Raw genomic sequence first — 72,089 nt, 5'->3', positions numbered from 1 at the left:
ATTTTGGATGTTTGCAATATTTTTCCAAACATTACCTGTTTTTTGAAATTCTATCCATTGCATTTGAAATGTAAATTAGATTTGCCTTGTATTTCTCATTTACAACATGATAGCAATTTGATAGTACATATACATAGATATATACGTCATATATTATATAAATATTTGATGAAAGACATTATAATGATAAACATATTTCATAGAAAATTTTGATAATAAAAAGTCAAGATATTTTTCTTAATTACAGAGATATTCTGGAAAATATGCCTGTACTAGAACTAAGGTTTGCCTTACTTTCAGTTAAAACATGGATCAGGCAAATTTCCTTTTCTTATTATTCCTCCAGTTGGTGTTTTGTTTCTTCTCTAAATTTTTTCTGGGAAGTTAGTCCCACACCCTGCTTGAGTCCAAAATGCTACTCTCCACAGTGTGATCAGTGAAATCCAAGCCTCCTCATTTATTAGAAGAGACAGTCTTAGCTTCAGTGGCAACTTGTCACATTATTTTTCAAATATCTCAAATATTTACTTGTTTCCTACTGCATATTTTCTTCATTTTTGTGTGAATACAGCTACATATGTTATAGAATATTTTAAAATATTTTTAACCATGATTTCTAGATTGACTGTTTTTTGTTGTTTTTTTTTTCTTTTTCTTTTTCTTTTTTTTGGTCCTAGGGATCGAACTCGGGCCCTTGCACTTGCGAGGCAGTGGTGGAAACACTGAGCTGGCCCTATCAATGATTTCTAAGTGTGTCAATTCAAAGTTCTTTTTAAGCTGTTTTGTTAGCCTTACTGCAAGACGTAGAATTTGACTTTGACCATCCTATTTTCCATATTATAGTGGAACATTTTAAGCTTTAAAAATTTTGGTATTTTTTTTTTCCCCTTGATTAAGTATATTACCACTGGGTAAGAGATTTTGTAATAGAGTTGCAGTCTTTCATGTTTACTCTCTATTTTAAAACTGCTCTTTTCCTAATTTTTGTTACTTATTGTTGACTTACAATCTGGAAATTCATTTCTTAATTTTGGAAACTTTTAATTATTATTTTATCAGTAATCCATTTTATTTTATGAATCTTGCAAAGTATTACTGGCTTCTGATTTAGTAATTTTATACTATTATTTCAATGTCAGTGAGTAATCCAAAAATACAAGTAATTTTTCAAACTTTTACCTTTTGTGAAGCACACTTCTTATTGATAAAACATATACTTGTTCTCACTTGACAGTCAAATTTTTAGTCAGATCCGAAGTGAGGTGTTTCTGTCTATGCAATATGCAAGTGCAATATCTAGAAAGCCCATAGTTATCAGTTCTAATGGATTCTCCATTGAAACAAAGTAACATCTTTCTTTATCCTGTCTCCAGTTGATGGGCAATTGGGCTGTTTCCAAGTTTTAGCTATCATGAATTGTGCTGCTAAGAACATGGGTGTACATATACCACTGTGGTATGATTCTTTTAATTCTTTGGGGAAGATACCTAGCAGGGAAATAGCTGGGTCAAATGGGGCTTCCAGCCCAGTTCTTTGAGGTATCTCCATACTGATTTCTACAGTTGTTGCACCAGTCTACACTCCCACCAGAAGTGGAGTAGGCTTCCTCTCCCCACACCCCTGCCAGCATTTGTTATTGGTTGATTTCATGATAGCAGCAATTCTTTCTGGGTTTTTTTTTTAAATATAAAATAGAGTTATTACTCAGCCATAAAGAATGAGGAATTTATAGAGACATTTTTAGCTAAATGGATGCACATTGAGGTGTTACTCTTAAGTGAAATAAATAGGACACACGTGTAAATACTGAATGGTTTCTCTAGTGTGAGAAACTGAAAGTGTAAATGAGGACTAAAAGGGATAATATCTAATGTGAAATAGGCAGAAGAGGTGCAAGGGGGAAGGGGAAGTGGGAGGGGTGGATTAAAAAAGAAAGGAATGGAATTAATATGAGAAAATTAAAAAATGGAAACAAAGTCTTTGTAGATAGAGAGGAGTAGAGTGGTAGAAGGGAGGGTAGGGGAATAGGGGAAAAATAACAGCCAAGATGGATTATGTAAAGGTACAAATTTCCAATGATGAATGTCATTATATTATATACCTTAAATGTACCAATATAATTTTAAAAAAACAAAAATCCAAAGTAACATCTGCCTGTGTGCTCATGTTTTAGTCTCTGTTATGTATCATAGTACAAAGAACATAATAAATGCCTGGAAAATTATTTATTTGGTGAATAAGCTAATATCTTGTATTAGTATGATTGTTTGTGTTTTTTATTTAACATGCAAAAATTGATGGGATGCATCCTGTGAGTTTATCTACAAGTGGAGAGTGTCATAGTTTCAAAAGAAGGAAGTCAGTTAAAACTTATATTGTATTACTGGAATGGCTGAAAACATGATGTGGGATAACACATTCTGAATTTAAAAAGGAAAATGACAAATCAATGAAGAAATAGTATAATATGAAGAGATTTTGAATATGCAATGCACGTTAAATTTTAGTGAATTTTAAAATTGCTTTGAAGGAATAAACATTTGTTGTCAAAAGTAGGCTCATAAAAAGTTGAAAGAGCTAATGTCCTTGCAATATCCCCTTGTCTTTTGCATTCAATACTTGATTTAGGGCTATTAGTAAGTAGGGACTCTGGTAAAGATGGAAAAAATAGACCAATAGCACATATAGATGATTTTTGTATTTTTTTCCACAATCCAAGTACCAAATTTCCAGCACCTATTTTCCAAAAATTATTGTCTCAAAATGAACTCTTACTTGGTAAATGTAATAGATAATTTTGAGTTCTTGTCTACAATGACTTCTTTAGTCCAATAACTGTCCCTTTGCTAATGACGATTTTTCTTAAACACTATCACCTTCTATATCCACCCTCAGAGCTCTGATTTTTAGCCCCTAATCTCAGACTATGATCTCTCTCAAGAGGACTTCATCCATGCCTCAAGATATTACATTGTAGTACAAAGTATATTCATTCATTTATTCAATTTATCATTCTACTACATTTTAAATTCTCTATGTTTAAAACAATAAGTTTTTTTGGATTTATTTGTAATAGGTAACATATTTTGTCTATCCTGTTTTCAGTAAATATATGCTAATCTGAGTTTCATATATGAACCAAGGATATTAACAGCATATATTTGCAAGAAAAATGATGGATTCCGATGGCCAATAGTGCTACTTTATAGCTAAATGTATTCCTTGCTATTCTTGAGCCTTAATGTATCTGTTATAATATTTATTTGTACAGTGAATGTTGGTAAACAATCTCAGTTCAAATATGAGAACATGCCCATAACACAATTGTTTACCATTTCTTTGTTGCCCTCTATATCTCATCTTTATTAGCTTCTTGTCACATTTATAGACAATAGTCTATAGGCACTATTAAATGAAATGTATGCCTTCATCAAAGATTTGAAAGTATCACTAGGTTTCAAAATATATTTTACAGAAATGAGACAGTTTAATGTTTTAATGTTTTTAATGCTTCAGAAAATTTCTCATTGCTGTTATCTTTTTAATAGGTATACAGTATAGGAACAAGATTCATTAAACCAAGAACTCATGAAGAGAAACTCTTATTTTGTAACTCAGTATTAAATCTTTGGAATTTGTAGGTTTTATGATGATAATCACTTAATGGTTCTAAATTATGAAATTACTTGTTATAATCCCCTCTTAAATTATTTGATGTATTTATGACTTAATACATTTACTGAAAATAAGTCAATTAGAATCTTAATTGCTGTATATTTAAAGAAATAAAAATTTCGTTTTGGCAAGGTATAGTTTCCCATCAATAAGTGGCATATTTTTCTGTAGGTAAAACATCTGTAAAGATTTTTAAATAACTGAATTACCAAGGAGTTTATAATATGATGACTTGAACATAAAATAAAGCAATTTCAGTTTGGAAATTAATAACATGGAGATGAGACAATATAACATTTCAATGAATCGTAATGGTTTCTTCTATGAAAATACACATTAGAGAAATTTGTATAACTAAATTAATTGAAGATGTTACTGAAGTTGTAAACATTTTCTTGTGTAGTATAATTTATTGTCCACCAGATATTATAACCTACTTTAGAATGAGTTTGGAGAGAATGATTAATTATTTCTGTAGTTATTTGCAGTCTGAATATTAAATGCTAAAAGGCCAAAGAGATTTCAAAATACTTCAATCTGTTATAATTTTATGAATTCTTAAACAGAACACATGCAAAAGAAAACATCATAAAATATTAGTTATATAAAATATATATTTAGTGCTAAAGAAAATGTGGTTTTTAATTGTTTATGCTTTCCATTCTCATATTTTAGAAACAATGCAATTCATAGAAAATATGTAATGCTATTTTTTATAACTTACTAAATTAGAAATTTCAGTCTTCATACTTCATCTTATTGAGAACTATTTTTCAATAAAACTGAAAATATGCCTCAAATCTATGATATCCTACCTACTCTCAATATTTTCCTCCAGATACAAAAATGTAGAAGATATTTTTCATAAAAAAGGAAATGAAACAAAATCATGAACAAGGCTGATAAAAATTTTGAATGTGTTTTTGTGCTAAGCCATCTTCCAATTTTTTGTATGCATAATCCTCATAGTATCCCATTTATTGCCTAGAGTTGACAGATAAACTAAATGAGAAGCATAGAGGCAGATTACTAAGATTATTAAAGTTAAACAGTTATTAAATTTTAAAATAATTTTCAAATTAATCTTCACTAAGCAGGTTTAATCATGAGTGGTATGGGAAATAAAATAGAGGATTATATTTTCTTGAACTAATTGTCTCATAAAAAAAAGAACCAGGTATAAAATATAAAATCAACTTCCAGATTTCCAAGGAGAGGGAAGTGCAAATGCAGGACATTTTCCACAAACAACAAAACCAAAATGGTATCTGTGACTGGAACAGAGATTAAGTGGTAAAATATCAAAGAGATTTTGGTAGATATTTTGTATTTTATCTTAGATGCAATATTCATACTTAGGAAAAAGGTATTAATATCTTTTCAAAATATTTACTTGCTCTTTATTTCAGTGCCACTATCGGTAACATAAATATGTAACATCAGTCCTTTCATAGAGTTTGTAAACATCGGTTGATTAATGCAGAGAACACAGAGACTAAAATCCATATTGACTACTGAATAAATATAAGCAATTGCTATTGTTTTCTAATCTGAATAGGATTCTGACTGTATGCTTATCTACTCTTGGAGACGGAGGAGAAGATTTTAATAAAATGAAAAAGAAAATGGAAACACAATAAATATAAGAAATGTTGACTAAATAATTTTGCCTGTGAAAAAGATGAAAATTACCTGCATAATTCAAAAAGTTTTGAACAAATGATTTACAAGTGAAATGTAAATAAAAAGAAAATATGTAAATACAACCAGAGAAAAGAATAGATACATATATTGAAAAAATACTAATAATCAATATGACACAATATCTATGAGTTTTATAGCCATATGATTAAATCAAAGGTTAAAATGAAATTTTCATTATAACTAGAAACAATTAAATAGTTGTACAAAATGAAATCATTATGTTCCATATTATTTTAATAATTAACTAAAACTGGAGTTAATAATATATAAATATTGAGAATAATATTATTTAAAATTTTATAAAGTAATCCAATTCATTATATTAAACAAAATATAAAAGGTGAAAATTGTAAAGCACAGTCAAAAATCTTCCAAAACAATTAGAAAAATAATTAGAAAAAATGCAATTGACAACATTGATTGGGATAAATAGTAATTTTATAAAAGTGTTCATATAGTTTGTTGTTTATTATATATGAAATATTTTTGTGCAAATTGTAACCTCATTCAGTTTTAATAAAACATTGTTTGAATATTTTTACATCAGTATAAAAGGCTTTGTAATATTTTTCATAAAAAGGAAATATATTTTTCATATATGCTACAGAGTATAGCAAACAATTTTTCTTACCTAGGCAGTTTTCTAGAATTTACACTTGATATTTGAAAAGTGATGCTTAAAAATGTATAAAATGTGTCTTTGAAACAAAAAGAAAAATGGACGATCAGCTATTCTGTTAAATGAGAATTCTCACTTTGATTATTTAGTAAAATCCCAGTTAGTACCTTTTAAGTGAATGTATTTTACTACAAAATACATAAAGAAAATATATTACAATGGTACTTCAGTTCTCGAACTTAATTCATTTCATGCTTTTGGAAAGATAGCCACACTGATGTCCATACAGAAAAGAAAGATGACTATGATCATGTTTGTGACCAGATGGAGAATCCAGAAATAAAAACAAAATTTTGCCAACTGCTTCTGTATGCAAACAATGTTTGTGAATCAAGATACCGCTGTGCTTATTTGTGTATCATTTACCCACAACCAAGATAATATGCCAAGTTTCAGTTTGCTTATCTATGTATATTTTATGACATCACAGAAAAAAGTGGTATTTTAATTAAAATAATCCTAGGACATTTTTCATTGGGTTATTAGAAATACCATATTTATTTATAAGATGGGAGATATATGTATTTGATTGTATAAATAGATAATAATTTACAAAATTAGTATAAAACTATTTTTAAAACAAATAAATTTTAAGGCCATCAAATTAATGAAAATTTAAATTTATGATTTTTGAGATAACAATGTATAAACATGAGAATCAATTTTCTAATGAAGGAATTTTTCTAATTAAAAATCATCCTGAGAATTTTTTAATATTGGACATTTATTTATTTATTTATTTATTTTTGTTGTTGTTAAATTATTTTATTGGTACATTTTAGGTATACAACACAATTACATTTGATTTTTTAAATTTTGATTTTGTATCCACCAGTCTTGCCAAAGTTTTATTTTCTCTAGCTTTTGTAGGTGTTTGGTTTCCCCCCCTTTTTTTTTTTTTTTGTCTGGTACTGGGGATTGAACTCAGGCACTTGTGCTTGCCAGGCAGGCGCAGCGTCACTGGGCTAAATCCCCGGCCCTAATATTGGACATTTATAGCATTTAACCCAGACATTTGAAAAATCTTTCAAATTCAAAACAACTGTGGAAAAGTAAAATAAATATTTTATTAAAGAGGACATGAGAAGTTATTATTTACTTTTTACTTCTCTGTAACTGATGTTTAATAGTACTTGGAAATAATTAGGAAGGGTAAAAATACTGAATTAGCTTCAAATTAATGTTTATAATTTGATTCATTGCTCTTTCCTGTCACAAAAACAATTTTAGTTTTATATATGAATAAGAATTCTGAGAAGACTTACAATTAGAAAAGTAGTTTTTTCATGGATCTGGTATTCCATGTATTAGTATGTGTGATTATTACATTCATAATTCTCTACACAGGTAAAAGTGTTGATAAGTGTGTGTGTACTTTTTTTTTTTAATTGTCTATCATTTCTACTTTGCAACTGCCTCTGGAAACTTGTACAAAGCATTTTTTTTGCCTTCCTGCTTTTTCTGGCATGTGGCTCCTGTCCAACATTAAGATTCTAAAAACAATTATTTAAAACGCTTGCTAATATTAAAACATTGAGCAAAAAATGCCGGATATTGAATAGCTTTGTTTTCTTTTCTTTAAAATATGGATTTTCTTCCAACTTCTTATGTATAATGATTTAGTTTCTTGAATTACTTAGATCCTTCTCTCATTATATCTGGAGAAAATATACTTTAAGATGAGAGGTAACATAAAAATTTAATCTCAAGAAGTAAAACAGAATTTTTAAAGAATGGCTAAATGACATACATCCAACAGAAAGAAACGAATAGCAGAACGTTACAGACATTCAAATGGAAAGTTCTCTGGAATGGCAAAAAAAGAGGAGAAATATAATGGACCATCTTTTCTTATGTTTCTTATATTATTGAGTATAGAGGAAGCAAAAAATTGGAACACCGTAATTATGCTCATTACATGTAGTGAAAACATGTAAGATAAACAAATTTCAAAAGCGGAAACATTAAGAAGATAGCATGTGTGTGCTACTTTTCAGTACTTCAACTATTGTGGTAACTTGTCAGTGTTGGTAGTCTATCATAAATCACCCACTAAGAAAACTATACTACAGGAAAAGACTATTGTACAGAAATCAAAATCCAATTCTAAAATATTTCCAAGTAATCAGCTGGAAGAAAAAAAATAGGAAATACAACCAAAATATCCCCTAACACAACAAAAAAATCCAAACAAAAAAGTAATAAAATATTGCAATAGACATGGTCTATAAGAAAAAAGCAGTGGGCCAGGGATTTAGCTCAGTCATTCTGCAGCCTGCCTTGCAAGAGGAAGGTCCCAAGTTCAATCCCTGGTACAAAAAAAGAAAATAGTAGTTTTAAATGTCAGTGGCCTATATTATTAAAACAGAGGTTCGTAGAGTGTATAAAATATACACATGCACAAAGACACACATACGCACAAACCAATTCAATTATACCCTAGTGAAAAGCAGAATAAAAGAATGAAAAATAATAGTGGATTTCAATGCAACTAACAGAAAAACATAGAGAAAACTGAAAAATTAAAGAGTAAGTTCTTTAAAATTATTAATGTAATCTACAAAATTTTACAGATATGACAGAAGTAAAAGGGACAAGCTACAAATTAACAATAGTAGAAATGAAAGTTGGAATGTAATTCCAGAATATATAAACATTACATAGAAATATTTTCAATAGCCATAGATACATACATTTTATAACTCAGAAGAAAACCATCAGTTCTTGAAAAGCACATACTATATCTCATACAATGTTAAGTAGATACACAAATTGGCCTTACACTAATGAAACCTAAGACTCTTTAAATATAAAAAGATCTCTAGATGCAGATAAGTACTATACCAAATGTTTTAATAAAAATTACCACTAACTGTAAAAAAATTTCTTAGAGCAGATAAACATAAGAGACGATGCCTCAAGTGATTTCATTTTGTATTACTGTTTTCAAAACCAAAAAATGAAAGCATACATTTGAAAGAAATACAAACAGTTATGCTTAAGAGAAGAAGTACAAAAATGCTTACAAAATATGAGCTAGATCTAAACAATAATTAAAAATATCACTCAATGTAATTCACTAATATACTGATTAAGGGAAGAAAGAAATTATGTTAGTATTTAAAGATGACGATAAATTGAAAGCCAGTCAATATTCATTATAAGGATAAAATAAAAGAAAGAAAATATAGTTTTTTAAAGAATATCAATAAAAAGAAGAGCCACCTCCATATGTGTTTATTAAAAACTGAATGTTTTCCACATAGGTCAGGGAAAAAAAGAACAAAACAAGAGAGTCAGTTCTCCCTCAATATCATCTCTGAAGTTTTTCACAGCACAAGGAGATAAGAAATAGAAATAAATGGTATCAAGATTAGAAAGGAAGAAATAAAACTATATTCAGATGAAATACTTGTCTACATAGAAAATTTCAGAAAACAACAAAAATATTCTAAATCTAATGAACATGTCAGCTAGATCTTAGGATATACAATGTAAAATTGAAAACACATATAAAAATAAACTTTAAAAAAATTAAATTGAAAAATAATCATGGGAAAAATCTTCAGCATGTAGGGTATTGCAAAGAAGGTGTACATATAAAATTAAAAACATGAAAAAGTAGACAAATTGGACTTCATCAAAAGTAGTAATTTGTGATCTGCAAATGACCTTGCTACAGGATTGAAAACTGCAGCTGCAAATTATAAGAAAACAATTATAAATCATATATCCAAGAAAAAAATTTATTTAGACTATTTGAATAATTATCAAAATCACAACACTTTGAAAATCTGGAGGAATTTAATTTCTAACTACTTACATTTTAATATCTGTTACGAAACTATGATGAAAAGAGACTAAGGTAATGATCAGAAATGTGATCCATTAGCTCAGTGGTTCTGGCGCCTACCTCGCAGCGCAAGGACCTGAGTTCGATCCCCGGTACCAAAAAAAAAAAAAAAAAAAAGGAAAAGAAATGTGATCCTAAAGTAAGCTGAGGGTTTAAGAATGATGATGTTTAAATGCTGTAAACACTTTTTGCAAATGCTGCAAACATTTTTTACAAAAGAAAATGGATCTGACAACAAAAGAAAATGAAATCAACTGGATATTACTTCTTATAACTCAGTTAAGCAAACATGAATTAATGTTTTGATTGTATCAATTTCCTGAGCAGCTATCCAAGGCAAGGTAATACATTCAGAGGATAATTTTTTTTGGGGGGGAAGACAGTAATGGCTATATTATAGGCATATTTCGATGAATTAAAAAATATATCCACATGATCTTTTAGAGTACTGCAGTCTTTTTAAAGCATGATTTTTAAAGCTTATCAGCTTAACTATTTTTCACAACAAAGGACAGAATTTTGCCAAAATGATTATTTTTGGTCTGTTTTACTTCATCCAATATTCTGTTAGACTTTCTTGAAGGCTATCACACAATAAACTCTGCATTCCTTATGTGTTCTCATATAGACACCCATCTTTACCAAATTGCTATGATAGAACTGAATACAAAAAGGTTAACTGTCAATTATTTTGCCCACATAAGTCTGTATCTGAACCTCATCCTGTTTGTTAACCCACCATATTTTTATTTAATTTTACTACCCCTTAATGTGGAAATAAATCTTTATTTGTGTTGAATAATTATTCAGTTTTGTAATAAACACAAGCACACTTCTGCAACAGCCCGTTTCACTCCTGCGGCAGCAAAGGGCGTCTTTGTTGCCTTTCATTCAATATTGATTATTCCACCTGTCCTCCCATTCAGTGTTTAATCACCAGTATGGTCACTTTGCTGATACTTGGATTACTAATATTTTCCTTTTGAAATACATACCATGTTTTTGCCTCTGTGAGTTGATTTGTTTCTTTCCATATCAAACAAGAATAAAAAGACTGATCTGAGACATTTTTGGTTTCTCACTGCCCATTTTTAATTTCAACTGTTCCTTTAGGAGCCCTTACTCAATAGAATTTCATGTCATATATTCTAGAGGTTTAAAATCTTGACTGACAAAGAATTATTCAATGTTTTATTTTCCTGTATTAAAAAGGAAGGGCAAGTGATTTACTTATTTATTCTCCATATTTTATAGGACAAATGGTATTCCAAAGATGTGTTGAAAGTTCTCACTTTGTAGTCTAAAACTACAAAGTCCATACTTTCCCTCTACTCCTTCAGACCACAAACTAAATCTGACGGATGTTACTGGGAATAGGCGGGGTTAAGTAATGCCGATACATTCATATTCTAAATGGCTGAAGTGTTTTCCAGGGCTCTGGGTTGTAAGAACACTCCAGATTCCTATGTAGCTTTTATTAACACAAAATTCCTCTCTTTAAATTCTCAGACTGTTCTAATACTCACCAACTGAAGAACAAAAATTTGTTAAGGATGATTAAATGAATAGAATAAGTAAAGGTTACATTAGTGTTAGCCAAAGTTAAATACACTGATTTTTAATAGCATTATTCTATTATGAACTTGTTTTTCTTCTATTAAGTTTTTTGTTACATTTTAGGTATTCAATACAGATATATTCATCATTGGGAACTTACACCTTTACATGTTGTATCTTGATTCTTATTTTTATCCCCATAACCCTGTGCTCCCTTTTTTTCTTTGTTTTTTTTTTTTATATTGGTACATTTAAGGTATACAGTATAATGTGATTCATCAGTAGAAATTTGCACCTTTACATAATTCATCTTTGTTCGTACTTTTTTCCCCATTCCCCTGCCCTCCCTTCAACCCCTCCACCCTTCCCTATCTACAAAGACTTTGTTTCCATTTTTTTCTTTTTCTCATATTAATTCCATTCCCTTCTTGCTTTTCCCCTACCCCTCCCAATTCCCCTTCCCCTTTACACCTTTTCTTCCTATTTCACATTACATATTATATCTTTTAGTCCTTATTTATACTTTCAGGTTCTCACACTAGAGAAACTATTCAGTATTAATACATGTGTGTCCTATTTATTTCACTTAAGAGTATCACCTCAGTGTGGATCCATTTAGCTATAAATGTCTCTAATTTCTCATTCTTTATGGCTGAGTAATGCTCCATTTTATAAAAAAAAACAACAACAAAAAAACACATTTTCTTTATCCAGTCTCCAGTTGATGGGCTATTGGGTTGTTTCCAAGTTTTGGCTATCATGAATTGTGGTGATATGAACGTGGGTGCACATATATCACTGTGGTATGATTCTTTTAATTCTTTGGGGAAGTTACCCAGCAGGAAAATAGCTGGGTCAAATGGGACTTGAAATCAGGGCCTTCACACTAAGCTGCACCTGCAGTACTTTTTTATTTTGAGACAGGATTTTAATATTTTGCTATGTTGCCCACACTGGGCTTGAATTTGCAGTCTTTCTTCCTCAGCCTCTTAGAACACTGGAATTAATGGTGTAAGCTACCACACCTGTCTAATGCTAAATTCTAAGGAAAATATTGAATAAATCATACTTTTAAGGAAATAGTGTCTTTTTTTTACAATTCCCTTAGTATATTTAGGAAAATGTGTTTGTGAGTGTGTATATGTGTGTCAAATCTCACCCACATAATTTTATAATTGATAGCGTATTATAATTGATCCTTCTAATATTTGTCTCAATTAATTTATGGCTTCTTCATAATCTCATCATTCTCAAGTTTTCCTCCTCTGTCAACATTTCACATTAGTGTCTTCTGCCTTGCATCTCACATTGCTACTTTATAATTGATTATAATATATCCTTATTCCTCTTCTAAACAAATTTATCTCTATTTCTACCATTGATTTCAAATATTCATTATTTTTTGCTTTTCTTATTACTCTGATCAGCTTTCTCATGATCTACTTCTGAACACTTCTTAATTATTTCTCTGTTCCTGATCATACCCAGTTTCCTTCCATTTGTTCCTAACTTATCTTTATGTAGAGACTCTATATTCATATTTTTAGTGGAGACATATAACACAAATATCCAGTAAAATTACTCAATAACTTAAATATTCAAGAATTACAAGACAAACCTCAAACTCTTAGGATACATTTGTTTCTTAAAATAGGCCAAATAGTACAGCCTCTGCTTTCTGGGTTGAATTAAGAAACTCATATTCAGTTACCCTGAAAATAATTACATTTTCAAAGACATTACAGTAGAAAAGTATATAATTTGAAATTTCTAAACTAAGCTTCATTTAAGTGCCACATATTGCATGGAACAATAAGTAAACCTAAAAATTTCTTAAAATAATGTGCAGTAACATGCTATTGTCCAAATGCTCAATTTTTTTTTTAAAAAAATGTGTTATTCAGGATAGAAATAGATTATTAAAACCTCTATTTAATGCAAGATGAGTTAGTTGGTTTATATTTAGGGTTCATTTAAAAATAGGTCTTCTATATTTACAAATATAAATTCAAACTTAATTCTGCAAGAGTATTAAAAACAATCCTAAACAATGATATGAACAATGTTGAGACTATTACACTATCAAATGTATAAAAATAAAACTTTCTTTATACTTCTAAAATCCAAGCTCTACAATGTACTACCTTTATAATATTGGTCATATTATCTAAATTTTATCTGCGTGAGTTACTCCTTGCAATCAAGGAGCTTAGTAATAGAAACTCCATCAGAGGACATCATGAAGACTAAATGAGCTGTCAAGGTCAAGTGTGTGCAATAGTTTCTCCAAATGTTTAATATATTGCTATATAATTTTTAATTTTTATTAGTATATGTTGGCAGCACATAATGATCACATTCATTCTGAAGAGTTGGTATGTGTACATAACACATCTTAACTCTTTTTACTTTGTCTTTTCCTCCACTATCAAGAAAATTTAAAAGTAAAAGTAAACAAACTTTGGAGTCCTTCTTTCCAGTGATGGTAGAAAGTTTAATTTTTTCAGGTGAGGTAACTTACATTTTTAATTAAGAGTGCCTCTTTACAGTAAAATTTGAGTTTAAGGATTCAATCTCATTTGTTTTGATAGTTAAAGTCTATAGTTAGGAGTGTTTTGAAGTGTTTAACGGACACAGAGGATTGTCAAAAAATGTCCTCCTTTTCTTCCTATTTCACAATATCAATTATACTGCTTCTTGCTCCTTTCATGATATACCTGAGTTGAGGGACATGCTGATGTACTATTTCTTGGTTTTTACTAACCCTACTGAGATGTCTTTCCCTGTGGGGTTCTGGGACTTATGTTCATCTTTACTCACCTGACCATCATGGTTTCATAGCAAGGATGATGCTCAATAACTGCTTCTAAGGATGTGAACCAACTTCCCTAACACTCTGCTTCAACTTCCTTAACTCCAATGATTTTTTTTCTATTTAGCTAAGTGTTTCCATCCTGGATCTGCCCTTTGACCTTTTGTTCTAAGATGCAGTGACCATAAGTTATTTTCCTTGCTCTTGTGGAAGGTGCATGAAGACATTTTTCAAATGTTCTGTATGCAATAAAATTCTGAAGAGTTTTATGAATGTCAGAAGTGCATGTCTATGTCATAACTTCTGTATTATTTTTAGCAAAACATTTGTTGGTACATTTTAGATATACATAATGATAACATTCAACATAGGGAATTCGTACCAGTACATGATATATCTTGCTTCTTTTTCCCCATCCCCCCGACGTGTACAAAATCTTTGTTTCCATTTTTTCTTTCAATTTTCTTTTTTCTTTTCCCTTTTTTCCTTTCCCCCATCCCCTATCCCTTGTTATCATTCTTATTTGAACATTTTCTCCCCATTTTTCAATGTTTGTTGTATATTTTAGTCCTTATTGGAGACTAAGAAAGCAATACAAAGAATCAATGAATCAAAGAGTTGATTCTTTGAAAGACTAAATAAAATTGACAAATCCATAGCTAATCTTTTCAAAAAAAGGAAAGACTCATATCCATGCAATTAAGAGTGAAAAGGGTGAAATAATAACAGATCCTGCAGAAATCCAGAAGATCATCAATGCTTACTTCAGGAACTTGTATTCTAATAAGATGGAAAAGACAGAAGAAATGGACAGATTCCTAGATACATACGAATTACCAAAACTGAATCAAGAAGATATACAAATTCTAAATAAACCAATGTCATTCATTAAAATTGAAAATGTAATTAAAAACCTACCAACAACAACAAAAAAGCCCAGGGCCTGACAGATTCACTGCTGAATTCTAGAAGAAATTTAGAGAAGACCTAATGTCACTATTTCTCAGAGCTTCTGTATTAATAAATGTCACATCTTCACTTTTCTGCCACTACTGTTGCCCTGTCTTGCTACAGCGCACATGTAAGTCAGTCTTTTCCCAGGTTCCTAGAAGGGACTTTGAATTTAGGATGTCCCATGCTTTTTGATTCCTTCTCAAAAGATTTGGTCTTTCTATCATAGCACTACATCCACACTGAACTGAACCTATAGCTTCTTTACCAGAGGCCTAACAGTCTACAAGGCCTAGATTCTGTTACTCAGATCCTCTCAAAATATACTTCTTAGACTAGAAAGGACTTTTAACAGCTAATTAAAAGAAAATTACCTGTGGAATATATTCCATTATGTCCAGCATTGTAGTTAACTTATAGGAACTCTAATCTACTTCCTCTGTCTCAATAATCTATGAGAAGCCTTTTAGGAATTCAAATAAGTCATACCATACCCAAGTGTCTATTACAAATAAAAGTCCTCCAATATTAGACTGAATGCTGTGAATTAAAACATGCATATAACATTCTATTTAGTTAATGAATATTATGAACCTTTCCTCAGAAATAATTCATGCTGTTTTATGATTAAAAGGTTAATATTTTAAAAAACAAACTCAAGAAAATAAGACTCAGTTTAGAATCTCTCAATGTTGTGCTTTGAAAAGCAAGTGAGATCACTGACCCATTATTAGACTAAGATTTAAGTTTTCTAAGTGGCTTTCTCTTTCATTATGTCGTTCTTTCTGGGTGTCCTTCATCCCTGATAATGCTTTCTTTCCTATGAGGTAATGGAGTGTGATGCAGACACATTTTACACTTTTTTCTTTACCATAGTGATGAAAGTCATCTGATAGCACCTATCATCATACTGCTTTGCATAGTTTTTGACCAATCCAACTTTATACTTCTAATATTCTATCTTCATATTGGCTCATTCTGCTGTGTGTGCTTTCAATGGAGATTTTAATCTCCTGGATATCTGTTTGAATTAGCTTCATGGATTCTATTTCTTTCCTATGCTGGGCATTTATGTTTTCCATCATGTTTCTCAGCTCCTCTATTTTTTTTTATCTGTTTCTGTTCTACAGTCTCTACGCATGTCTTTCAGTTTGGTTTCCATCTCAGTATTTATCTGGGAAATTATTTCTTCTTTGAATTTTTCTAGTCACTTTCATTTGTTTTTTTATTTCCCTTGTTATCAGTTCAGGGAGACTAGGTCATTGGCTTTCGGATTGTTCCTCGACTTGTGGTTATGTATCAAAATCTAGAATCAACCACAACATGTTTGAAATAAATGAGCCCAGCACTACGGTGAATTTACCCTCTGAGAAGAATACTTAAAAGGAGTTGAAGGAATAGTGAAATTGGAGAAAAAGGAAAGTTTAGAAGTCAGGCTAGAGATCACAGAGAGATAAATTGTTGAAGACAGAAGGTAAAGAGGGAAGGGAGGAATTAACAGATGAACAGGATGAACTAACAGCAACAGGAAAACTAGAAACTGCTTTCACATTTGTATAAAAATAAGAACAATCAAGAAAAAGACAAAACAGGATACAAAGAGGAACAGGAAAGGAAAGAAATGAGTTAGAAGGAGGAGGAGGAGATGGAGGAAAAGGAGAAGGAGAAAGAGAAGGAGGAGGAGGTGGAGGAGAGGAGGAGGAGGAGGAGGAGGAGGAGGAGCAGCAGCAGCAGCAGCAGCAGCAGCAGCAGCAGCAGCAGCAGCAGCAGCAGCAAAGAAGAAGAAGAAGAAGAAGAAGAAGAAGAAGAAGAAGAAGAAGAAGAAGAAGAAGAAGAAGAAGAAAAGAAAGGAAGGAAGAAAGGAAGGAAGGAGGAAGGAAGGAAGGAAGGAAAGAAAGAAAGAAAGAAAGAAAGAAAGAAAGGAAGGAAGGAAGGAAGGAAGGAGGAAAGAAAGGAAAGAGCAAAAGGAAATGAAAGGAAAGAGCAGAAAAAAGGGAGAGAAAAAGGTCTCCTTCAAGGTGTGCCTGTACTGGTAGAAAATGTGTGTTGCAGCACCCAGATTAGAGTCAATTAATCTCAGCCAGCCAGCCAAAGTCCACTATGGTTCAGGCTGATCTCTGGCTGTGAGGCCAGAGTTGAGGTTTCTGACCTCTATGGGTTTGAACTCTCTACCCTTTTGTTGTAGGTTCAAGCCACCTTTCCCTCACAGCAGGTCTGTGTTCCAGTATGGCGTACTGTTTCAAACCACTCACTAATAGTTGTAGTGACTGCATCTTAACTACTATGGCTTTCATTGCTCTCCTGGTGGGCTCCAATTTTCAACACAAAACCTCGGATGGACCCTCTTTCTGATGCTCACCACTCCACCATCTTTCTAAGCTCAGGGCAATGATCTTTCTGCTCTCAGCTGTGTCTGGATCTGGCAGGTCAGTGTGGGCAGTTGGTGCCTGCAGGCTGAATTCATACTCTTGTCTAGACCAAAGCTGGACATGTACTTCAAAAGGTTTTTCTTTGGAATCAAACATCTTGACAATATTCAAATTCATTTTTTTCAGAATTCCTTATCTTCTTTGTCTTAAATATAAAAAAAACTATGTATTAGTTTGCAGTTTCCCTTGAATTTATTCAAGTGAAGATATTTTTTTTTTTCTTTTCCTTCTTTTGCTGTTTGTTTGTCATCTTTTCATTCATTTCTGTTTTATATAACTATCTTCTATATAGTCAAGAAGCTGTCTGGGATAGATTTTCTCTTATTTCTTCCATTTATATATCCAAAATCATTTTACACATTTTCTAAAAGGTAACAAATAAAATCCAATGGAATGATAAAAACAAATATCTCTGCTCCTCTGAACCTCATATTTTAAGACTATAAATTTCTCAGTCTATTCACATTAAGATAACCCAGTTGAAGCTAGCACCCATCTTTTAGATTCTCTCTCTATTGCTGCTTCTCTCATCATTCTTTATGATGTTTATGACCATGTGGCTACTCTTTTCTCCAAATGAGATTATGAATGAAGCTTACCTGATTAAGGCCAGAAGAAGATAGATATCAGGTGTTACAGTATTTCTTAGACAAATGAATATAGACAATCTATAGAAAAAAAATTAGTGGAAACAATCCTTATGATTTTGTTTTGTTTTGCTTTTGTACATTCACCCAATTCACACGTCTTTTAAAGAAGTCCGAATAGAGAATGAAAGAAGACTTTGTAAATACAATAAATGGAGAAATCTTGGTTTTATGTAAACTGAACAAGAATTGGGCTGCACAAGGTCAGCTTTCCTATATAAAAATTACTCAAAAACTCAGTGACTTAAATCACTGTTTCATTATGACTCACAAGTTAAAGGAACAGGTATTATCTTCTGGTTTTAGCTAGATTTATAATGATATCTTTGAGTTGGGTAGAGAATTCTACTCAACTTGGTTGCACAATCACATATGACTAGGAGCAGAATGCTTAGAGATTACCTCTAAGTTGATCTCAACTTGTGGATCAAAGTTTTCCTTCACACTGTTTTTCTTCCCCTAAAGAAATATCCTGGTTTATTCCCAAGATAGTTTCAGGATTCTAAGAGAGAATAAGATGCACAAGAATATTGAAGGTGGTCTAAAATGGAACAGACACACAATCACATCTCCTGTATTCAATAATTTAGGGTAAGAGTGGTAGCAAACCACAGCTTTGGTGTAGGAGAAGCTCATCCTAGGGAAGCATGAAGAATTGAGTTTGATCTACCATATGAGCTGACACATTTCTTTACCATGGTAAAGAGATATAGAAGAAAAATTATATATAGTGCATTTATAGGATCACCCTGTATATTCAAGATTAAACAAAGAAGGTTTTATATGTATTACTTTGTTCCCCAAAAAACTAGAGTCATTCAAAGAACTAGAGTGAATCTGGGGTCATCTTGGGACCTGTAAAATGGTAGGTAGACAATTTTTTCAATAGAAGAAAGCAGAAGCACATGCCAGATTTAGAAAGGATTTAATAAGTGTCTCAAGTACTACTTATAAAAGGAGAAATCTGCTCCAATCAACTTGTAGGCATCAAGATGAAAATAACTGTGAGTCAAAAAGTTAACCTATAAGCATCTGCAAGATACAGAGATCTAAAAGCTATTCAACAGCTATACAATTCAAGTACCATGTTAACTTCCACTTATTCTTCTTCTTTCCCCTTGATCTAATACAGGAAAACTCAGAAATTGCCAGATTAGCTCAAGAGAGCTAGCAGTAAAGTGAAAAGAAAAGAACCCAGAAAAACAAAGAATACAAGTGTATCTTCCTATCCTAGAGAAAAATCTCTTTCATAAGCAGATCTGATGTGAAAGAAAAACTGACATTTTCACAGGTTCAGAATTTCATCTGAAATATTTTTCAAAAGAAAAAAAAAAGAAATACATGAAAACAACCAAATTTTAATGGATCTAGAGGATAGTTATTAGGACTGTGATAAAATATCTAACTAAATACATATCTATAAACACAGGCACTGATGCACATTTATAGAATTTTTATTGCCTTAGGTATCTTCATATTTTAGTGTTGTAGTGAGACATTTAACAAAATTTAAAGCATTTTTATTTTTCTCAAAAAGCTTCTCTCAGTTAGATATGTCTTATTACTTTTTTACATGATTTATGTATTTATTTATTGAAAACTATTTTATTTTATTTTCTTAAATCTTTTTATTGGTACATTTTTGGTATACAATACATTTACATATATCATTGGGTGCTTGTACCTGTACATGATGTATCTTGGTTCTTATTTTTTCCCCATTACCTGTGCGCCCTTCACCCCCTCCTCCCTTCCCTATTTACATACTTCGTTTCCATTTTTTTTCTCATAATTTTTCCTTTCCCTTCTTTCCTTTCCCCATCTCCTCCCACCACCACTACCCCTTTGGACCTTTTCCTATTTCAAAGTATCAATTATTAGTTATTAATCCTTTTAGTCCTTACTTACACTCTCAGTTTCTCACACCAGAGAAACTATTCGGTATTTACACGTGTGTCCTATTTTTTTCACTTAAGAGTATGGCCTCAATATGCATCTACTACTCAGCCATAAAGAATGAGAAACTAGAGTCATTTATAGCTAAATGAAAACTAGCTTATTTTAATTCATTTATTCATATAAAATATCCTATTCTCCTAGTATTTTCTCCCTTCATTTTCAGCTCAGTGGTTCTGCTGTTTATTGTGTTATAATTTCAATAAAATTCATCCTTTTCCCTAACCTACATTCATTTTCTCACTGCCAACTCCTTTTTAATAGCCATTTCTTCTTACCTTCTAAGACATTATAGTTATACCTTACAAGCATCTTCAAATCTTGTGCTCACATATATTTCCATGAGTTCACTTGACAAAGAGGAGAAAAAGTTATGATTGCAATTACTTATCCATTCCTGAACCCCATGGATGATTCTCTTAAAGTATAATATTCTAAAGATAAATTTAAAAGACAAGACATAATTTAAAAATAACTCAACCTTTATATTTGTGTGTCTTGTATATATGCAGTATATGTATCCCACAGCCACTTAAACAAATAAAGTAATGAAAAAATTCTGTAAGACACTTTTAGTCAAACAAAATGCCTAACTTGGTTCATATAACTGTGTTACTATCACAAAGTGTTATCCTTGGTTAATGTAATTGTCACTCTTAATTTTATTGCTCTCAATTTAGAGGCAATTGACTAATTTAAAAATAACATAATCTACCTTAGCATCTTCATCTTTCTTTAATTAGATCCATTTTTTGTTTGTAGTTTTACTTTGATTTTTCTTTGTTTTAACTACATTCCATCCCCAAAACAGAATTAACCTATGAAAGGTGAAACCTTCTCAGAAAAAGAGAAGTCAAGAAACTCACCAGACAAAATGCCCCGTTAATTAAAAGGGGGAAGACAATAGGGAACAAGTTCATAACTTGCATCCTGCACATTGTAATGTGGCTGTGTATATACCAGTACAGGAGCATGTATCTCAAACCAGGATAAACTAACAACTACACTGATTTTCCTTTCCAAAACAGCAAGTTAACTAATTCAGACATTGTTCAACCTACTGCATATGCCATTACTTACTCTCTCCTGAGTTTTTTTGTTCTGAGCATCACTAAGGAAAATAAAAGCCCCTATTAAAATCCTTATTTAGGACCCTCTCCAAATCCATACCCACCTACCCTTACCTGCAGATTCTTCTCATCTGACTCTAAGCTGATGCATTCTTCCTTTTATTAATACCCAATCCCTATTTTGCCCTGAATCACCTCTTCTTTTTCTTTATCAAAGGAATATTTTAATTATTGATTGACTGTCACATTATGAACCTCTCCTCTTTCCTGATATACTGGTACACAATAAATCTGAACTCTCATTTTCATGGAAACAACCACACCAAACAAAAAGGTAATAATTTCTCTTTGATATCTCTTCCTTTTGGAAGTAGAATTTTATATTTTATATTTAACTAAATTCTCAGAACATTTGTATCTACTTTTTCAATATGTATTACTTTGCTATTAACCCAGTATGATCTGGTTTATGCATTCTGTTTTCCAATTGGCCCCTGCAACAGCTTTTACAAAATATACTAAGGGCTTTCATTAAAATCTAAAGGATTCATTGCTGGCCTTATTTTATTTTACTATTTGGAAGCTTGCCACACTGGTTATCTTTATCTCCTTCTTCAAATGTTCATTTCTCAGTTTCAATATAACTTGAAGCATATATCCTAAGTCTTAGTATTTCTTCTCACACAATCCTTCTTACCTTCAACCTTTCTACTTTACTTCTAAAAGACACATCACAGCATATTATCACATTATGTAAATGAAACTTTTCTCTACCTCCATTTACCTTCTCTTCCAAAGCAATTTCATAATTTCTCATATTTCTAACAATAATATATATTCTGACAACATTCAAACTGAACTCACAGATGTAGTCTTTTCTTGAATACTCCCAAATTATATATTCCACTGCACAATTGACATCTGACTTGATGTTTCATAATAATCTCTAAGTTAATATTTGTAAATATAGTTGTTAATCCTTACTACTTTGCCAACATTTATTTCCTCTTCAGTTCTAGTAACACTATTAATTTTTAAGCAACACATCACAATGCAAAGTAAATCTAAAATTATTCTCAATCTTTTCTTTTAACTTATCAGCAAATTTTTTCAGTTCTACTCTTAGAATAAATCTCATATCTAGTTACGTCTCTACCTCTGCACTACCTCTATTTAAATCTAAGTCACTTGTGTACGAATTGCACTGTTAACATCCTAATCCGTATCTCTAAAGCTACTCTTACCCATTTATAAATTATTCTACACATACTAGCCAGAATAATTCTAAAACTCTAAATCAAATTATATCTGTCTTCTACTTAAATCCTGAAGACATAAATAAATTTATTATCTTTTTTGTAGTTTACAAAAGCCACTTCACCTGTCCAGTTATCCAGAATCATTTCATGCTCCATTTGCATTGATCTCTTTACTCCAAATGCACCCGACTTGGGCTAGCCTTTGCATTATGAAATATTGCCTGCAAATCAGAGCCTTTGTTTCTAACCTTTTAACATTGTAGAAATCTCTTCCCTTACCATTTCATATGGCAGATTCCATTCCATGTGCTTGATCTTAGGTCAGAATGTCAACCTTAAAGAAGCAAGCAATCTGAGAACCTAAATCCAAATATTATTAATTTTTCTAATATTAGAGATGTCATCAAACTATACAGTGAATGTTTGTATTTAAAAATCTATTATAGTTAAGACATGATGCCATTAATTCCCTTCAGAATACTTCCTCTTTTATTCAACACATTTATCCTGCTATTTTCCACTTTCTGAAGCAGTTTTGGAAATCTGCTGTTTTATCTTTATGAGGCGTAATCAAAATATGGAGAATGCTGCACATTGAGGCCATACTCTTAAGTGAAATAAATAGGACACATATGTGTAAATAGCAAATAGTTTCTCTGGTGTGAGAAACTGAAAGTGTAAATGAGGACCAAAATGTGTAATAGATAATGTGAAATAAGAAGGAAAGGTCCGAAGGGGAAGGGGAAAGGGAAGGGGTAGTCAGAGGGGTTAGGGAAAGGAGTAAATATAAGAAAAGAAAAAAGTAGAAACAAAGTCTTTGTAAACAGGGAGAGGTGGAGGGGTGGAGGGGTTGAAGGGCAGGCAGAAGAATGGGGAAGAAAATAAGAACCAAGATATATCATGTAAAGGCACAAATTCCCAATGATGAATGTCATATTTTATACCTAGAATTTATCAGTAAATTTAATGAATTTTAAAAAAACATGGAGAATGTTGCTATCCAGTGCCACCCAGTGGAAAGGCAAACTTGTAAAAGCATTATAGTGTCCACATACACCTTATTCACCAAATCATTGTTCCTCCATTTGTTTCCTTCTATTTTTCTGTCTTATGGGTTTTTAAACATTTTTATACACACACACATGCACACACACAAACACACACACACACATATACAAAATCCTGTTCATTTTCAAACTTATTTACCACACTGCTCTATTCTATTCTTTCCCCCATTCTTCTGATTACCTTTCTATTCAAGGAAAAGCCTGCCTTCAGGTTTTCTACCATCTTTCATTTATTTTACCATTTAATATGTTTATATTTTGGGTTTCTCACATAAGAGAAACCATATAATGTTTACACTTCTCTGTCCGACTTATTTCAGTTAACATTATGACATCAAGATCTAAGACAAATTCAATATACTCATTCACAAATAGTATAATGATTATTTCCTACATTTAATAGATGAGCAGAAATGTCACTTACAATACACTAGTTTTATGAAGACATTTTATGACATTTTTGATAGAGAAGGAAATCAGCTATAATTGACAATTCAAACTGTGCTATATTCAATTATGTATTATATTTAAGACCTGATAGAGTTACATTAAAACATATTAGCAAACACTAAACAGATTGTCATTCATTTACATCGGATTTATATTTAGTAAAACATAAACGCAAAATACAGGTTAAAAATATTTTCTGTAGCTATCAATTTCCAAAATCTTATTAAGAGATATAAGCACCCTCCTAGAATGAAGCTTTAGGTCCTAGAACTAAATCTGTCACTCTTAGGTTATATCATTTAGCCTCACTAGAATAGTTTCTTCACTTATAAAATTAGCTGGTATAAGTAGGAAATCTTATACATTACAAATGAGAAGGTGAAAAAGACATTTTATTTCATATGGGAACTGACCAAGTCAATAATAAATAGACTTCAGCTCTGAAAAGTATGATTTGTATGTAGTTGAAGAAAAGAATACAATCCTTGGCTATTTTTAGTCAGTTTACACTTCTCAAGGCTTATTTAGTTTGGCATTGAAGGAAATTAGTGTCAAATTCTAAGTCAGGCTTTACAAGCTATATCCAGCTTGACATCTGGACAGAATGTTAGTTTTAGCTGAAAGGTATAACTTGTTTCATCATTTTCATTTTGAATATGCATTTGTAATTTATCACATTCAAAAAAGTATTTGGCATGTAAATGTTGTATCAATATACCACACTGAAGATTGGGGAAAGCAATTTTTCTTGATAGAATTAAATAAATTTCCTTCCCTTTATTGTTTTAGCACATATTGTTACAAGTACTTAAGGAACACAGATTTAAATGGAAATTACAGGGGTTTGACTAATCTACTCTCAGTACAAATATGCTGTAAGTGATTAAGATTTGATAAATGTTTGAAACATTTGATTAATTCATTATTAAAATATTTTAATTTGAATGTCCCAAGTGTTTATGTAATAACTTAGGATTATGTTAAATATTGTTTTCTGAGAGTTCATTCCAATTTTTCCACTAACTTGTTCTGACTGCAGTAATTCAATGTGATTTTGGAATAATTTGTTTTGCCATCTATACACAACCATGTTTTTACTATAAACTTAATACCATGAAAAAAGTAGACTTACTCAAAACTTAAAGTAAGTTAAGTTTAAAGAATAAATTTGAAATTTTGTCCAATTCTGGTATAATTTTAGTAAATAGAAAAGTTCATAAACTTGAAACTCTTGTTAGATTAATCCCAAATCTATATTGTGGGCTTTTCTTTCAGTGATCAATATAATTTTAGAAAATTATTTGTCAAGGGCTCTATTAAATATCATCTCACTATACTGTTATTTTTTCAAGAAAATAGCCCATGCTATTGATATTTCATAATAGGGCCCATTTGTGTTGAATATTTTAACATAGTCCTATTTTAGTATATATTTGCAGAAGGAATATATAAATAAATGAACACATACATGCATGAATGAGTGAATGAATGAATGAGATTTTCTTTGTATTTAGAATTCAACTTGCAAATGTTGGTGCAAATATATTAGACTTTTCCTGCTGATGTGGTCTATCTTGAGTGTCTAGGACTTCCATCTGAGGCCCTCAAAGTTTTGTTTTGGACTTCAAACTGTAAAAATAATAAAATTTGTATGGGTACATTTCAGATCAATCAATAAAACACAGCTCACATGTGAGATTTATTTAAACTGTTGATCTTTAATTCCATGTGCTTTAGTCAGTATTACATTGACTATTACAAATCTTCTCCTTCTTTATTCCATTTAGAATAGTTTTCAAGATCACAATAGGGAACATTAAGAATAAACTTCTCTGAAAACCTATAGTATATTGGCAATTTCACTCAAGTTCTCAACTTGGACTTAGCTGGTTATAAAATAGCTTTTGCTTATAGTTATGTATTTTGGAGCTGCTGAGTTTAAATTCAAAACCAGTTCTATATTATACTACATCAATCAATAAATAAAAATGGGCTTTCACAATATTGGAGTAAACTTACTGACTTGAGGGAGAAGGAAAAAAATCAATGAAAGTAAGGCTAACAGTGGCTAGCTGTACTACTGTACTAGAAACTCCCTTTTTCAAGAAATAATTTTGCTCAAAAGTACTGGCAAATAGCAGTTAAGAACTCCTCATAGTCTGTTATGTTAACAACAAAGTTTGGGAATTTCAAATGGATACATTAGCAGTTCATGGAAGAAAGTGATCAGTCTAAAATCTCTTTATCTCTTAAGAAAGTCAAATTTTTAAATGACTCAAAAACATTTAATTTCAAGAAATAGCATTCATCTTTAATACTTCAGTAAGTGAGTAAGCTAATGTTTTAAAAATTCATCTCAACCTGACAATGGTAAGGAGCAAATAGGAAAAATACGATACATAACAGGAGTTCAATTCAAGCAGTGTTACTGCATGGAAAGAGAGGTGGTCTTTTTGTTACAACACAAGAGCTCAAAACTATACATGGCTTGAAAAAAATCACAAAGCAAAAAACTAGAAAGATTTAAGAAATAATAAATATGGAATGATGTAGACTAAGGAGATAGTAACAAAAATAATATCTGATAATTTTTAAGGACATTTTCCAATAGCCAGAAATGGAAGAACATGTATGACCCATCTCTGTGATACTAGAGAAAGACTGATAGAGTCTCTCTCCTCTCACTGAGAATTCTTATAAATTCGACAATGAGCCAGGGACTTAGCAAAGTGGCACCTTGCCTGCCTCACAAGAGCAAGGTCCTGAGTTCGATCCCTGATACCAAGAAAAAAATATATATTCAGCAATGAAGTAGCAGAAGCATATGTGTAAACAAATACACAAATAAGTGCGCAAGAAGGAAGAGAGGTGAAGACAATGTCTCAAACATAAATGTTTTTCAGATACTACAATCTGTGGAGAACTCTAATCTTCCTCTGGCAATGTGACAGTAGGGCCCCAGCTAATCACTTGATAGAAGAGTTTTGTTAGTAGAAATTTTTGTTCATATGTATTTGGGTTCTACATAGCATCATAATCAATTAACTTCTTAGTTATTATAAATACAAAAACTATTTTACTATTTTTGCCTACATTTGTTATTCTATTAATTTATTTGTAGCAGTTATGTTTCTCCTAGAAGTCCACAGCTGACAAGTGTGAGCAAGTGCTTCTTAGGAAGAGATGAACTCCTGGAAATCACTTGTGAAACTTTCACAAAATGCAAACTTCCAACACATCAATTACAACCATCAAACAGACACCTAGAATCAAATAAATTGAAATGAAGTGCATGTGTGTGTCTTTTAGTTGCTACCACTGCGATTTCTATGTGAGTCCTGAATTACGCCTTAAAACATGATTGTTATTTGCATAGCTTTTGAGCATTTCAATTTTTTATAATAAATATTATATATTATAATAAATAATATCTTTTAAGGGATTGTTTGAGTTAAAAAGTAGTGTCTGTTTGTAATTTTTTAGAGATTTTATTTATTTTTAAAATATTATATATGCTTTATTGGTGCTAAAATAACCTTGTGTGTCATATTGACCAGCTGCCATGTCATAAACGTAGGAACACAGTCTAACTCAAGTTTGCCTAACCAAATTTGCAGAAGCTACAAAAAGATCTTAGACTAATTACTACTGAGAATGACTCAAATGACTACAGCTGGAGAAAAAATTCACACTCCCCTACACACATGAGTGTGGCATTATAGCTGGAACTTAGCTGAATAAATATAAGCATTTTGAAAGCACACATTTAGAGAGAGGGAAGAAAATCTATTCATGAGACTAACTCCACTGTAAGAATAAGAGATTTACTAGTAATGTGTTTTGAAATTTACTTTTTTTCCACATTGGTTAATTGCTGACAAGACAATGTAATAGCATTGTTCATAATTTACTTCTACATGACAGATGTAACGTATTAACCAGTACTTCACATTCTCTCTGATAGCTATGACATTGAATTATTTGCTGTATTTTTAGGCTTACCAAGAAAAAGTCGTGCTATTCCTTTGATTGTAAGCTATTTTCAGCACGTTTCATTTATGTGATTTAATTCAATAACATGCAAAGAGATGATGCTTGGTGTAGAGAAAATAGATTCATTTTGCTCTCTATACACTAAGCATGATATTTTGGAGATACTTCCTTAAGGGAAATCATTAAAAAGAAATTGCTATCAAATTGGTTTTAACATGAGCTTTAAAGATTCAGGGATATACTGAGAGGAAAGTAAATTATATAGAAGAATTCTATATCAGAATAATTTTTCAGTTGTCTTTAATTTCTATCTGCTTTTTAAAATGTAGGATACTGAAAGTAGATATATTCTGGGAATAGTACTCACCCAAAAGCTTTAATTAGATAATTATCATTGATTCATTTATCTTAACTTAAAATATAAATTGTATATGTATTATCTTCTTTCCTTACCCAATGAATTTTTTCAATTATTTCACCAAACATGCATCAAATCAGAGAAGTTGGGTTCTATGTTCCTGTTTTTCTTTTCTGTGCCACTTTGAGTTTCTAAGGGCATCAAATCAAATGCTGTACTACATAGCTGGGTGTATTTCAAGGTAAAGAAATGGCACGTGAAAAACATCCTTGACTGTTATCCTCTCAAGATCATCACCATCATCCTCTAAGTCACTGATTTTCTGGAGACAATTTGAGGATTCTTTGATTGATGTGTTATACTGATTATCTCACTCATTCCAGAAAGCACAGTAGAAGACACAGGAAGAGCAAGTCTGCTCCCAGGAGTGGTTAAAGAAATTCTCTCATCCCAAACTCATTTTTCCCTTAAAATGGAGCAATGCTGCAATTTGACATTATGCTATAAGGAACTAGAAGACAAGACAAAACAAAATGTCTCTTAGGGTACATGACATCTAAGTTTAGCATTCTCTTTTTCACCCCAGAGGGAATTACAAATTTGGCAGCTCATATTCCATGACACAGGTAGTGTATATTTCACAGTGAAGTTTAAACTTCAGTAGGATTGAGTACAGCTAGTTGAAGGAATTGATGAATACTACAAATACTCCGATATTGGAAATGAGAGACTACCAAATGTTTACATTACAAACATGCTAGCAACAGAACTGAAACCACTTGGAGACTGCCTTAATATAGTCCAGGCTTACCCTTTGCTCTCCTTAAAGACAATTTCAGGGTAAATATTTGTCATTTTATGCTACTGGATAATTTGAAAAAAATATCACTCAAAAAGTTTAATCAATACTACCTTTATCCTTTTAATCACAAACCTTAGTAGAAAGCTGAATCGCTATTTTATATTTTCCTTATCTTGCTTTAATTAAAATATCTTATGTAACTAATAGATACAATAAATGTAATAATAAGTATAATTATTTCAAACATCAAGTTTTGTATAAGTTTCTCTAATTTCTCTCCAGGGTATCCCTGTTCCATATCATATTTGCTTTGACTTGTCCCCATCACAAATAATGCTGAGGTTCAGTCCTCAATGTAATGGAGTTGACACCTTTAGAGGTGTTTGTGTTATGACGCAGTAACCCTCAGGAAGAATTCCCAATGATGCTGGGTTGTGAGATTTTGGCTTGAAAAACCTCGATTGATTAGTGAGAAAGCAATTTGTTATAAAGTAAGATTGCCCATTGTGTTTTGTGTCTTTGCTGGTACCCACTGGTTCTTCTGTTGTTGTCTATTTATTTGTTTTTACCATATGGTGATCCAGTACAAGGTTCTCCCAGATTTCCTTGCCTGATATAAGATCTCCAGCCTCCAGAACCACAAATTAACTAATCCTCTGTTCCTTATTATCTGGTTTCAAGTATTCAGTTATAGCAACAGAAAACAAATTGAGATGATATAATTATGTTCTACATGTCTTCTGTTGCTAAAAATAATTAAAAAAAATCTGAATTCATGAAAAGTTAGCTTGGGAAGTTCCAGTGTGAAACAAGCACTCATGAAGATTCCAAAACAGAAGCACTGATGCAATTTCCTCTTATTGTTATGTCATTGTTTTCGGGCTTGTTATGGTTGAGATCTAAAATGCTCATTGCTTTGAAGGCTTAGTTGCTTGTGGACTTTGGGGAAGTGATAGTATCATAGGGGCTCAAACTTCATCAGTGGAACAAACCACTGAGAGATAGATCATCATAGCATTATTGAGAGGTGATGGAATTAGAAGATGGGGCCTAGTTGAAGAGAGTGGGTCATGGAGCTATAATCTTGGGAACTATATAATGTCTCTGGCTCATCCCATTTCTCCTGGCTGCTATGAAGTAACCAGCATTCCTCCACTACCCCCTTTCTGCCATGGTATTCTTCTACCTCACCACAGACCCAGAAAATATGGAGCTGACAACTGTAGCCTAAAACTTCTGAATGACAAAACAAATCTTTCCTCTTGAACAGTGACTTATGTCAGGTATTTCATCACAATTTTGGCTCTTTCTTCATTTGTTTTTTTTTATGGTGAGAAGACATATAAATATCTATCAATTGTGAAATGTATTAAGTTTTACTTGTACTGTACTTAAGTTTATTTGTACTGTAAGGACAAAGAAGAGTGAGAGAATTTAACACATGTGCTAGTCATTCAAACTTTTTTATTCACTTAAGCAAAGCTGTAATTTTTTTTACTGCACTTAAGATTGTTAGAGATATAAAGCATCAAAAATGCTCAAAAATAAGTCACTCATTATTTTTCTCCTTTTTAGTCTAAGGATTAAAAGTCTATATTCAGATTTGGTTTAACTTCCACCGGCCAAAAGCATGCAGATGTTTTAGGAAAAAAAATGTTTTAAAAATATTTTTGAGGCAAGGTCTTTCTAGTTCAGGTTAGCTCTGAACTCACTATGTAGCCCAGGCTGGCCTCAAACTCATGGCAATCCTCCTGCCTCAGCCTCCCACAGAATTACAGGCATATGCCACCAAGCCCAGCTTTTTAGGCAAATTTTTTATTTTGATTTTTTTTTGCCTAGGGTATTCTCACAGTATCTATCAACCAATCAAGTGATAAGTGCACAGATACTGATTTCATGGGAATTTGGAGTCAAGGATCTGATCTCACTTTCTTCAGAGATTAGGTGTCACTTTATGAACATCCAGTGACAGTGATGTTTTCCATTGTGTATTTCTATCTTTGACCTTAGTTCCCAGTGGAGGTATTTTCTTCTTTTCTCTACGGACAACAGACCCAGCCCTAAGAGATCTTTAATTGGTTCCCTTGCCCTCTGTCATTATTCTAACTTCAAAAATTCAGATTATGTTCTAGAAAACTGATCGCTTTCAAAGAGTAACACAACCTTTACAAAATGCTTCATGGTTTTCCTTTGCTGATGTTTTTCTAGGCCATAAAGACTTGTAATAAAGACAACTAAAACCACATTTCCTTGTTCAAATCCTCCCACAGGATTTTGAACACTGCAGTCAATTTAAATTCTGCAGGGGATCTTTCTCACCTGCCGATAATCAGTCACTTGGACTGTTTGTCAGTACCTGTCATTTCCTCCTCTTCTGCTTCTGGCAGGCATTGTTTTATGGAGTCATTGAATCCTGGTTGCTATGGAGATTTCCCCACCATTCCAAAAGCAAACAAGCTGCCATGTATTTAAAGCAATAAAACATCATCACATTTAACTGGAACAAATAAGTCTGGTATAAAATTTTGGTACAAATTTACCAAGCTGCCTAGTGTCTATCTTTTAGAACTTTAAGCACACTGCTGTGCTGGTATTCTTTTATTTATTTAGGAATGCTTCTAGCATAGTGCCATATCTTTGAAATGTTGGGAGGAATCTGAGAAGTCTAAGGTAATGGTAATGCATAACTTAAGTCAGCTTGCAATTAGAAGTTCCTTTCCTCTTCCAGAGTTGGCTTTGATCCTTTCACCAATTGTATATGCTCAACTTTCTCTTCCATTAGGAAGAAATTCATATTAAGAAAGTACTAATTCTCTACAAAACATAAGCCTATAGTGGAATCACTATGAGAATTCTTTAGGTGGGTATGATTATTTCTGATGTTAAAGATATAAAAATCTTATTGTGTCCCTAGAATCCACAATGCCTTATCGATACTGTACTGCACCTTCTAATGTGTCAATCTTTTTATTGTATGTTTAATTCTCATTGATTTTCTTGGCGATTACATGTATATCTAAAGTGAATATGCACCACACAATTTTTGAAGTTTGTTATTAGACTTGAAGAATTTCTAAGCTCTCATATATAGAAAATAAAAACAAAGCTTTATATAGTTAAAAATTCCTAATATACAATTTACTCATCTTATAGTTGTACAGATGCTGATGTCATTGGGAGCTGTTATGACAGAAACTGGTGCAAGAGCTTCAAAATATCTCCCCACTGCTATAGTAAAAGGACAGCAAAATTGACTTTCACAATACTCCGATTATTTGTATTACATAAAAAAATCACTAAGTCATACGTATTTAAAGCCCCCTTCTATTATAATGAATTATTTCATTATATACTTTTGTTTCACTACACTCTATATTTCCATTAATTAAATAAACTTGAGAAGTTATCTTTTAGGGATTTAAGAGTGACTGAATTATATATGAAGGACAAGAAATCTGGACAAGGGTATTATGCCATGTTTAAAATAAAGTCATCACAATTTTATACAGATAATGGAGAGGTATCATGATTCTTGAACTCCCAATTCTCCTCCAAAGAAATGTGAATTAGAAGTTGTTTAAAAGAACTTTAGAAAATAAGTTACATGAAATTAACATTAATATTAGGGAGGCAAAGAACATTCACATTTGTTATGAATACTGTCTCCTACCAAGGGTAGTATATCTCTAGACTTATGTAAGATTCTTAGGCACAATAGGTATGCTTATAAGCAGAATTTGTTTTATTCATATTCAAAATAAAACAATTCAATTATGGTACAGCATTTACAGCCTCAGGTAAATTTCTTTGTACCCTAAATTTCCAAACCCATAATAACAGAAGAAGGAAAAAGAAAAGAAAGATGGCAATTGTTTCTAAATCCCTAACCAATCATGTCCACTCTCAAGGTTCTGACTTTCCTTTAACAGGAAAAGTTGAATAATTTTATTGCACTAATTTTCACTTTTCTACATGAGTTAGAACACTGTTGAACATTTGATCAAGTTTTGATTATGATATATGAACTCTTAGATAGCAAACATGATTCTGATTCCTGATAAAAAAGTTTTATATGAAAGGAAAAAATCAGTCAACAAGTGAAAACCCAAGGTGTGTCTTCATGTGTCTGATTACTGATATTGTAGAAGCTCTTGTATATTGTTAATATTTTGAATTTTCTTGTTAATATCACTGCTTTTTATAGGAAATCTAAGAGTATTTAAATTCACAATATCAGACTAGTTAGACCTACTAGAAAATGTTTTGCCATTCATTGTTTTGCGTAAGATTTTGTAAACTTGCATTCTTCCTAATTTATCAACTGTTAAAGTTTAAAAAAGAATGAATAAAATTACTTATTAAATATGTTTCCATTACATTGCTCACTTATGGTTTGGTTTTGTTAACATAATTGATAGATAAATTGTTAGATCTTGAATATATTATAAAATCCCTATCATCTGGAAAATCTTTGTATATACAAATGGGCTATAACTGATTTTTAAAGGAACATTAAAAACACTATTCAAATATGATTACCAAAATATCAGGAATACTATCAAGAACCATCACTACTCTTAAAATCTTTTTGTAAGTCAAGGTCATTATTACAAAAGTCAGTATGTTGCTAGATCCAGGAGGTGGCACTCTTGTACTGTTCATTATGTTGTACAAACTGATATTTATTTTCTCTTTTCCCCCCTACCTTTCTCTGTTTCTACACACATACACAAACACATTTAGATAGATATATGCATATTTACAAGTATAAACATACGAAACTGAATACATTTATACAATAAATGCTTGTTCACGTGGCAATTTGAGAGTACAATTTTATATATATTTATCCATGTAATATTTTGACTGGTATATGGAGTTAATGATTTATTTTAGTAATTAATTTAGAACATTTTTTAAATAGATCAAGTAACTTTTGTTGTAAAATTAGGACATGAGTGTCCTATTGAATAATAATATTGTTTCAACAATTACTCAATGCAGTATTAAAGCAAAATAATGTTACATAGAATTGATGTTTAAAAATCCCATCCATGTAATATAATTGTACTTATAGTTTTGTTTGAATTACACAAAATATATCAGGTGAAAGAATTGGAATAGTGTGATTTATCATTTAATTTACTTAAATGTGAAGTTCGTTATACATAATAAAATGCAACTTGTGATCAAGAAAAAAGCAAATTGGCTATGTCAACTACAACAGTTTTTAATAAACAGAAAACTGATTTCTAGATGAATAAAACTCTAAGATATAATGCCTCCAGGAAATTTGCAACAGTATATGAAAATATTGGTTGAGGAGAAAAAAACCAAATACCAAAAAAAAACCCTACAGACTAATATAAGTAGTTTGAAAAACCAAAGACTATAGGATAAAAAGCAGAAAACACGGAATTCGAAATAAAGTTCAAAAATATAAATGAAATATAAAGTCATCCTGAAAATGTAGAAACTTTGTTGTGACAAAGCAAAATCTATTTTTTCAAATTACACACATTTGATTCATTCATGAGACAATTCTGTTTCCCTTTCTCTCCACATACATGGTGATACAGTATCATGAGGCAGTCAATAGGGCATCAGACGTAACTGTGAAACCAAATGTGATACATGCTCTTGCTTGACACATACGGATGAGGTGACCTTAAGCAACATACTTAATCTGTTGGAGAAAACAGCCTTTTGGGGGAAATAAGGGCAATGTTACTTAAATTAGAGTTGCAACAAATTTGTTCCACTTTTAAATTTAATCTCTCTCTCTCTCTCTCTCTCTCTCTCTCTCTGAGACAGGGGACAGGGTCTCCCCATATAGCTCAGGCTGGTCTTGAGCACACTATGCAGTCCATTATGGCCTGGAACTCTCTGCAATTCTCCTGTCTCTGTCTCCCTAGTGCTAGGATTACAGGAGTTCACCACCACACTTGGCTAAATTTAGTTCTTTAGAGAGGATTTATCATGCTAGGTAAGGAATTCAGAAGCAATTTTTTTCATTCTTTATTCTATAATGCTTTTTAAACGTGAGTACAATGAGTCTTTTCTAAGTGCCTCATGTTTTATTTTTCCAAGAAAACATGTAAATTCATGCACTTATTGTAAAATTCTATTTTTTGAAACAGTGATTTTTAAAATGTAGGTGTGCTTTTCTTTTTGTGTGAAAATGGTTACAATTGTGCAATTTTACTTCTTGCTAAGTTGCTTTAAAAAATCTGACAAAATTTACAATTGTATTTCTGTGGAAAGTATCTCAAATTAGGTTGACAATGAAGTTTTATGGTCTGATTACCGTCTAGAAATGCTATGGTTCCTTCTGTGTGGGTTTTTAAAATTGAGATTTGAATATATTCACAAACTGCTATCTGTAATTGAGTATAAGTGAAATGTTTCAAGAACTGAATTCTAAATTTTCTTAAACTACTAAGTAGTGTCATTGTTTTAGATGGATTTCCTGCATTAATAATCCAATTAACAGAAGCATCAAACTGCTCAGAATAAACCTGATAAAACAAAAGTGGAAATGATTTAAAACAAAATACCGAAAGAATTGTGAGGGATAGAGACTCACAATGGCAGGACTCCTCCCCCACCTTTCATGTTCTAAAATGGCTTCTATAAGAGAAAAAAATGAAGTTAAACATAGCGTGCTATTCTTTAGCCCTAAAAAATAGCATGGGAGTTTTAAATTACTTTTAAGTAAATTAGATTGTTTTACTTTGAAGTTTAAATGCCAATTGTAATTTTTAGCAACTGTTTCAAATGAAATTGCATGAGAATAATATAAATTTGGTTAATGTTTAATTTTAATTTTGTTACTGTTACAGACTATTTGCAAAAATGAATAATTAAGAAAAAGTAATTTTACTTTTTAATCTTTACAGTGCACTACAAGAAAATCCTTTTCTTATTTATTTTTCTGTATATTATACAAAATTGTACTTTATTTTACATGGTGTCAGTTTAAAATGTTTTTAAGACCTCTAAACTTAGTGTACTTAAATTACTAAAGAGCTATTATAGCAACCTGTATTAAGCTTTGTCATCCATAAAATAAAAGACTACAACATAGTTTTTGTATGGAAAAATATATTAATATTTAATGATATTTTCTTAAATTATTACTTTTTCTTAATGTATCTAAACTAGTTTACAGATATTTTTTGTTTGTTTGTTTGTTTTGGTACCGGGGATCGAACTCGGGACCTTGCGCTTGCGAGGCAGGTGCCAGAAACCCTGAGCTAAATCCCTGGTTCTGCAGATAAGTTTTAATCAAGGTGATACCCAACTATTTTTCTTTAATAAGAAATGAATTCTCCGCATAACTTACTATTAATTTTGGAAGAGTAAAGTAAAATATGTAGCCACAGGGTTTTTGTTTTTGTTTTTTGCTAAACCTAAATATAGGGAAATACTCTCTCTGTCATACTTTTTTTTGAAAGTTCTCTAGCCTTAAAGTTTTGTGCTGTTATCTGTTTGCATCTTTGTTGTAAAAATCTTTTCTTGTACTCTGAGTAACTACTTTGAAGGTAATGAGACAGTGTATTAACTACTGTTATTCTCTTATAATTTTCTTATGAAATTTTGTTTTACTTTTTCATAAAATAAAAAAGTACTCTGTACCTTGGTAAAATGGTGCAACACTTAGTTTAGTATCCTAAAGAAATAGAAAACAAGTTATATTTAAAATAATAATCACAACAATATTCTTTCCTTTGTAAAGACTTGGGAACAGTAAACAAATGTGTACAATATGGTGAAATCAGATGGCAACCTAGTATCACAAAGCAAATGAAAATCAGTTTGGACAATGTATCTAAAAGTGTACCTTGATTTCATTCAGTTGTGTCACATGTTGTATATGCTCTTTGGCCTATTAGTTTTTCAATCAGTATACATGATATTTACCTTTATAAAGTCCTATAAGATAAATGAATCTCATGCTAGAAAAATAAAAGAGGCAGGCTGGAGAAGAAAAAAGGAAATTGAAATGTGCTATGTACATATGCTTGTCCCCTACAGTGAGGTGAATGTAATCATTCACTGGAAACGTGTACTAATAAAAGTAAAAAAGAAAGAGAGAAAGAAAGATCATGAAAAGAAGATAAATTGCAGGAAAAATGCCAATAAACGCAAACCAATCTAGGAATATATATATATATATATATATGAATGATAGATAGATAGGAAACAGTAATATTTTGAAAGCAGTTTATCAAAGATGTAAAATATGTAAGGTTTCTCAGTAAATGTAGCACACATCCCTTCCCAGTATTTGCAGGCTATAAGTGGCATAAGTTTCTTGCCTGTCCATAATTTGGCTGTATTATATAAGGAGTCCATCCGAAGGAAGCTTTATGTGACTCACATGGACATGTCAGAAAGTAGAATTGAGCAAGTATAGCTCCTCCACTAATGGCTGCTACTGAGACTTAAGTTCTAGTCCATGAACTAGCAGGGCCTTCCTGAGTTAACTTCCAGCCCAGGTCAGCTTGATTGCAACTAAATTCTTTCCCTCTGAATTACACGTTTGTTCTCTTCAACAAGATGTGCGAGTGCCTCCCTCTTATAGTCCTGCCTGCAATACTTCCAGGGGTCTGGAAGCATACCCTGCTCCTTCCTTCCCACACTTGTAATGAATAAACACAGGATGTCCTTGGTGCCTTTTGTCTTTGCTGCCCAGAGCAGCTTGGATCAGTCTGAGACCTAGTTTCTTCTCTCAAGTCTGTGTGTCTTTTGTTCCTCTCTCTCTCTCTCTCTCTCTCTCTCTCTCTCTCTCTCTCTCTCTCGCTTATGTCATACTGTCTTGCAGGACATTGAAGATCCACTACAATGGTCTTTGATAACATTTTCCATAAGTAAAGTGTTCATTAAGAAAAAATAAAGAAATAAACTATAATTCTGAAATAAACTTTGGTTTTATTAAGTTAATCTTTCAGTTGTCATCAGAGTTGTCTTTTCACAAATGTTTATTAAACATTCCCATGTGCTTGGCCCCCTACTAAGAAATTCTGAGTTTGGTGTCTTGCAGAACTAACAGAGGAAGGTGAAGAAAAAAGCAGAGCCTATTCTTAGGAAGAGTTTTTCTTCTGGATACAAAGCGGAAAAGATACATAATCCCATGCACATAATCCATGCACATAAATTTGGAAGATTTCAATAAACTTACAAATGTTACCAAGTTTCAACAATAGGCATTTATTAATTACTTTGAAAGGAAGTCTCATCATCATAACATACAGTGAATGGTGCTGCCAAGCGTCATTCATTGGAAAGGTAGTAGTCTTCAATCCCAGAAGTGGTGTGTGAATCCTTAGTAGCAATTTGTGACAAATTTTGGTTCCTTCACTGTAGTTAGTCAGTTGTGAACTACAGTTGAAAGGTGAATTTTAAAGTTGAGTTAAATCATGGGCTATGAACAGTACATTTGATCTGAGTTGTCTTGTCATGCTGCTTTAGATCCCAACTTTTAAATGTAATCAGAGGAGATTAGCTTGACTTTATGGTTATAATCTTGAGACCAAAGTTCAGAGATCTGAATGTAAATCACCTCGGTCTTCTCTTTAGAAAAAGGTGCATCAATGAAGATACAGCATCAAGGGGATGTTGGTTTTATTTTTTGAAGTTGATGGAATCATGCAAGCTGAGTTTTACCAAGGAACAGAAGGTGAATTTTGAATATTATAGGTCTTCTTAGAGCATTTAAGAAAGGATATATATAGAATATTCCCTTAAAACGGGCAAACGCTTTTATCTTCCATCATGACAACATACTGTGTCATACATCTCATATCTCTTCTGGTATGGAAATTTCAATCAAATAAAAACATTGTAGTATGTCCTCATTCACCATATTCAATAGATCTGGTACTATGCTATTTTGAGCTCTCCTCTAAAGACAAAATGATTATGAAAACCAAATGTTTTGAATTGATTCAAACACTGAGACTGTCACAGCAGCACAACTAAAGACACTCATGAAGAGGACCTCCACAAGTACTTCAGAAATTGGCACAAATGATAGGAGAAATGAGGAGTACCTTGAGGTGATTAATGGCAATGTGTCTTTTATTATAATAATGCTTTTCTTTAAATTTGAACATTTGCTATAGTTTTCAACACATCTCATAAATAGAAGAAACAATATGCATAGGGAAAGCATTGTTAAACACAAACACACTTACACACACACAAGTACTGATATGCCTGAAAATACAAATTTCATCAGTTTTCAGATTTTAGACAAGGAAAAGATATAATCTTCCTACATTAACTGGAGCATAAAGCATCCGTGATATGTACAAATAATTCCAACTGCAAAATTGCTTTAATGATATCAGTGTAATGTTAATAACAAAAGTCAAATTAAGTTATCTTGAAATTAGTGTCCTTCTTAATTGCTTTTTATTTGAATCTTTCTTGATAACTTTCTCTTTTGTCTGAATCTAGTGACATATTATTGAATATGTTCCCATTTTCTTCTCCATTAAAATCTGTGTTCTATCAGCATCCAGAAATATTTTGATTTTTGTTAGAATGAATACAAATAATTTTGTACCACCTCTTTCATTGTTTTCCTTATTAAACAATAAAATATATACAAAATTCAGATGATTAATACAAACATAATAATGGAGATCTGCATATGTTCAATACATACCTAGTTTAGAAGTATGAAATGTTCATGCCTCAAATTGACAAAAAATCACTTTTAACTTTTATGTGTTTCATAATACACTAGTGAAAACTACACTTAGTATATAGTGACTGCTATTATTTATTTCATGCTTATGATTATTAGTTGACATGAAAACATCATAGCAATAAACTTTCTTTTAGTAGTTATTATGTTTCACTAAATGTGTATTTTTTTTATTTAATTCTCCTTCCTCTTACTCTTTCCATATTTATTTATTTATTTATTCATGTATTTAAGAAGTATTTTTTGTGCATCCACATGTGGCACATGGAATATAGCTTTGAACAAAGTATAAAAAAATTACCAGCCTCGAGACGGTTACATATTATTAGGCCAAGAGAAATAAGAAAAATGAACATATTACATGATATTTAGAACTCAATGAGGAATATAAGGTTGGGAGAGAATAAAAATGGGAAAATAGATACAGAAGGAGAGATAATCAAGAAAGTTATCTGGAAAAAAGGACCATTTCTACAGATATAGGAAGTGTTATGCCTTGTGTTTAGATGTGCACCCCCACCCCGCCCAAGGCCTCATGCAGTCATAGGTGGGGATCTAGAGCGTGTGATTCAGAGGTGGCTGGATCTAGACTGTGTAATGCTGGAATTGATTCATGGTACAATGGTAGGCTCAGGGGCATTAGGATTAAAGGTATGAGTGCTACCCACCCTAAGTAGTCTGGATAAGATAAAACAGGCAGGGCAACACTGTTAAAGTTCCTTGCTACTTTTGCTACCTTGTATGATCAATGAACTGTTTCTCCTCTGTCACATACCACTCTGTCTTGTAGCCAGCCAACTATGGTCTGAAACCTCCCAAACTGTGGGTTAAATAAACCTTTTCTCCTTTAACTTTGAGTGTCTGGTATTTTGTCTCAACAAGGAGAGAAAAGTAACTAAGACAGGAAGCAAAAGGAAAGGACCTTGTGGATATTCAGAGAAGCACTTTTCTGGGAGAGAGAACAGGGATAGAAAAGGGAACAGTTTTTTTCCACAAGAAGAACCTCAAGGTAATGAATCTGTTCAAAGTAAAATATATAAAAAACTTGTTTTATTTATATGAAATATAAAATAAAGAAAGTTATCTAGGCTAAGGTAGATTGAATAAGTTTTTGCTAAAATTAACTGAGAGACTAACACAAATTAAAATGAAATTATAGTATGCTAATATTTCATAAATTTAGCAAATATTTTCCAGAAACCTTTGTTTGCTAGTAATTCTGCTGTGGCTCCAAGCTACCAAGTCAAAGAAGTTTCAGAGCTCTCTGAAAAGTTATTCCTGTACAACACATAAATGTATTCTTGCAGAAGAGAAATATATTTATATATATATATATATATATATATATATGTGGTGTGTGTGTGTGCGTGTGTGCAATGCGTGATATTATAATTTGGTAAATATCTTGATAGAAGTAAATACAGTAAGCAATTGGAAGAGATATGCATACTTAATTTAGTTTTAAGAATGACCCAAAGATGCTTCAGAAAGGAAGTCATTTTCCCATATGACCTTGTAAGATACCGAACATATTTAATATTACACAAAGAAAAGGTCAGAGAATCCATAAAACAAACTAACAAGCAAAAGCAGAGTTTGACATGATTGCAGCATAGTTCTTCTGGGAGGAGTGATTAAAGACAGTCTGCAAGATTTGATTATTATAAAGTAGTAAGAGACCTTGTTTCTGTGTCAGCTAATAATAGAAACCATAATAATAATAATGTATAACACTGACTGTATGCTTTGTATGTACAAAGCAATTTTCATTAATTTTAACAGTTAATCCTGAGAGAAAAATCTATGAAATAGGTAGTATTTTTGTCTTTATTTTACAGAGGAGAAAGTTTAAGCTAACTAACCTTTGCAGGTCAGAAGACTAACTGGTTAAACCAGGATTACAATAATTGGTCTTTCATCACATAGCCAAATTTCTAAGCCAGGCAATGGACATTTCCATGAAGTTGGGTCACTAAGCATAGGACATGTTAGATCTTGTCCTATTCATTTTATCAATGAAGAAAATGAAGGAAAATGAACTTGTTTGTTCTCCATTGTCACATATTCAAAGTAGAAAACTTCCCTTTATTTGATATTTGACCTTTATTTGATATGATTTTCTAAATTAGTATTGCTATATTTGAAACTATATCTCATTCCTTTCATTCATGTAAATACATATCCAGCAGGTTCTTCTTTAAATACAGACACAAAAGAAGAGACTTTTCCTCAAATCTATAAATCTAATATTTGTGAGAGCTGAATACACTCATCTCTGTAGCAGTGAGTTCTTCATAAAAAATTGAATTTTTTCTAATATTCTATATTACTTTAAATTCCTCAAATCCCATGGATTATACAGCTATTTTTTTATTCTCCTAATTGTGCTCTTGGGTATAGTTATATTTTACATTTGCACAATTGATGAAGTTTTTCAAACTAACATTTTTTTTCCTTATAAGGAATTTTCAGATGGAGTTATTTCAAAATACTCTGTGCAGAGGAAAAAAAATATTCAGGAGTCAATTTCAATACCACTCTTTTAGTAAGTAGTAAAATAAAAATTCAACCACAATCCTTCTAATTCAGTGTCCCCTATATCCTTTGCTAATTTCAGTGGTCCTCTAAACAAATCATTTTTTTGACCTATGAGGTGTCTAAATGAGAAATCAGATTCATGAAACATGAAAAAAATTAGAAAGCAGAATCTATAATCAATGTGGGAAAGAAATTAAAAGTAAAATAACCATAGAATGATTGAAATTGCTTAGGAAGAAAAGGAAGTTAACATTTCTTAATCATTCCTGGGATATTGGACACTTGATTTAAAAGTGATTGACTTTAGAATTTGGAAAGCTGTCGGTGAAATTTAGTCATTAGAGTGTTATTATTTCATTGAAGGTTATTAATTCACCTTTTAACATAACTTTAATGCTTTCCCTTCATTTCTCAGTTATTAGCTTTTGCCCTAGGTTGGATTATAATTACATTCACTCTGTGTCGTTAGCTGTGATTTGCTAGGTCATTCTGCCACTTCAAAAATCAGTTGAAGAGACAGCTGATGTATTTAATAAAACTTAGAGATGATTTTATGTAAATCATTGTGTTGTTACTTACATTCAAAGTGTTTTATAGTTTTCTCCTTATCATACTTCATATTTAGTGTGACCAAAACAGTTTTTTCAATGTTACTCAATGCTATTGTGAAACACATTTACACAAAATAGTAGTAGACAATTTAATCCAAAGACATTATATATTCTTTAGTTTATTTCTTATGAAAAATTTTAAATGTTTATCTAGTTATGAGTGAACCTATTTGACATGTATGCATATGATACATATGTACCTATTTAATGGCACTTAGGATTTATCTTGTAGAATATTGATGCCATTTTGTGCGATGGGTGAATATTTGTAGCATGAAAGTAGTATAAAACATACTGGATTATAGCATAAATTTTCAATAATATTTTCTAGCATCATTCACCATATAAATCTTATACAACATGGGAAAATATGGCACAGCAATGTTATAAGATGGTGGAACAGCCTCTGGAACTAAAATATTTTAATTCAATTTTAATTTTTATACTTTCACCAAAATGAGTCAATTATTTTTCTTTATCCCTTACGGGTTATTTTGCAGATTGGGGGATATTTTCAAGAACTTATACAAATATTAAATTGTTAATACAGCTATGTAGGTAAATTGTTGAAAATTTCTGGAAAAATACTCCATAAGTGTCAATTATTACTGCTATTAACATATAACAATACTTTATTTTTAACCTATTTTTCTCATCATTGTACATGCATAAATGATAAACCAAGCCTTTTCACCTAATTGTTTACAATTGTTAAAACATTTTTCCTCATTTGATCTCAGCCTCCTACCCCTATTGTACCTTAGAACACTCTTGGAATGCCCTTGTGGCAAAACACCTTTGAGGTTTTAAACACAGCTCCTGTCTCTCATAATCTGTAAGAAGAATCAGTGAAGTGAGAACCACTAAAAAGCTATTGTATGCTGTTTATGTATCCTTCTATAGCAGAGATTTGAGACACAATACATGAATACAATAATTAAATTTAAGCTGGTAGTTATTCACAGAGACCAAGTACACATGAAGAAATGATTTTTCATATATAAGCATCCTTTCTTCTCTTCCTCAGTTTTTGACCAGGATTAGCAAACTCTGGCATTCAGAGAGTCAGAGATGGACATCAGGTGGAGCCAGCCCTCTGCCGTATACCTGAATACTGACACCTATAGTGTCATTGATGGGCACTAAAATAGTATTTTTTTTTCTTTTTTGGCCCTGGGTCAGCTCTTCAAATGACCATGAATTTATATTGAGCCAGAAGTGCTGAAGAAAGCTTCATTACTGGTGGATAAAATGCAACACCATCATTCATTTTTTAATTTCGGCTCTGCTTAAAGTGTTGGAGGCTGTAATCAATTACATTAACACATGATGCAATTTGACTCATTTGAGCAATTTCAATCAGGATTTCATCCTCATCATAGTGCTGAGACTGCTGTATGGAAAGAAAATAATGACCTTTTGATTGCAACAAGGGATGTTGTCTTTCATGATTTTGTCGGAACTTTTGGCAGCCTTTGATGGAGCTCATCATGACATTTTAATGGCTGGTTTATAGATTCTGGTAGGATTTTCTCAAATAAAAATAAAATCAATTCAAAGTGTTATCTCTCAGTGATATATTTAAATGTATGTTCAGTAAGTTCATTTATTACTATTGTAGAAACTTGTAAGAATGAGAGTGCTTCTTTTTCCTGCTTTCCTATTTATATTTTGTATAGATGCACTTTTAAAAAGATAAATGATTATTATCTGGTTTTGTTATATAAAATGCCATGGATGGTTTTTCAACATCTCAGGTTAAAAAACTTAGGAAACTGTTTTTATTACTGAAATACACTGTTATACTGGCAAATTGTTATATTCTCTCACCAGGGTTTACCCATTTACACATCTCTACCTGCTAAATCTGTTATTTATAAGGAGCAACTGAATATTATGCACATGCAAAAACGTTGGTAAGCATCTATTCAGACAACAAAGTATCCTTCTCTAAGTCAAATACTTTGCAGAGGGATCTCACTGGTAAAAGTGATGGAGCTATCAGGAAGGTAGCAATATACATCTTTTAGGGCTTTATTTACATCAGAAGCCCAATTACATTGATATGATATTTGCAAATATACTAATGATATGATTGTTTACATAGAAGACTCAAAATACTATGCCAAAAGACTTCCAGACTTAATTGGCAGATTCAGTAGAGTAGCTGGATATAAGGTCAACACTCAAAAAACAATAGCCTTTTTATATACAAATAATAGACTTACTCAGAGAGAAATTAGGGAAACAATTCCTTTTACAAAAGCATCAAAAAAAAAAAAAAAGGAAATATCTAGGAGTCAATCTAACAAAGGAAGCAAAAGACCTCTACATTGAAAATTATAGCACTTTGAAAAAGGAGACTGAGGAGGATATAAGAAAATCGAAAGATATCCCTTGTTGCTTGATAGGAAGAACCAATATAGTGAAAATGGCCATACTTCCAGAACTATTATATAGGTTTAATGCAATGCTAATTTAAATTCCAACAATATATTTCACAGAACTAAACAATCCAAAAATTCATTTAGAACCAGAAGAGATCTAGAATAGCAAAAGAAACTTTAGGCAACAGAGATATGGCTGGGGATATTACAATCCCCAACTTGAAACTATACTACAAAGCTACTGTGACAAAAACAGCATGGTACTCGCAAAGAAACAGACCTGAGGATCAGGGGAATAGATTAGAAGGTGCAGAAATGACTACAGACATGCTCAGCCACCTCATCTTTGACAAAGGAGTCAACCATCTTCATTGGAGGAAAGATAGCCTATTTAATAAATGGTGTTGGAAAAACTGGATTTCAACCTCCCAAAGATTAAAACTAGATCCCATACCTATCACCATACACTAAATTAAGATCAAAGTGGATTAAAGATTTAAATATTGAGACAGAAACACTAAATTTGCTGGAAGATAAGTTAGGTAGAACACTTGAAGGCATTGGTATAGGAAAAGATTTTATGAAAAAAGCCTCAATGGCATGGGAACTTACACAGAGAATCAACAACTGTGATCTCATTAAAAAGATTCTGCACTGCAAGAGAAACCACCAACAGAGCTAAGAGACAACCCACAATGTGGGAACAAATTTTCAGCAAGTGTACCTCAGACAAAGTACTACTATCTAGAATATATAAAGAACTAAAAAAATCAGACCCCCCCCCCCAATTCAAAGACTCAATTCAAAAATGAGCATCTGAAATGAACAGATATTTCTCAGGCAAAGAAGTAAAAGCAGCAAATGAATATATGAAAAGATGTTCAACATCACTGGTTATTCGAGAGAAGTGGATGAAAGCAAGACTGAGATTCCACCTCATCCCAGAAAGAATGGCTGCTATTAAGAAATCAACCAATAAAAAATGCTGGTGGGGGTGTGGGGAGAGAGAAACACTTCTCCATTGTTGGTGGGAGTGCAGACTGGTGTAACTTTTGTGGAAATCAGAATGGAGATACCTCAAAGAATTAGGCCTAGAGGTCCCATTTGACCCAGCTCTTCCCCTGCTGGTTATCTTCTCAAAATAATTAAAAGAATCAGGCAGATAAGCTGAGCCAGTTCCAGCACCCAGAAGGAAGCTCCCCCGCTGCCATCCCAAGATCCTAGGGCAGAGAAGGTGAGCTGGTCCCAGCACCTAGAAGGAAGCTCCCATGCCACCATCCCATGATCCTAGGGCAGAGAAGCTGAGCTGGTCCCAACACCTGGAAGGAAGCTCCCCCACCACCATTCCAAGCTACTAGGGCAGAGAAGGTGAGCCACACAGGTGTCAGAAGCACCCCACCACACACATGTGGAAATGAGAAGGCATGTAAACAAGTCTCAAAAACAGACTTCTAGATCATCTACAGCAACCCCAAAGGGAAAGGAGATGGAACAATCTGATACTCAACCACCTGGACTCTCTGAACTGGCAACAAAAGAGGATCTGGAAAAAATGAAATCAGAAATAATTACTTAGATAACAGCAAAGATTGTGCTCATGGTGCAAGACATGATTAATAAATCTAGAGAGGACACAGATAAAAAAATAGAGGATCTGAGGAACATGATGGAATCCCAACATAGGAAACAAATGGAATCCATAAAACATATGCAAACAGATTTCCAGGAGATTAAAAACTCCATCGAAAGTCTGTGCAGCAGAATGAACCAATATGAGGATAGAATTTCAGATATGGAAGAAAAGATTGCAATTAGTGACCAAGAAAAGAAAAATTGCTTTAAAATTGTAAAGAAACACGAGAAAATCCAGCAGCTGCTAGACGATGCAAAGAAGAATAACATAAGACTGATTGGAGTAAATGAAGAAAGAGGAGAGAGTGCAAATGACATAAAAAACTGTTCACAGAAGTGATGGCAGAAAACTTCCCAAGCAGGGGAAAAGAACTTGACATACAGATAAGTGAGGCATATAGGACTCCAGCTAATCTTGATAAAAAAAAAAAAAATCTACACATAGGCATATAAAGTTAGGATTCCAGAAATCCAACAGAAGAACAAAATTCTACAAGCAGTGAGAGAAAAGAAACAAATCACATACAAAGAAAGCCCATTAGTATCACAGACTTCTCAATGCAAACCCTCAAGGCAAGAAGAGCTTGGAGTGATGTATTTTAAGCCCTAAAGGGAAACAGCCTCCAACCCAGATTGATGTATCCTGCAAAACTATCTTTCAAAATTGATGGAGAAATAAGATACTTTCATGATAAAGAGCACCTCAGAAACTTCATGAATACCAAACCAGCACTCCAAAAAATTTTAGACAATACCCTAGGAAAAGACAATGAGGATCCCAACCCCAGGAAACCCAGCAGAATGAATCCATTGGGTGTGACAAATTAAACGCAAAGGGGGAGAATCCAAAAAAGAGAAAAAGTCATAACAGGGCTTTTAAAACAATTAACTTCATCTCTCTAATGAGTGTATAATTCAATCTTATTATTGTAATAATTAATATTCTTCTGATTCTAGAGTTGCACACCTTTCCTTGTGCTGTAGTGGCTATTTATCATCTTCTTACGTCTACTTTTTAATTGGGTTGTCTATTAATGAGTTCTAAGAATTCTTTATATATTCTGGTCATAGGTTATATGCATTGGAAATATGGTCTGTTTAAGGACAACTTTTCATTTTAATGATGTCATTTAAAGTTCTAAATTTTGATGGAATCTCATTTATCAAATTTTTTCTTTTATACATCATGTCTTTTGTATCCTAGGTAGTTCTTGCGTACACTGAATTCATAAACATTTTCCCTTATAATTTCCTCTTAAAGTTTTATACTTTCAGGCTTCATATTTAGGTTCATAGATCCCTTCAAGTTATTTTCATGTATGGAAAAAAAGGGTTGAGGTTAATTTTTTATATACGGATACCAGGTGTTCTAGTGCCCTTAGCTGAAAACACTATCTCTTCCTCGGCTCTTGAATTGAGTTTATATTCTATAAAATGCTAATGTTAAATAATCTTTCAAAACTCAGTGGACCATCTCTGTGTGGTTCTATTTCTAGATTCTCTGTTTTATTCAAATGATCTATATGTCTTTCCTTACACCAACACTGCCTTGATTACTATAGCTTTAGAAGTGTTAAAATTAGGTATTAAATGCCTTCCAACACTATTTTTGTTTTATTTTGTTTTTTACTTTTCTAGGTCCTTTGTACTCCTACATAACTTTTAAATTTCAATATTCAATTCTTCATTTATAGCACATATACACAGACCTGAATTTTTATATATACCTTGTGTTTTCTAATCCTGCTAAATTCAAATACAAGTTCTAGGGGCTCATAGAGACTTCCTAGTATTTTCTCTGTAGATGATCATTTTATCTACATATAAAGATTTTGCTTCTACCTTGCCAATCCTATTCTAATTATGTCATTTTATTACCAGACTATTTTGGTGGGGACTAGGTTTCAAAGTTTAATGGACAGCTAAAGAGTAAGCATATTTGCCCTTGTTCCCCACCTTAAGGAGAAAGCATTGTATCTTCTCCATTCATATAAGGTGTTCTTGCTGGAAGTATGGAGTACATGTCTTTAATTTGTTGAGAAGTTTCTATTCTACTTCTAGTCTCCTGATAGCATTTACCATGAACAGCTATAGAATTTAGTTCAATACTTTTTCTCCAACTAGTGACAGGATCATATGGATTTTTCCTTTCCTCTGTTAAAATGATGACTTTTGGGGGTGGATCTTCCCATCATGAACCAACACTGCCATCCCTATAACAAAACCACTTTCCACATCCTGCCAAATCTGACTTCTAATAGTTTGTTTTGTTAAACAAATTTCTATCTATGTTCATACTTTTTTCTTCTATTATCTTTATCCAGTTTTAGGACTAGCACAATGTTGAGTTCCTAAAATGAGGGGAGAAGTGTTCCTTCTTTTTTCTGCTTTAACTGTTTGATATAATTTATCAGTTAAAATGTATATGAGCCTGATGTTGTCATATAGGTAGGTTTTCAAGCTAGGAATATACTTTCTTTAATAGGTGCTATTCAAATTTTATATTTCCTCCAGAGTTAGTTTCATTAATTTGTCTTCCAAGGTACTTCTTAGAAGTTGTCAAGTTTATTTCAAAAAAGATTTTTATAATATGCTTTCTATATCCTTTTAAATTCTGTAAAATCTGTGGTAATGTCTCCTAGATCTTGATATTGTAATTTAAAAAATGTATAATTCATATTGTGTAACAGAAAGAAAAGGTCTAAAGGAGCAGGGGATTTGGGAGGGGTAGGGGAAAGGAAAAAAGGGAAAAGAAAAAGTATGAGAAAAGGAAAAAAATGGAAACAAAGTTTTTGCAAAAAGGGAAGGGTGGAGGGGGTGAAGGGAGGGAAAGTTAAGGGGAAAAAATAAAAACCAAGATACTCATGTAATAGTACAATATCCCAATGATGAATGTAATTGTATTTTATCCTGGAAATGTAGCAATAAACTTAATGGGGAAAAAAAGAATTAAAAGACTCATACCACAGCGGTATATGTGCACCCATGTTTATAGCGGCATAGTTCATAATAGCAAAAGCTTGCAAACAACCCAAGTGCCCATCGACTGAAACTGGATAAAGAAGATGTGTTTTTTTTTTATATAAAATGGAGTACTATTCAGCCATAAAGAATGAGAAACTAGAGACATTTATAGCAAACTGGATACATATTGAGGCCATCCTCTTAAGTGAAATAAACAGGACACATATGTATAAATACCAAATAGTTTCTCCAGTGTGAGAAACTGAAAGTGTAATTAAGAATACACATGGATGAAATTGCCTAATAACATATTTCTTGGATTGTGTTTCCATCACGTGTCATATGACTGTAGAAATTTAAATTAGGGAGAAGCTTGGCTTATGTGGAGTCTGCTAGCTAACTGGAGTTATTTTCCAGACCACTATTTGTTCACTGTTGGTTTGGGGGATCTTTCTGAAACAAATGACATCCTCTGGTGTCTTTTTGGTGCTTAAGATGCTTTTTAAAGTTATATGGAAAAAATCTTTAAGTGCTTTTCAGTTTTGGTTTGGTTGTGTTCTACTGTATTTGAATATTATAGTAATTTTTTTCCCTTTCATTGTTCTTCTTTGAATGGTTTTAATTTTTGCATGTGTGTGTTTGATAATAAAATTATTAAAAAATTTAAAAATCAGGTACTGGATATTATTTTTGAAGAAGCATTGATAATATACTGACATTTTAATATTTTATAATTTCCCTCATGAGAAGCTATAAATTCAAATTAATGTTGAAGAATCACAAATTCTCCAATATAAAAGTATATTTTTGGTAAAATAATATCAACTAGACTGGTAAGAAATGTCTCCAGGAAGCAAGGGAGATAGTAAAGGTAAATATTCTTTTAAATATTGGAATGTGAAACATTTTACAAGTACATCAATGATATTTACTGGTAGAAGACTCCTTGTCTACACACTATAGAGTAGTCTTAGCATGATATACCTGTTTGAGTAGAGTAGCACAAAGAAATTGAGACTGTATGGATTTAAGGGAATGGCTTCTTGGTTCAAATCCAGTATGCTATGGAAAAAGTAGAGTATAAAATGGAGGTATAGCATGATAGAAACAGTTCCATATAACTGCAAATAAACTGTTGTTTAGGATTTCACACACCACTCTGCATTAGATCATGCTTATACTCTTACCAGAAAAGAAAACTCTAAGAAGAAAAGAAAATATAAGATAATGACAATACATCACGGCAATCTTGTACTTCTCCTTGCTTTGGCTGTATGATTATTTCTTTACCTGATTTTTTTTTTTTTTATAGAGCTCAATCTCTGAGGGAGTCTTATTTGACATTGCAGTTCCTGGTGTTATTGTCACTTCTGAGAAGACTAAGAAATGATATCTTTGCATATTTTGCACACCTTTTTCTCGCAAGAAGGGTGTATATGCTAAGATCCTGAAATTAAACACTTTATGTAATTTGTAGGTAATTATTTTCAATTTTATTTTGAGTTTGGGTTTGGAATTTTATGTGAAAAAGAATCCTAATATAAGTTCTTTTAATTATTGTAGCACTGATATAAATTTGTGTAATTATTAATAATCATACATCAAGGCATTAACATATGTCTTGATAATATTTCTGAATATTTTCCTGGGTATTTATAATTTTGTAACAGTTACTTTTGTTTTTATTGAAAACAATCTCCTTTTGATAATATTTTTCTCAGTCATCATTCTTTGAGCAAATGGTAGCTATCAGTAAATCTCAATGTTTATTACCCGGTGATGAAAAGAAATTAATTATATTGTTATTGATGTAATAAATATTATTGACCTTATTTTAGAAATCATGATTAGGAAAAAGTTTCTTGGGGTTTTTAGTAGATTGACTTTGTAAGTTTCTTTGAACTTAAAATTATGTCTATAAAATTTACTAATATTTTAATTTGCTCAAATTAAATTCTCAAATGTGGTAGAATACCACCATATAAAATCTCCAATACAGTTTGAATAATAATTTGTCTTAAAACACTTAACTTTATTTTGGTAAAAAACCTATTGATCCTCTTGGAATTCCTGTTTGTGCTTATTTGTGATTTCAATATTCAAATTTTGATTAAGATATTATCACATAAGCAATTATCTAGGATAATAAGAAAATGTATCAGTGGAATTTTGACATATATAAATTTAATTTTATAAGTGCTTGATATGTAAATCAAAATATTTTGCACAAAAACAGGATAAAAACTTATTTGACTCAATACTTTCAATTTCAAATCCTTCTGAAAGATGATGAGATTGTGTTTGCTTCCACCATCTCATGCTATCTTGGGAAATTCAAATTTTTTGACATTTATATTGATCACCTGGAAAATATAAAAACTTGTAAAATTAATATAAATAACTAAAGCATTTAAAGTATATAAAGCTCCATAACTAGTTAGGATCAAAGAGTAGGAATATGGCAACAGTAAATGTCTTTTTCCTGGACTTATTAAAATCTAATTTTATCATAAGTTGAAAGAAATGAGAAGAAAATTCTCAGGCTTTATTAGAAGTTAAGTTTCAATGAGCAATTCTGGATTGGGTGATTATCACAGAAAACCAGGCATGGGCCCAGGTTCATAACGTCATTAAAATAATATTAAAAATTCCCGTATAAAAGTCAGAAAGATCACCAAATCTGAAGTTCCTTTAATATTACTCGTATTCAGGGCCCATATTTAAACTAAGAAAGTTAGAGGAAATCTTGTATAAACTGGCTTATCTTGCCATGAAAAGAGCACATCCTTAGCAGCTTTATATGGATGGATAGACTGGTAACAATGTAGGGTTGATAAACTGAGTACAGGGTTCTGGGAGGAATCATACAACACATCATTGAACATAAAGTCTTGAAAATACTGCTAGTTTTAAAAACTAACATTATGTCTATTCCTTTCTTTTGTTATCATTTTTTCTGTCATTTTCACTGAATTACTTTATTTTTCTTCTGTCACTCCAGGATGAAATCTTTTTTTTTTTTCTATCATTCCTGGATCTCTTGTTTCTGTATTTCTTCAAAAAGGTAACATTAAAACTTCTAAACTTGAATGACCTATATTGTTGAGAATACACTGAAGTATTACTAATTTCTAATTTTTCTAACATATTGTAAGTAAAATATGTTAGTCACCTATTTATTTATTTATTTGAGGTATTACCCATCTATCCATCAAGAATGCTAAAGATTTAGTCTCTCAGCAAAAGAAGGTACTCCTTTTTTGTATATTTTGCCAGCTTATTTTCCTGGAGGATGGACTCATATGCAAATGTCCAGATTGATTTTGAAATGCTCAGATAAACAAAAAATCAACCAAACAAAAACTATTTTAGAGTCTACTTTTTTATAAGAAAAAATTTAAGGATGGTACCTTTAGCATCCATTGACTATTCAACAATTGAGAATAAAATATTTATAATGTCACTTTCTTTTGCTCCAAAAGAAATAAAATATCCACTCTCTCTTTACCTAGCAGGGTGCAAAGATTCAGGCTGACATGACTGCAGCCATCTTAGTGGTGACTTCTTTTGCTCATGAGTAGAGGCTAACATATATTTAAATAGTGTAGTTGAGCAAAGTTGTTACAATACCAAATATGTTGTGCCAACTCCTGATGACCAAACCGTTTCTTAAGTGGTGATGGACATGTTAATGGTTTTTGAAAAAAGCCATATACATGCCAGATGTCCACAACTCATACTTGTCTAGCTTAGTACCTAAACCCCTTCTTCCTGCCTCAAGGTGTAGGGATTCTTTCTGTGCTTCTCACCAGGTCACTTTTCTGTCCATAAATCCCCAGTTACTTGCAGTTTGTGTATTCCTGGAACGGTCTGTTTTTTTCTGTGGCCTCAGGGGAACATGTCCTTCATCGCCAGTTCTCATGCCGCAGGACTGGGTTTGGCCGAAGTATGTGCAATCAAACATGCAATTCTTGGCACATGATAATCTTTTCTTCCTTACTCTTCTTTACTGAATCTCAGGGACTTATAGAATGCTACCATTTCAATTCCTTTATTTCCTCTCCACTTTTCCTGACCTATCATATGTTGTTTTGCACTGTCAGTTTGCTTTAATGCATTTTGCTTAATGTACTTTATATATTTGGTAACTAAAAAACACAGATGCTTTATTTTCTTAACTAAATTCCAAGGGAAACAATAGAGTAAATAAATCAAAAAATACAGTACTTAATTAATATCAATTTTATAAGCCAGCTAGAATTTTACTTGTAATAATGCAATCCTCTCCATTTGCATAAAGTATATTATTATTAATTGTAATTAAATATTATTTTACTAAGGATGTGATTACATACATTTATGTATTTAAAAATTGATATTTCAATGCAATGAACAATAATCATTAAGGCTATTTTGGAGGCAGGTTCCAATGTACAAGTGGCTAGCTCATAGAATTAAATATCCTCTAATCAACACCTAGAACAGGTGATCCTATACCGGAGAATATGACTGATAATAGAGTCTCCTATTGGCAGAAGTTATTGAAAAAAGAACTAATTCTTGCTTTGGCCATGAAGGGTAGAATAGTGGTTTTTTTTAAAAGAATGGTTTTCAATGGAAATTAATCTTATGTTTCACTGACAGCATGGTAGGTTTCTTGGTAAAAATATTTTTACTTGCATCATATATTTATGATAGTTTAAATAAATAAATGAGATCATATTATTGGAAAATATATTATTTCTATTGTTTATAACTAGCATTTAAATTTTAAATTTGTGATTTCAGCATACTCAGAATTTTAGAACAATTGTTTTAAAAATTCATAGGAATGTTATTTTTCAAAGAGATCATGTCTTTAGTTCTTTCATAAAAATAGTTCGCACAAAACTTCTTTTTCTACAAATGTCTTCTAAGACAGAACCTTTTTTGTCTTTGAGTAACTACTCTGAAGATAATGATGCACAATGTATTAACTGTTTATTCTCTTATTATTTTGTTGTAAATTTTCTTTCATTTTTATAACAAATGAAAACTGTTTAGGTAGAATATATTTGTAGAAATATATTAAAAGACCTATATCACTGTGCAACACTAACTTGATTATATTTTAAAGCATGAAATATATCTTCTATGTTTTGTTCCAAAACAGCATTGTGAAAAGACACTCTGTTGAAGCCCTACTACCATGAATGAACAAGGGTTTTAAAATATATGTCTGCATAGAAGGAATTAGCACAGTAATTCTAATATGTTAGCTGTTCTTCAAATTATGCATTCAATACATATTTTTAAATACATGTGGTAATAATAGTGTCCTGAATACATTATATTCTACAAAAATTGCTCACTTTAATTGCTTTATGCCTGAAATATTCAAACATAATGAGGCAGACTATTTTATTAAACAAATTTTTAAAGAAAAAGCAATAAGCACACAGTTTTACTGCTGAAATTATTTTGAAGATTTAATTTTCACATTCACATCTTCTTTTTAAAAGTTTTAATAATGTTCAGATTTCTAAGTACCTATTACCTAGAAAGATTGCATCTCAGACAACTGCATAGATCAATAAATGTTCAAGTTAATATTACCTAAGAAAAATTATATATTAATGATACTTCCAGTATACCTGCTAAGTAATGTCACTGAGTGTATAAAGATGGCATATAAATTAGGAAATAAGTATACATCTTTTTTGACATCATCAGCTTTTCTGCCATCACAAAATTCCCCATAAGATGTCATTGCAAGGCTGTAATAAATTATGTTCCAAAAGAAAATTTAAGCTAAATGATCGACTCTGTGTGGATATCTACAGTGGTGATATCAACATGATCCTAGTCAATGTGTACACAGAAAGTTTGTTAGATAAAACAAAAAAATTAAAATTTATATGCACATTAGATGATAGGTATTTTGGCAAAAAATGACATCACCATATAACTGAAAAAATGTAATAGAAATAAAAGTTTCTTAAATCAAAAAGTGATTTTTCTTCTAAATATGCCAGTGACTTTTAAAACATCCATTAAGAAAATATCTATAAAATTATTTAAAAAATAGGTGGTTGTGGATAATTTCTATTTCCTAAAATAGATATTACAATTATTATTTTAATTTTGATCATATTTGTTGTCATAATTATACATGGATATGTATTTTTTAAAGAAGGCAAAATTCAGTTCATGAATGAGACTCAGTTCCACAACTTGGTAACTTATGCAGACAATAAGGAGCTTTACAGGGTCGTTTTTACAAGTCTAGTGCACAGGGGGACCTTTGTATTTGTTGATACTTATTTAACTCCTGCCCTTCTCTAATCTTTTCCAGGCCTTACTAATGTACTGACTCTAATAAAAATTAATTGTGACAGAAAGAATGCAACTTCCAAATATCTTTTCTATAAGGAAAAATATACTGTAAATTTACTAGCTGATATTAAGTTTATAACAAGATGACGTGAAAATATAAGCAAAAGAAATATAAATTCAAGTACAAAATTTTAACTTAGCTATACATTTTAGGAAATGCTCCAAACAGGTGATAATGATCATGTTAAAGAAACAGATATATATCAGGAAGGGAGCCAGCAGTAGTGAAGTATCTTAGAAAGAACTCCAGTGTTTGACAAATTGAAAATTGAAACCCTGCAGTGTGTTATATGTAATCCTCCATAAATGGTGTTGTTTTCATGATATCTAGGTATCTATGCATGTGTGCATGTGTCACAAAATAATTCAAATTTTAAATAAAACAAAATATTTACTCAGTAATTTATGTCATTTTCTTATGTATGAGATTATTTATATTTCTGAGTTATAGATGTCACAAGAACTGCCAACATATTTTCACATAATGTAAAGTACTTTTAAAAATTCTAGTCATAGTAGTTTAATCTAAATGTACTGAAGCAAAGATCAAGATAGGAGGATATTTGGTAAGTTAAAACTGTATAAATATTTTGATTACTGATTATTGCTGCTAATAAAATAAAATGACAATGTCTAAAGATGACACTTAAAAATATGTTAAGTTTATAGTGGTATTTTTTTCTAAAACTGCATGTTTCCCAATTTCTTATTTTTAGTGCTCTTTAGGATATTGTTTAATGGTATAACTCCATATGTCTACTAGGTTTTCTACATGCTCAGAACATTCATCACATCTGGCACATACTTAAATACCCCAAGAGTTATTGATTGTTCTATGAGAGACTTAGAAATCATTTACCTGTAGATATCTTTTAAAGATTTTCTTAAACTTTTCTTACCCATTTATAATATAATTTCAATATCATAATCTATAGACAATCACAGTAGATAATTTACTCAAATTTGCCTATTAGCGAATGTTCTTAAACATTTTATTTTAAAACTGACTTCATCTATCTATGGTATTTCCTAATACATGTTATTTGGAGTAGTGGTAAACATTTAGAAAGTGAGTTACATCTTACGTACACCTTCAAATTTCTGAGATGATCTGAGATTCCATAATCTTTTATTTTGAGAATATCTTCTTGATAGCGAATATATATGATGACATATTGGATTGAAGTTTTAGGACATGATAATCAGCAACTTAAAATGTTAATAGAAGAGTTCCAATAAAATTTGTCCAAATTGAGAATAATTTTCAGTGGAAATCATGTGCATAACACCCAACAAAAGATGTTTATAAGTAAAAATAATTTACTATATATGTTTCAAACATTTCATATTACCAGTATGTATTTTTCCAATATATTATAATTTGATTCCACCATATCTTTGCCTATAAAAATTCACTCAAAAAAATAATAATTAAAATTTATAATGATGTTAAATAATTGATGTTAAGGAAACAGCAAGCTTTTGAATAGCAGTGCTTTGATAGTAGTTTACCTATGGAAGAGTATCTTTTTTTATCACAGACAATTTGCTCCACACCTTTGTAGTTCATCTTGTTCTTGAGCAGATTTTGGTAACAAATATATATTTATTAATACTATACCTACTCTCTTAAAAATTTTAGGCAACTTACATTAAAAATGATATCATACAAAAATAATATCATACAGCCAAAATATTAAAAATAAGTCAATTTCTATTTAAAAGAATATATATAAGGGATAACCAAAAAGGAAAAAATTCAGCTGGGAATCCACTAATAATAATTCAGTGCAAATTTTACTTCTGAGCATTTTTTGAGAATCTAGAACTAGTATCTATACTGGTTGCAGTGCCATCACTTTTCATATTCTCCAGGTTTAGTTAGCACACACTTTCTTTAGAACATTTCTTTTCTCACCTAAACTTTTGATTGGAAGAGCCTAGCATGAAATAAATTTGAAATCTTTGGAAAAATATGTACAAGAAGTACTTAGTTGACTTTAACTAAAAAAAAAAATAAGCCATGTCTTCTGAATATCAGGTGGATAGAAAACGCAAGTGGTATTTCCTAGAAAAGGTGAATGGATTTGAACTATCATTTCATCATAAAGGAGATTGGAGAATACCTGAGATTCCTATGTTTTGAAATATTTGCAACATGAATCTGACACATTTCAAGCAGAAGCCAAATAAGTTAAAGTATGCAAATGAGTGTCAGGTTAACACATGTCCCATGGGGCTTTATCTGGAGTCCACCTAAGGCTGTACTGTTATGGTGCTTTAGTATATTTCTTTCTCTATTTGATGTTAAAGGGATCAGAAAGAGAATTTCAAAGAACAGCAACATAAAAGTGAAATGTGTTCAACTCAAAGGTGATAAAATATGATTCTATTAAAAATCAAAGGAACTCTATTTGTAATATGTTTGTATACAGACAATACTAGAAACTATTATAAATATAATCTAATAAAATATCACTGCAATGAAACCAGATAAAACATATAAAAGCTCCGAAGTATGTAATATTTGAGAGTTTGCAAAATGTTTTTTTCTGCACAAGACAATTTAAAGCAAAAATCACAAAATCTTTAAAACAATGAAGTTGGGCAAAGGTGAAAAAATTTAGATACTTTTTAGTTGGTTGATATTTATGTTTTTAATGCCTTCTTATGAGACTACATGAGATTCAGAATGTATAAAATACCTGAAATCACAGGGAAGTAGTCAGTCATAGAAATTTGAGTCACCAATTTCCCTCTCTAAAATCTATTGCGAAGGACTATAGCAATAAAATTCAGAAGTGTAAATGCTCTTTTAATATATATATGTATATATATTAACTTATTTAATATTGCTAATAACTTTTCAAATTAATTATTAACATTCTATTTTTTTCCATTAAGTTTATTGGTACATTTTAGGTACACAATACAGTTACATTCATCATTGGGATCTCGTACCTTTATATGATATATATTAGTTCTTATTTTTTCCCCATTCCACTGCCCTCTCTTCACCATCTCCAACCTTCCCTATTTACAAAGACTTTATTTCCATTTTTTTTCCTTTTCTCGTATTTTTTCTTTTCCTTTCTTTTGTTTCCCCTACCCCAACACTTCCCCTATTCCTTTAGACCTTTTCTTCCTATTTCATAATATCAATTGTACATTTTGATCTTTATTTATACTTTTAGTTTTTCACACCAGAGAAACTATTTGGTACTTACACATGTGTGTTATATTTATTTCACTTAAGAGTATGGCCTCAATGTGATGCACTTAGATATAAATGTCTCTAATTTCTCATTCTTACGGCTGAGTAGTACTCCATTTTATTGAAAAACCACATCTTCTTTATCCAGTCTCAAGTCAATGGGCAATTGGGCTTTTTCCAAGTTTTGGCTATTAGAAACTGTGCAGTTATAAACATGGGTGAGCATATATTACTACATGATTCTTTAAATTATTTTGGGAAGATACCCAGCAGAGGAATAGCTGGCTCAAATGGGACTTCTAATCCTAGTTGTTTGAGGTATCTCCATATTGATTTCCACAGTGGTTGCACCAGTCTGCACTCCCACCAAAAATGAAGAAGGGTTTATTTCTCGCCACAGCCCTGCCAACATTTGTTCTTGGTTGATTTCTTGATAGTAGCCATTCTTTCTGGGGTGAGGTGGAATCTCAGTGTTGTTTTCCTCTGCATTGGTTGAGTGACCAGTGTTGTTGAACATTTTTTCATATGTTTATTTGCTGCTTTTACTTCTTTATCTGAGAAATGTCACTTCATTTCAGATGCTCATTTTTGAATTGGGTCTTTAAGTTTGGGGGGTCTGATTTTTTTTTAAGTTCTTTATATATTCAGGATAGCAGCTCTCTGAAGTACAGCTGCTAAAAAAATTTTCCCACATTTTAGGTTGTCTCTTAGCTCTGTTGGTGGTTTCTCTTGCAGTGCAGAAGCTTTCTAAAAAGATGAGATCCCAGTTGTTGATTCTTTGTGCTAGTTCCATGCTACTGAGGATTTGTTCATAAAGTTTATTCCTATGTCAATGTTTTCAAGAGTTCATTAGTGTTTCTTTTTTAATGTTTAGATCTTTAATCCACTTGGATTTTAGTTTAGTGCATGGTGAGTGATATAGGTCTAGTTTTAATCTTTGGCAGGTTGAAACCCAGTTTTTCCAACACTGTTTATTAAAAAGGACATTTTTCCTCCAGTGAGGATGGTTGGTTCCTTTGTCAAAGATGAGGTAGCTGAGTATGTCTGGAGTTGTTTCTGCATCTTCTAATCTATTGCACTAATCCTTGCATCTGTTTCTGTGCTAGTACCATGCTGTTTTCATCACAGTGGCTTTGTAGTATAGTTTCAAGTTGGGGATTGTGATAGCCCCTGCCATGTCTCTGTAATTCTATTTCATGAATAAGAAAACTAAAGACAAGGAATTTGGACACCCTACATAAAAATGTTTATTAAAATCAGTTCTACCAACCAGGTCTTTTAAAACTTGAGATTGTATGTTCTTTATTTTTTGCATGACACCTGAACTCTATTCAGCTCATCAAATAATTCCATTAAGCAACCCGATAAAGCTATTTACAGGTTCCTGGTAGGTCTGTGTAAATTTGATAGGAATGGAATGTGGAAATTACAAATTTCAAAATGACACAAAACTCCTGTGTAAACAAAAAGTTTAAAAGGACAAACAAAACACTGTATTTTTCTCCACCCATTCACAACCAAATATCCTCAACCTTTAATCCTTCTTTACTATTATCATTTCTACATTTTCCACACACTAGTGTTTTGTCTTTTCCTTCACTAATCCATTCAAAGTGCTCCAGTTTAGTTCCTAACACTCTCCTAATAGCCAAATAAAGTGAACGTCTCCATTTTTACCTAAAAGTCTTCTCTGGAGCATTTTCAGCCTTTTTCTTCTTCTTTTTTTAACCTTTTTCACAATCTATTTTTTTTGAATTCTTTTTTTCTTTTGTGTCAGCTCATGTATTTTCTAATTTTAGGACAAATTTTTTGAAACTTCTCAGATAGTTTCTCTTATTTTGTAAATCCAATCTGTCTTCTGAGCTACCAGTTCTAGCCTTCATTAGTTTAGTATACTTTTCTCTGTGATTTCTTCTAGGAAACACAAATCTGTACAAACTCCCACTCAGAAACTACATTTAAAATTTAGATCTACTTTTATTATACCACTTAAGACGCTACACTGACTTCATATAAACATTTTTTGTGCATCTTTTTACTCTCTGACTTCATTTTTCATGACCCTCCTGCTTATTCACTGTACTCCATCCAAATAATTTTGTACTTAACTGGCACCTGCCTGGAATGTTCTTCACCAAGGATCTGTGTGACTTCTTCTAATTTCAAGTCTTACCAAGGGCTAGCAGGTAAAAGCATTATTCTCTTTTGATAATTCTTAATTTCCTTAATCATACTTGCCACAGTTTTGTAATTTTCCACATTGTTTTTATATTCCATATTTTAATGGCTTCCTCATCTGCCAGAAATTACATACCATATGATCAAATATTTTGTTCTGTTTCTTGCTCTAGTTGTATTTAACACTTTGCTTGTTACACTCAACTAATTATTGAATAAATTAGTGAAAGGATATGTGAGTTTTTCACATAAACATCTAAATATTGTTTTTGTTGTATTATTTTCCAATGTGTCCCAAATCAGTCATACAGTATTGTGCTTTGTTCCTAGGCAATGCCCCTAAGTAGTATCATTGACTTTTAGCCACTTTTTTTTAACCAATCCATCATCCCAGTTACAGTGGTATATGTTTTTAAAAAATGGATATTATTCTTTTAATTTCTCATAAAACATTGGACAATTATCATTTTGCATCAATTTCTTTGTCTTAACTTCATGCATAAATTCACTTCACAAACTCCTGAATTATTTCCACAGCATAAGCAGCACTAATTCGTGTTACTTGATTGTATTCTTTCTCATGGGTTTGAGATTTTCTCTTACAGCAAAGTTATATTTTCCTCCATTATCCAACTCAAATATATCCTATTAAGCATTTAAAATATTGTTTTTTTATGATAGATATTATCTCACTTCTTCAGGCATTGTTATCGTGCATTATTGTATTCAGAAGTATCAATTTTCAATTCTATTATTAACACAATAATAGTGTGCTAGTGTGATTTCTTGGTCTGTTAAAATATTAATGGAGACAGGAGTTTATACAAAGCTAGGGAAATTTGAGAGTGTGATGATCTAAAATTACATATTTAATTAAGGAAGGATAATCCACAAAAAACTGAAAGATAATAAAGTGTTAAAAATAACTGGTTAACAAACTGATCTGCCATCAGAATTTTACAATATATCGTGGGTATCTGGGAAAACAGTAGATGCAATAGAAGATAGATTAATATGACTATTTGCAAAATTAAATTCACGTGTTATTTTAACAATCCAATGAAGAAAAACCAATCATTAATGCTTTAGTAGGATCTATGCTACATTAGGGTGCTATATAGAACAGTAAGAAAGACTAACTTTCTGCAGTAAGTTTCCAGGTTAGCAGGGAAGTGACTCCTAATTGGAAGGTTGGAGATATGATGTATTTTGCCAGTTACAGGACAATGTAAGGAGGAAAAATTCCAGGAAAGACAAAAGGATGGGTTAGAACAGCTTTTATAGAGGTCTGGAGTAGAGGGTGGGTTATTGGCACAGAAACACATTAAGTAGTGTCAAATTAGAAGAATCAGTCAATAGCTTAGATACGTGAGAACGAGAATTCAGGTACAAAATATGAGCTCAGTCACTGAAATTGAACTACTAGATTCAATTCTGACCAGTAGCAAGAGTGATATCATAAAGTGCAAAAAAATATGAGCCTCTGGCAACTTAAATGCCTTCTGGAATACTTCTGAGAACAAACACACTGCAGGGAGTTATCAAGGGGCTCCCACAATGAAGAAAAAGATGAATGAAAATGTCAAGAAGTGCAAACCTATTTCCTTTTCCCTTTAGGCTGTGGGTTTCTCTGTGTTAGAAACAATGTTTTATTTAGGTTTACATACAGATTTAGAGCAACTGATTTTACATATTAAATGCCCAACAAATACCTATTGATATGACTAAAAAGAATTAGCTCCTCAGTTACTATTTTTATTTAATTTTACTTTGGGGACCTGATGCTGGGTTATCAAACACTATGACAGAAGCTGTAAAGGAAGCATATCACAAAGTAAGAAGGAAAAGGAAAAGAAAATACATAAACCACATATTCATTTTTCTTAATCTTATAGGATGTATCTTAAACCTTTATTTTATATTATATAATTGTACTGGGGCTGATCAGGCCCCCAATTATCTGACCAAGGGTACAATGGACAGATTTAAAAAGACAAGATCTTAATGGATAAATGGGGTACCCAGGACTGTCAAAGCTCTTATCTGGCTAAGACACTGTCTCCTGGAGCTGGCCACTATTTATTGAACATTCAGCTTCCAGAAGGGATAAGAGGTGGTGTAGGGAACAGTGAGGTGGAGAGCACAAACTCGAGTAGAGTCCTAGCAACAAGGGAATGAGACATTCTAGTAGTAACAGATTATTGATTAATGAGAAATTTGTTTTTTCCCATGGATTAATTTTTGCCTCTATAGGAGTTTTTGCCTCTGTAGGATTTTTGCCTCTATAGGAGTTTTTTATCAAGTCACGTTGCCTTTAGCTGCACTACTGTCTCGCCATGCAAGATGTCACAGCCGCCATGGATCATTGAGACCTCTGCTACAACCAGTGGTGTGGGGCGTTGCTCTGTTCCCACACACCAGATGCTCACTTATCAGGCAAGACATTGTGAGCTAATAGGCAGACTCAGACTTTTAATAGGAAAACCAAATTTATGAATTTGCAGCTCACTCAGAGTGGTCTCCATCATAACTGCAATCTAGCAAAAACTCCAGACTATATGAGGAAAAAATAAAAAAGAAAAAATATAAATCTGATATAATAATATAAATTGATATATGAGTTGTTAGTCATATGGGTTATTCTGTAATTGATATTTAAAACATAGGGTAAAGAATAATTGCATTTATTCAATTAACAAGTGGTAAATATTTAATGAGGTAATGAAATAGATCAACGTATTTTGGCATTCTGTTGTTATAGTGATTCATTAAAGTTTACTAATAAAAAATGATTTTAGCAAAATTTGTAGTTTAAAAATTTTAGAGATTCCTCTGAGTGTGAAAAATTATCAGCCTCAGAGTAGAAGACTTCTCAAAGTTTTCACTTCAAATAAGTTGTTTAAAAATAGTCATTCTGATTCTGACCTAAATTTATACTTTTATTTCCTATTATGTAGGAGGTTTTTTCTGTAATTGTGTGTGTGTGTGTGTCCCTAAGTCTCTGCTTTGTCTCAGCTGCTTCCTGTAATATCTATACTGTATTTTTTACAATGTGTCTTAAGCCAAGTACTCCCTTCCTTTTGAGAGTGACTTTAAACATGTTACACAGTGAAACATTGCGCTTTGGTAGGTTAATGTCAATACCTAACATTTTCATGTCAATAGCCATACAGGCTACGTGATACTCTAACTGTAAGAAATTATATTAATATATTTAAGTTATTCAGGTAATAAATGGAATTATGTAACATAGTGGGGCAATGTGGGTTATTTCGTGGCATGTGAACTACACCAGACTACAGAAGACTAAGTAGAAATATGTTAGTTAGTATGACAAAATAACTAATTCACTTAACTATATCACAAAACTAGTTGAACTAATTAGATTACCAAGCCAATGACTGAATAAGATGTATAAAACCAACAAAAATACACAACTAACCATGATACTCCATGTTGGAACCAAAAGATAGAGTACAAGCTCTTGCGTTCAGCAAGCAAACAAATGCAAACATGCATCCAATGATAAAGGAATAAGCAGTTACATTTATTGACGACAACAGAAAGATATGTTTAGGGCAGGTCTGTGGGAAAAGACATAAAAATGAAACTGAAACAGAAAAGTGGTGTCAGAATTATAGGAAAATAAAACCACACAGATTAATCAGGCTTTCAGATTTTAAAAGATGTGCACCCAAGCCCAGATGCCCCTCAATGAGTCTCTGGATATGTTTGACAGTGTGTTGAGTCATCGCACAGGTTTTCAACAGGCATGCCTGTCCCAGAATCCACTCTGGTTAAATTAGATACCTAATATACAGTTGATATGTATGTACCTTTAACAGTGTTTGAGCAGGGAAAGGTTATTCACGGTCAGGCCATCTAGCATATGTGTGCTCATTACAGATTACTGGGATGGATGGATGCATGGAAGAATAGATGGACTTTTGCTTCTCTTAGAACAGTGGAAGAAAGAAGGATTGGCTCTGGGGTGCTTCCCAAATTCAGTTGTGTGGAGAGGGAGTGATCTCCAGCCCCACTTGTACCACTGTACTACATACATTTTCACATTTTGCCAATATCTGGTTATAGGGTATCAGCTGCTGTTGGTCATGTTGATTGTATCTACAGTTTTTTATTTATTTTATTTTATTTTATTTTATTTTATTTTATTTTTTCGTACCGGGGATCAAACTCGGGTGCTTCCACTTGCTCAGCAGGAGGCAAAACCACTGAGCTAAATCCCCGGCTACAGTTTTTTAAATTAATAATCTTTTGGCAAATATCTTTATACATATATTGTTCCTATTTTTAATATAATGACTTTCTTTTGACTTAAATTTCTCCTTGAGACTTTGAAAATATTTGTCTCATTTTCTTCTAAAACACTTTTTTAAAAATATAGGAAAATACATTCTTTTATCCAACTTAGGATAAAAATGTTAGCAACGCTCAAGGTTAAAAAGAAAATATTATCATTATAAATTTTACAGTCAAGTTATTTCAGCCAGCAAGAAAGTATTTATTCTACATCATACATTAACAAGCTAAAGTTAAAGACATTTAGTATAAATATAATTTATTTTGCTAACTGGGATAAATATGACAAATAGTTGGTGTAGGAACATCCAGTGAAAAACAAAAACCTGTTTTTATTTACCTTTCTCTTCAGTAAGATAATAACTAGCAGACTATCATTTAATAACCTCTGTTGCTCAAAATAATATTTCTTGTCTATTATATCAGGAATCTTGGAGACGGGTAGAATCAATCATAACTTCTCTAGTAAGTAATCTTGTAAAGAAATATTATTAAAAACATATTAAATTACCTGTTAAATATCCATTATATGCTAAAATATTTTATTCATATATATATATATATATGAAGTCATATATATAATTTCTCAAGTAGGAGAAACCATTCAATATTTAAAATTGTAGGCCAAATAGATGATAGATACACTTGCAGTAGGGAGTTCTTTTTTAAATGGATGATGGAACAAGAGATGGAGAGAGGGGAAAATAGGGGTGGGAAAAGGTATGGGTTAAAAGCAATTGAAGGGGAAAAATAATGAAAATAGAGCTTTTGTAAATGAAAAAGGGACCAAGATTGGAAAAGTAGGGAGGGAGGGGAAAGGAAGGAATTAAAGAGAGAGAGAGAGAAAAAAAAGATTAAAATGTGGTATGTATATGTCCTGACTCTCCACAACATTTTTAATCATTCTGTAGTGGAAACATGTACTAATTTAAAAAATTTAATTCAATAAAACAAATGTTTGTGCCTATACACCAATGATGAAGTCAATTTAGAAGAGTCTAAATGAAAACAAATTCATATTTTTTTTCTGAATCTAAAAGCAAAATGCTCTCTTTTTTTATTTTATCATTTCAGGATGTTTGTAAAAAAATAAAAAAGAAATAATGGTCTACAGAATGAAGTGGTCATTTTCTAGTGTATCACTTGTCAGAAAACAGAATAAAATCACTTCAAATGATTCATTTCCACCAAAGAAGTTGAAATGGCGATAGTGAAAAATCCTCAGAATGGAGACAGACAGGTTTAAGAGCAAACAATAGGCAAAATGAAATAAAAAAGCAGCATAAAGAGTACACAGTAATTTATTTAGGTAATTAGAAAGAAAATTTGGTTCCACTGAGTGCTATAATTATTTTGAGGTCAGTAACTAAATTTTGTAATTAAACACACTTTATTCAGTACATAAATAATCATGCCTTTATTCTTCAATCTATTTGGCATCAGAAAACTATTTAGTAAAATTAAAGCAGATGTTCAAATGGGGGCTTTTTTTCCTTCAATTTGAAAATAAATTCCTTAAAATTTGCAAACTTCAGTAATTTGGAGTTTAGGATCTAGCATCATGTATTTACCAAGTAGGTGGCATTGATGTATTGAAACTATTTGCTGAATAGAAATAAGATTGTATATCTTCTGTAAACACATTTCATTTGCTATGTTGATGTCCTTCTTATGTTTTCTGAGTCTTATATACTTTCACCATTTTACCTAAACTTTGTCACTCTGAAATATTTTGAATTCCAAAATCCTGAAACATCTGGGAAATAAAGTTAACAAGATTATATTCCATTCACTATCATCAAAGTAGACACCACTCTTCTGACATTATAGAAAACTGCCTTATTAATATTTTTATGTGAAAGTAAGAAAATGTGTGTCTAATCCTTTTCAATATTGTACCTTTTACAATTAAAGATTACTTTTAATCTACATTCATTTCCTCATAGATATTTATAAAGTCATTTCGTTCATTAAAAGGATTCTAACCTCGAAAACCAAAGAGGATTGAGAAAATCTCTCATATATGGATACAGAACTATTTGAAATACCTGAAACACTATAAAGAAGATTATAGGATTAGTAACATAACTTTTTCTAAATATTGGAAAGAACAAGTCTTTCATATAGAATTGGGACATTTAAAATGCAGCACTCTTTACAATTTCAGTGAGTAACCTCACAAATAATCTTACTTGCTCATTCTTTCAACAGATACCTATTATTCAGTGGGAATAACACTGAAATGCTCTTCTTGCTTTCAAAAATGTGTAGCATCTCATGTAGGAGATATATAAGAAAACTAGTGATGAGTCTAAATTCATTACTGCCAGAATCCTAACTCCTTCCCCAGGCTTAGTTTGAAGGTATTCTATATGTATGTCCAATTAATTTAATATGTATTCCTTCACTTACTTGTTCATTTACTACACAGATTTTTTGGGGGTTGTTGAGTTGAATCTGTTCTTAATATTCAACACCTTTTCAAGGCACTAGGAGCCAATTGGTATCTATACATTTTCATTTAAATTTAATTACTATTTTCAAAGATCATGAACAAAATACTATGGAAGACAAATAAAAGCCTGACATGCCAGGAAAGCCAATATACTACTTAGGGTCTGATCACTCTTGAACTAGAATACACTCACAAGGAATGTGTGCTATTGTTTGAGCTGAGAATGTCTCTGAAAAATGTCATGTGTTCAGAGGTGAGAGTTTTGCAAACAATTGGATCATAGGGGCACTGTAGTCACCAGTGAATTAATTTATCCATAATTTCAAACACAAATGTGCTGTTAGGAGATGAGGTGGTCAGTAGTGCTGGGTCACTGGGGGCATGACCTGGAAGGGTGACTGCCATAACACAAGCAACTCTCCCCTCTCAGACCCTTCTACATGCCCTTTTACCGTGGAGTCAGCTGACTGTAGACTGAATTGTCTAACAAAATTGATCCAAAAAAAGCTTTCCTCTTTTGAGTCAGGTATTGTGTGTCAGTGAAGAGAGTGACTACAACAGGTTTTGGTACCAGAAGAGGAGGGTCATTGTTAAAACTGTACTTGGCTACAGGGAAGCCTGTGGAACTAGTTAGTAGGAGGAGCTTGATGATGACCAGTAAAGAACCCCTAGCATGCTGTAAATCCAGCTTAATTGGAGATTCTGGCCTATGATCAGAAGACTGGAATGCTGGCAGAAATGCAACAGTAAAGGCCAGGGTCAGGAAGTTTCAATTGGGAGTAAGAATTTCATTAGCAGTTGAACTTGAAACCATGTATACTGTTTGACTGCATTTTGCCTATGTCCTGATACTTCCCAGGCACTCATGAGGCTGCTCCAGTCATGAGCCAAGTATTACTTTATGTACTAAGCTTGTGGTCTCACAACATTGAGGAATGATGTTGACAACCTGAGGAGATGATTGGGAGAGTTTTGTTGGACCAGAGAAGAGTAGCTCCTGCATTTCCAGAAGGGTTCTCCAGTGGGTGGCCATATGGCCTTAACCTTAACCTCCAACAGCCTTAGTGCCCACCACAGGAGGACTGGATCCTCTTTAGAACTCCTACCAGAAGCCATGCATGGTTTCAAGTGGTATTTGGAACTGAAAAGTTTGCATGCCTTCTAGCCCAGGGAGAAATGACCTCCTAACTGATAATAAATCAATTTCCCCAAGCTTCTGCAGCCCATCTACAACTCTTTAACTGATACTTTGCATTAAATTCCATTATATTTGGAAATTCAAAAGTGATTTCTCCATTCACACTTAACACGGATTGATGGAATTGCCAAGAAATAAATTATTGTATTAAATATATTAATTATCTGAATAGTATAAACCAAAGATTACTTTTTAACTTAGTAATTGAATAATCACCAAAATAATCTCATCTATATTCAAATTTTTATGTTAGTTTAACTAAACTAAATATAGATGAGTGAACAGACCTCCTCTTACAAGTTGAGCCATCATAATTACAACCTTTTAAAAAATGTCTAATGAGTCCCATAAGATAACATACTCATCCAAATTTAATGAAAGGTGACCCACTTTTTAAATGTACTACTTTCTCTGAAATTATGATAACTAATCTATTTGTCATCACTTTTCTAAGGATTTCACCAATTTTGTAGGATTTGATAGTTCTAAGTTTAATTCATTTAAGATTTTATTGTATTAACATATTAACTAGAGAAGAAATGAATTATGCAATATCTCAAAAGAACTATTTAAAGCACTGAGATTAGGATGATATTGGTTAAAAGGTACTAAATTTCCACTTGCCAGAAGTAGTACATTCTAGAGATCTATTATACAACTTGGTGACTTTAGTTACTAACAATGTATTGTGCATCTGAAAATTGCCAGGAGTAGCTTTTGTGTTTTCGTGGAATGAAAACATCACTATGTGATGCGGTGCAATTATTAGTTTGATGTAGTTATTCCACCATGTATACATATACTATACATCATATAACAATCCAAAAATAAGTGCAAATTTTGTTCATTATTTATGAAGTAAATAAAATTTATTTTACAGAATTGGTGTAGAGAACTTAGTTATAGGTATAATCTTCCATATGAGTAAACTCCTACAAAGAAAACTGTATTCTGTGGTTTCACTCTGCCCTATTCACCTCAGCCAGCTTTCCAGTAAAACATAATTGTGTTAGCTATTTATTGCTGAGTTCTAAATTAGTCCCAAAGAAAATTTTACTATATTTCATGTTTTTAAAGACCAAGAATCTTGGAGTGGCTTACTTAGGTGGATCTGATAATATGACCTATCATTTTGGTTCCTGGTTGAACTTGATATACCTGAAAATGTGGATGAAGCTCACTTTCCTTTTCCAAGGTTATCCCTATGGCTGTTGAAGGGAAGATTCAGTTCCTTTCCTCTCTTTCCATCTCTATCAATCTTCCTAGAATATGGCTTCCCTTATTTTCAGAAAAATGAGATAAAGAGATTATGTGCTGAAGCAGTCATATTTTTATAATGGTAGATTCTGCAAGGTAAAACTTGAAGTTTGTTTTTTATTTTTGTAAATAATCTATCACTAGAAGTCAAATACCATTATTTCTGCCTTTTGTTATTGGCAATATGAAACAATAGTACAATGTTGGAAACTACAATAGTGTCAGTTCCCGGAAACAGGGAACAATGTGAGTCATAAAGGAGGTTGGCTTCAACAATAGCCTTTACTTAGCATGGAAAAATGAAAATGAAGCAACCATATCTTTGGAAAATGGGACATAGTGAAACACATACTTTTGGAAACAAATGAATATTTATGCATAAATTTGTTACCACATTTTCATCTTTAGCATCATGTTTACTTCGGATAAATGGAGCATTACAAATTAGTGTAACCATTATGGAAATCAGTATGGAGATTTCTCAAAGAACGGAAATTAGAAATTCTATACAACCCAGCTATTCCTCCACTAGGTATCTTCCCCCAGGAGCTTAAGACATCATACTACAGTGATACATTGATACAATGATAGGATACCACTGTTTACAGCAGCATAGTTTGTAATATCTAAATCCTTGAAACATACTCTATACATATCAATAGATGATTGGGTAAAGAAATGTGATATATTTTTATCATTAATTTAGGTTATTGGTACAATTTAGATACATAGTGATTGGATTCAGCATATAAAATTTGTACCTGTATATAGTATATCTTGATCTTATTTTTTCCCATTCCCCACCCCTCCCATCTACCCATCTTTCCCTTCTTATTTATAAGAGCTTTGTTTCCAATTTATCTTTTCTCATTTTTTTCTTTTCTCTTCCTTCAGTTTCCTCTCCCCCTCCCTTATATCCTTTTCCATTCGAATATTTTCTTCCTATTTCACAATATCTATTACACATTTTGGCCCGTATTT

At 31.9% G+C, this 72,089-nt stretch overlaps 1 long non-coding RNA gene across 1 annotated transcript; it reads left to right on the top strand.

Annotated features, from left to right (window-relative positions):
• The first annotated feature begins 30,218 nt into the window (after positions 1-30,218).
• Positions 30,219-40,975, top strand: LOC110348983 (uncharacterized). Its single transcript, XR_002394631.1, has 3 exons — positions 30,219-30,545; positions 38,845-38,944; positions 40,862-40,975. It is a non-coding gene; the product is annotated as an uncharacterized LOC110348983 (long non-coding RNA).
• Positions 40,976-72,089: the final 31,114 nt, after the last annotated feature.

This window comes from Heterocephalus glaber, unplaced genomic scaffold (assembly GCF_053883595.1).
Source record: "Heterocephalus glaber isolate CG9 unplaced genomic scaffold, H.glaber_assembly_v1.0 deba00001577, whole genome shotgun sequence".
NCBI lineage: Eukaryota > Metazoa > Chordata > Mammalia > Rodentia > Bathyergidae > Heterocephalus > Heterocephalus glaber.
The sequence above is the reverse complement of the archived record's forward strand: the minus strand, read 5'-3'. Positions and strand labels throughout refer to the sequence as shown.